The sequence below is a fragment of the Microcaecilia unicolor genome, unplaced genomic scaffold, assembly GCF_901765095.1.
Source record: "Microcaecilia unicolor unplaced genomic scaffold, aMicUni1.1, whole genome shotgun sequence".
Classification (NCBI taxonomy): domain Eukaryota; kingdom Metazoa; phylum Chordata; class Amphibia; order Gymnophiona; family Siphonopidae; genus Microcaecilia; species Microcaecilia unicolor.
In genome coordinates, this window is record NW_021963571.1 from 792,875 (window position 1) to 864,088 (window position 71,214).

Consider the following 71,214-nt stretch of genomic DNA (forward strand, 5'->3'; position numbering starts at 1 on the left):
ACGTCCTCTTCCGTTTTCCACGCCCCCTCCCCTCCCTATTGGCTGCATTACGTCCTCCTCCGATTTCCACGCCCCCTCCTTCCCTCCCTTTTGGCTGCATTATGTCCTCCTTCGTTTTCCACGCCCCCTCCCCTCCCTATTGGCTGTATTACGTCCTCCTCCGATTTCCACGCCCCCTCCTTCCCTCCCAATTGGCTGCATTACGTCCTTCTACGATTTCCACGCCCCCCTCCTTCCCTCCCTACTGGCTGCATTATGTCCTCCTCCGATTTCCATGCCCCTCCCCTCCCTATTGGCTGCATTTGTCCTCCTCAGATTTCCACGCCCCCCCTCCCCATTGGCTGCATTACGTCGGTACAGGAGCTGCTGGTGGAGGCGGGGTTTGGAGTGTTGCTCCTTGAACGTTCGGTGTCTACTGCGCATTTGCGGTGAGTACGGTCACTCACAATTTATATGTTTGATTTCCGACCTAGTTCTGTGTTTAATCTATATCTCGATGTGGCACGCTATCATCACTTCCGGCATAGTGCTTTTGCTTTTGTTTTTAGAGGGCGTGTTCGCCATCTTGTTTTCTTTCGCGATTCCGGGACAGTGCTATGTTTTAGACGGTGAGCCTGCCTCTTCTTAACTCATATTTTGTTGCGACTACACTTTTTGGGCAATTTGTTGTGCTTGTATAGCTTCCGTGCATGTCGTTTATGGAGATTATGCACCAATACTCATACAGTATGTAGATGTAGTTTCAGTTTTTTAAGGGCAAATAGCTGCCGGTTTATTACCGGTCTAATATCATACGGGCAGTTTTTCTGATCTATCTTTTTTGATCTGTTTTTTCGATCTATATATATATATTTTTTTTTGATCTGATCTTTTTTTGATCTATCTTGTTGATCTGATTTTCTGTTTTTTTCAAGGCTATGATATTAGCTGGTTTAATTATTTATTTTTACATCGGTGGCATTTAGCAAGAGTAAGTTTGTATACCATTTGCATATACAGTGGGGGAAATAAGTATTTGATCCCTTGCTGATATTGTAAGTTTGCCCACTGACAAAGACATGAGCAGCCCATAATTGAAGGGTAGGTTATTGGTAACAGTGAGAGATAGCACATCACAAATTAAATCCGGAAAATCACATTGTGGAAAGTATATGAATTTATTTGCATTCTGCAGAGGGAAATAAGTATTTGATCCCCCACCAACCAGTAAGAGATCTGGCCCCTACAGACCAGGTAGATGCTCCAAATCAACTCGTTACCTGCATGACAGACAGCTGTTGGCAATGGTCACCTGTATGAAAGACACCTGTCCACAGACTCAGTGAATCAGTCAGACTCTAACCTCTACAAAATGGCCAAGAGCAAGGAGCTGTCTAAGGATGTCAGGGACAAGATCATACACCTGCACAAGGCTGGAATGGGCTACAAAACCATCAGTAAGACGCTGGGCGAGAAGGAGACAACTGTTGGTGCCATAGTAAGAAAATGGAAGAAGTACAAAATGACTGTCAATCGACAAAGATCTGGGGCTCCACGCAAAATCTCACCTCGTGGGGTATCCTTGATCATGAGGAAGGTTAGAAATCAGCCTACAACTACAAGGGGGGAACTTGTCAATGATCTCAAGGCAGCTGGGACCACTGTCACCACGAAAACCATTGGTAACACATTACGACATAACGGATTGCAATCCTGCAGTGCCCGCAAGGTCCCCCTGCTCCGGAAGGCACATGTGACGGCCCGTCTGAAGTTTGCCAGTGAACACCTGGATGATGCCGAGAGTGATTGGGAGAAGGTGCTGTGGTCAGATGAGACAAAAATTGAGCTCTTTGGCATGAACTCAACTCGCCGTGTTTGGAGGAAGAGAAATGCTGCCTATGACCCAAAGAACACCGTCCCCACTGTCAAGCATGGAGGTGGAAATGTTATGTTTTGGGGGTGTTTCTCTGCTAAGGGCACAGGACTACTTCACCGCATCAATGGGAGAATGGATGGGGCCATGTACCGTACAATTCTGAGTGACAACCTCCTTCCCTCCGCCAGGGCCTTAAAAATGGGTCGTGGCTGGGTCTTCCAGCACGACAATGACCCAAAACATACAGCCAAGGCAACAAAGGAGTGGCTCAGGAAGAAGCACATTAGGGTCATGGAGTGGCCTAGCCAGTCACCAGACCTTAATCCCATTGAAAACTTATGGAGGGAGCTGAAGCTGCGAGTTGCCAAGCGACAGCCCAGAACTCTTAATGATTTAGAGATGATCTGCAAAGAGGAGTGGACCAAAATTCCTCCTGACATGTGTGCAAACCTCATCATCAACTACAGAAGACGTCTGACCGCTGTGCTTGCCAACAAGGGTTTTGCCACCAAGTATTAGGTCTTGTTTGCCAGAGGGATTAAATACTTATTTCCCTCTGCAGAATGCAAATAAATTCATATACTTTCCACAATGTGATTTTCCGGATTTAATTTGTGATGTGCTATCTCTCACTGTTACCAATAACCTACCCTTCAATTATGGGCTGCTCATGTCTTTGTCAGTGGGCAAACTTACAAAATCAGCAAGGGATCAAATACTTATTTCCCCCACTGTATATGTTTTATATTTTTATATTTTGATGTATATTAACTTGGAGATCCATGTTCATATTTGTGTCTTAGTCTTTCATTTTATTTAGTTTTTTGATACATACAAATGTATGGGCAGCATGTATTTATTCATCTCTTAATTTACACATTGATTTTAAATACCTTTTTTAGCAGTTTCAGTGTTGGTTTTTCATCTAATCCACAAGGCTATTTGACTTCAGACAACACTTGGTATGTTCCTCATTTTGGAATTATATATTTTAGTGTACCCTATTATATGTCTTGTCCTCATTCATCTCTATGTAATAATTTTCGAAATTGATCTATATTCATATTATTTATGTCCATAATAATTTTAGTTATCATCATTTGAGATATATGTATTTATATATAATTTTTCATCATTTGAGATATATACATATTTGTATTTTTATTTTCTTTTAATTAAGTTGTCCTAATGGTTTAAATACGTTCAAAATGCCATTTTGAGTTTTTATGGTTTGATATGTTCAAAATGTCATTTGGAGTTTTTATGGTGTGATTATGTTTTTAATTATATTTGTGTTTTCATGTACATTATTTTATAGACCCCTGACGCAGGCCTCATGGCCGAAACACGTCACGTGTCGGGTCAGTTGTGCCATTGTGAATAAAGACCTTGTTCAGGAAGACACTCATTGTGAGAGGACTTTTTGTTGGATCCACTGTTTGTTTTACCCTATTGGTTTTCCTGTGGAGAGCTCACCTTCTGTGGGTGTTTGCTCCATTTCCCTTAGGTCACAGCTGCACCTGAAAAGTGTCTCTTAGTTACTGGCTATGCTCTGTATGAAAGTTATCTGTGACTGCTGCTGAAACTTTCTCTCCTCCTTTGTAGTGTACCACATGAAGGAAGACGGTTGGATCAAGGTCAGTAAGGACGATGTCAGCGAATTATTGCACAAGTACAAGGAGGAAAAACTATAGAGAGAAGCTGAGGCTTGGGAGGGTAAGGATGCAGCACTGTATCCTCAAATCCATGTGCCCACAGTGGAAGCAATAAAACAGAACTCCTGACATGGTTAAATATGACTGTATTCAGGTGCAGCAAGCTGTATCCATGCTTGAAGGAATAAACTGAATGGTCGAACCATTACATTTTGTTTTCATGTCTTATTGCTGTTAACATGGCAGTCAGCGGTGAGAGCACAGAGCTGGTAGATTCTGGTTGAAGTCCCACTGACACCACAAATTCAGTGTGACAGTCTAATGCAGAAAGCTGTGACAACCATAGACCCTGGCTTAAAGTCCAAAGTTACTGATAACTTTCAGTTTGATATCTACAGATCTGGGTTCTAATTTCACCACTGGGACACCTACAGATCCAGGTTCTAATCCCACTGCTGTGACACTTGCACCTCCAGGTACCAATCCCACTGCTGTCCCACCTGCACACTCGAGCTGCAATCCCGCTTCTCCCATTGGGTCTCAGTGTTTGTCAGCCTGTGATTCCTGCAGACCCAGATTCTAATTCCACTTCTACCCTGCACAACAGCATAATGGGAAAAGCTGTGTTCTGAATCTAGAAATAGACAAAAATTAATTGTATTAAAAAAAAACAACTTAAAAAGTTAGCACTACTGTGTTGCATGGTCTCACTTAGTGTGAAGTTTGGTTCTGTGTTGCCTAGAAAATGATAATAAGAGCTAAAGAGGAACATATGATACCCCACAAAATGGGGTTCTATTTCCATGATTCTCTTACAGTATGACTGACAAATGGGATTTATGCAGACCCCTCTGGGACCCCCACTTAGAACACACACCAGCCAGGGTCTACCAACCAATGTTGTGAATAGTAAAAGTAAACCCCAGAGAAAAGGTGGAACTAGCCCCTCCCCCTTGTTAAATGAGTCAAGAAAACAGAAAAGGTACAATATGAAGGGGTGGGAGAGGGGTCATTCCTCTGCAGTGGTTCCAGAGAGCTAACCAATGCAGGTAACCTCAACTAATCCCTGTTGTCCTCCCATGCCCTTCTGAACGTGAGAATTACCAAAGCTGCCCACAAGGGCGGCGATGTGGATGATGCAGCTAAACGGTCCCTGGGAATGTACAAGAGCGCACTATGTTATAACAGCAGGCTCAGCTACATTTTAGAAATCAAATTGACGTACACATTGAAACAGATGACCTTCAGTCCGGCAGAAAGATACAGAAATATTTCCCATCGTTTTGGGTGCCACAGGCTTCATCAAAAAGAACTTCCAAGCACATCTGCAAAAAGTGGCCTAAACATATTACATCTTATGAACTCCAGAGGGAAGTTCTCTTGTACGATGCAAGTACTATGGTGGGTGTTAGCGGTAAATTTGAGAGACTGACATTATGCTCCACATGCCCTGGTTTAAGAGTGAGCCTTGTACATCCCATGACAGGAATGAACCTATTTGGAGATACTGCCCCCATGAAATGGAAATACACATCATTAGGAAAAGAACACAGAAGAGATGAGAACTCACAGGACAGCTTAAATTGTCCTACAATATTTATTAACAAAATTTATAGTTCACCAATTGAACCTTCTAGGCAGATTAAAATAACACATTTGTAAACATCAAGAACACAGTAAGACCAGATAAATACTTTCTATACAAAACCAAAAGGATGTCCTGGAGAATCAAATTCAAATCAAATGATACTTCTCTAGCATCTCCTAAACTCCAATAATCCTAGTCACAGCTCAAGAGGCGGAGAATTCAATCCTCCTACAGGCAAAATACAGCCCACATTGAAACTGGAGAAACATATTCAAAGGGGGGGCAACTTTACCCTGCTGGGAAGAGTCACTGGTTTATGTGGGACCAGGGATGTATGGAGCCACACAGATGCATGCAGCCTTAAAGACTTACTTAAGTTTAAATAAAAGACATTGACATATTGTGTAAATGACTGCTTTAAGAATATTTTTCTTTTGGAGAGAAGCACAGCTGCCCCAGTGATCACTAAGGATAATACTACTACTACTACTACTACTACTACTACTATTTGACATTTATAGAGCGCTACTAGGGTTACGCAGTGCTGTACAATAAACAAAGAATGACGGTCCCTGCTCAAAGGAGCTTACAATCTAGAGGACAAGGAGAGCAGTCAAGCAATAATTGGAGCAGTCTAGGCTACTAGGTACAATGTTAGGTTCCGAATGCAACATTGAAGAGGTGGGTTTTGAGTAGAGATTTGAAGATGGACAGTGAGGGTGCTTGGCGTATGGGCACAGGGAGTCTATTCCAGGCATAGGGTGAGGCAAGGCAGAAAGGGCGGAGCCTGGAATTGGCGGTGGTGGAGAAGGGTACCGAGAGGAGGGATTTGCCTTGTGATCGGAGGTTACGGGTAGGGGCGTATGGGGAGATGAGGGTGGAGAGGTAATGAGGGGCTGCAGATTGAGAGCATTTGTAGGTTAGTAGGAGGAGCTTGTATTGTATGCGGTGTCTGATCGGAAGCCAGTGAAGAGACTTGAGGAGGGGGGTGATGATAATACATTGCAAGATACAAAAGCCATAAGAGAATTAAGTCTGTCGACCACCTTAGATCCTGAGGACTCTTAATCTGTGTGGATTCACTCCTGTGACACTTTTTTTTCAACAATTTTTTTATTGATGAGGTCACATGGTATACAATTCCATCTCAGTCAATATAAATCGTATAACATCGAAGTCTAGTACACATTAGTAAACCTGAAATGCCCATCAATGTTTTCCAAACTTTTTTACCCCTATCCCTTCCTTCTTGTCTTCTCCTATATTTATAATATGTACATGTATAATTACTGTGCAGTTGCATAACTATTAACAGTAACAGTATTAAGAGGGGTTCCTTACCACCAGATCCTACCAAGTAATAACAGACGCCGAAAGATCACCCCCATGGATACCAGAATGCGGAGTTCCTCAAGGATTCCCCCTCTCACCAACCATCTTCAACCTAATGATATTACCTTTAGCCAAACTTTTAGCCGACCAAAACCTTAACCCTTACATATATGCAGACGATGTCACGATCTACATCCCGTTCAAACACAATCTAAACGAAATCACCGAGATCAACAAAAGCTTCAGAACCATGCATAGTTGGGCAGATTCATTCCAACTAAAACTCAACGCAGAAAAAACTCAATGCCTAGTACTCACTTCTTAATACAACACACACAATTACTCCACTATAACCACACCATACTGCACCCTTCCTATATCAGAAAACCTGAAGATTCTTGGAGTTACCATCAACCGAAACCTCACTCTCGATACCCACGTGAAGAACATGACAAAAAAGACGTTCTACTCGATGTGGAAACTCAAAAGAGTTAAGCCTTTCTTCCCGAGAAACATTTTCCGTACCTTGATACAATCTATGGTAATTAGTCACCTGGATTACTGTAACACTCTGTACGCTGGCTGCAAAGAACAGACTATTAAGAAACTCCAAACAACCCAAAATACCGCAGCCAGACTCATATTTGGAAAGTCCAAATACGAAAGTGCGAAACCCTTAAGAGAGAAACTTCACTGGCTTCCATTCAAGGAACGTATCGAATTCAAGATCTGCACGATCGTACACAAGATCATTCACGCAGATGCCCCACTGTACATGTTTAATCTCGTGGACCTACCGCCCAGAAATGCCAAGAGATCAGCCCGCAAATTCCTCAATCTGAACTTCCCCAGCTGCAAAGGACTTAAATATAAGCAGGCATACGCCACTACCTTCTCCTACAGAAGTACACAGTTATGGAATGGGTTACCCCCAGCCCTAAAAACTATAGACAACCTAAGCAACTTTCGCAAATCTCTGAAGACGCATCTCTTCAATACAGCCTACAAAAAGAACCCATAAAGACACAAATCACCTCCTAAACTATCCAATCCAACACCATCTTCTCTAACTCCTCATCCATCTTCTGCTTACTTTTGATTGTATCCAATATCCTGTCATGACTTTGTCATAACAATACTCTGTAAGCCACATTGAGCCTGCAAATAGGTGGGAAAATGTGGGGTACAAATGCAATAAATAATAATAATAATAACTTTTATATGAAACTCCAATATTTATGACTCGTGTTTTACTCAGTGTATTATCCCAACAGTATTTATTGGCGGGTCCTCTTGATGTGCTCCTTCAAAGGATTATTTTCCTATCTAATAATACAAATGTCCCTCTATTATGCATTGAACATCACCCTTCCCACTCCTAAACCCCCCTCCCCCCCAACCTCCCTTCCCCTCTACTCACATAAAATGTTCTCTACACATCATGGTTAGTTACCAATACCTCTGCACATGCTATTCCTACCAGAGTGTAAAATATTGGTCTTGCTTCTTTTGGCACTGTGCTCCTCTTATAATAGGGGCAGATTATTGAGCATTGCGCTTCTCGCTTTATGTGAGACTAGCCGTTAAGCCCGTTAAAACGGGCAAGTTTTTTTAATTTCACCTCCATGTGTAGCAAGTCTGCTCTGTCCCCTGTCCTCCCCCCATGTCCAGCAACCCTCCTCTGTCCTCTTCCCTCACCCCATGTCAAGCCACCGTCCTCTGTTCCCTGCCCTCCCAAAGAGACAGTGAGTGTGAGCAGCTAGTGTGTGTGTGCTTGGGTGTCTCTGTGTGTGTGAGTGAGTGAATGAGAGAGAGTGTGTGAGCGAGTGAGAGAGAGTGCTTGTGAACTGTTAGTACTCCCTGTCTCAGTGGAGGTTCAGTGTCTCCTTGTAGGCAGTTGTTGGAGCTGTGTGACAGTGGAGGTTCAGTGTCTCCTTGCAGTCAGTTGTTGGAGCTGTGTGTCAGTGGAGGTTCAGTGTCTCCTTGTAGTCAGTTGTTGGAGCTGTGTGTCAGTGGAGGTTCAGTGTCTCCTTGTAGTCAGTTGTTGGAGTTGTGTGGCGGTGGAGGTTCAGTGTCTCCTTGTAGTCAGTTGTTGGAGCTGTGTGTCAGTGGAGGTTCAGTGTCTCCTTGTAGCTGTGTGTCAGTGGAGGTTCAGTGTCCCCTTGTAGTCAGTTGTTGTAGCTGTGTGGCAGTGGAGGTTCAGTGTCTCCTTGTAGTCAGTTGTTGGAGCTGTGTGTCAGTGGAGGTTCAGTGTCTCCTTGTAGTCAGTTGTTGGCGCTGTGTGTCAGTGGAGGTTCAGTGTCTCCTTGTAGTCAGTTGTTGGAGCTGTGTGGAGGTTCAGTGTCTCCTTGTAGTCAAGTTGTTGGAGCTGTGTGTCAGTGGAGGTTCAGTGTCTCCTTGTAGTCAGTTGTTGGAGCTGTGTGGCGGTGGAGGTTCAGTGTCTCCTTGTAGTCAGTTGTTGGAGCTGTGTGGTGGTAGAGGTTCAGTGTCTCCTTGTAGTCAGTTGTTGGAGTTGTGTGGCAGTGGAGGTTCAGTGTCTCCTTGTAGTCAGTTGTTGGAGCTGTGTGTCAGTGGAGGTTCAGTGTCTCCTTGTAGTCAGTTGTTGGAGCTGTGTGGAGGTTCAGTGTCTCCTTGTAGTCAGTTGTTGGAGCTGTGTGTCAGTGGAGGTTCAGTGTCTCCTTGTAGCTGTGTGGCAATGGAGGTTCAGTGTCTCCTAGTAGTCAGTTGTTGGAGCTGTGTGGCGGTGGAGGTTCAGTGTCTCCTTGTAGTCAGTTGTTGGAGCTGTGTGGCGGTGGAGGTTCAGTGTCTCCTAGTAGTCAGTTGTTGGAGCTGTGTGGCGGTGGAGGTTCAGTGTCTCCTTGTAGTCAGTTGTTGGAGCTGTGTGGCGGTGGAGGTTCAGTGTCTCCTTGTAGTCAGTTGTTGGAGCTGTGTGGTGGTAGAGGTTCAGTGTCTCCTTGTAGTCAGTTGTTGGAGTTGTGTGGCAGTGGAGGTTCAGTGTCTCCTTGTAGTCAGTTGTTCGAGCTGTGTGTCAGTGGAGGTTCAGTGTCTCCTTGTAGTCAGTTGTTGGAGCTGTGTGGCGGTGGAGGTTCAGTGTCTCCTTGTAGTCAGTTGTTGGAGCTGTGTGGCGGTGGAGGTTCAGTGTCTCCTTGTAGTCAGTTGTTGGAGCTGTGTGGTGGTAGAGGTTCAGTGTCTCCTTGTAGTCAGTTGTTGGAGTTGTGTGGCGGTGGAGGTTCAGTGTCTCCTTGTAGTCAGTTGTTGGAGCTGTGTGGCGGTGGAGGTTCAGTGTCTCCTTGTAGTCAGTTGTTGGAGCTGTGTGGTGGTGGAGGTTCAGTGTCTCCTTGTAGTCAGTTGTTGGAGCTGTGTGGCGGTGGAGGTTCAGTGTCTCCTTGTAGTCAGTTGTTGGAGCTGTGTGGCGGTGGAGGTTCAGTGTCTCCTAGTAGTCAGTTGTTGGAGCTGTGTGGCGGTGGAGGTTCAGTGTCTCCTTGTAGTCAGTTGTTGGAGCTGTGTGGCGGTGGAGGTTCAGTGTCTCCTTGTAGTCAGTTGTTGGAGCTGTGTGGTGGTAGAGGTTCAGTGTCTCCTTGTAGTCAGTTGTTGGAGTTGTGTGGCAGTGGAGGTTCAGTGTCTCCTTGTAGTCAGTTGTTGGAGTTGTGTGGCAGTGGAGGTTCAGTGTCTCCTTGTAGTCAGTTGTTCGAGCTGTGTGTCAGTGGAGGTTCAGTGTCTCCTTGTAGTCAGTTGTTGGAGCTGTGTGGCGGTGGAGGTTCAGTGTCTCCTTGTAGTCAGTTGTTGGCGCTGTGTGTCAGTGGAGGTTCAGTGTCTCCTTGTAGTCAGTTGTTGGAGCTGTGTGTCAGTGGAGGTTCAGTGTCTCCTTGTAGTCAGTTGTTGGAGCTGTGTGGCGGTGGAGGTTCAGTGTCTCCTTGTAGTCAGTTGTTTGAGCTGTGTGTCAGTGGAGGTTCAGTGTCTCCTTGTAGTCAGTTGTTGGAGCTGTGTGTCAGTGGAGGTTCAGTGTCTCCTTGTAGTTAGTTGTTGGACCTGTGTGGCGGTGGAGGTTCAGTGTCTCCTTGTAGTCAGTTGTTGGAGCTGTGTGGCAATGGAGGTTCAGTGTCTCCTAGTAGTCAGTTGTTGGAGCTGTGTGGCGGTGGAGGTTCAGTGTCTCCTTGTAGTCAGTTGTTGGAGCTGTGTGGCGGTGGAGGTTCAGTGTCTCCTAGTAGTCAGTTGTTGGAGCTGTGTGGCGGTGGAGGTTCAGTGTCTCCTTGTAGTCAGTTGTTGGAGCTGTGTGGCGGTGGAGGTTCAGTGTCTCCTTGTAGTCAGTTGTTGGAGCTGTGTGGCGGTAGAGGTTCAGTGTCTCCTTGTAGTCAGTTGTTGGAGTTGTGTGGCAGTGGAGGTTCAGTGTCTCCTTGTAGTCAGTTGTTCGAGCTGTGTGTCAGTGGAGGTTCAGTGTCTCCTTGTAGTCAGTTGTTGGAGCTGTGTGGCGGTGGAGGTTCAGTGTCTCCTAGTAGTCAGTTGTTGGAGCTGTGTGGCGGTGGAGGTTCAGTGTCTCCTTGTAGTCAGTTGTTGGAGCTGTGTGGCGGTGGAGGTTCAGTGTCTCCTTGTAGTCAGTTGTTGGAGTTGTGTGGCAGTGGAGGTTCAGTGTCTCCTAGTAGTCAGTTGTTGGAGCTGTGTGGCGGTGGAGGTTCAGTGTCTCCTTGTAGTCAGTTGTTGGAGCTGTGTGGTGGTAGAGGTTCAGTGTCTCCTTGTAGTCAGTTGTTGGAGTTGTGTGGCAGTGGAGGTTCAGTGTCTCCTTGTAGTCAGTTGTTCGAGCTGTGTGTCAGTGGAGGTTCAGTGTCACCTTGTAGTCAGTTGTTGGAGTTGTGTGGCAGTGGAGGTTCAGTGTCTCCTTGTAGTCAGTTGTTTGAGCTGTGTGTCAGTGGAGGTTCAGTGTCTCCTTGTAGTCAGTTGTTGGAGCTGTGTGTCAGTGGAGGTTCAGTGTCTCCTTGTAGTCAGTTGTTGGAGCTGTGTGGCGGTGGAGGTTCAGTGTCTCCTTGTAGTCAGTTGTTGGCGCTGTGTGTCAGTGGAGGTTCAGTGTCTCCTTGTAGTCAGTTGTTGGAGCTGTGTGTCAGTGGAGGTTCAGTGTCTCCTTGTAGTCAGTTGTTGGAGCTGTGTGGCGGTGGAGGTTCAGTGTCTCCTTGTAGTCAGTTGTTGGAGCTGTGTGGCAATGGAGGTTCAGTGTCTCCTAGTAGTCAGTTGTTGGAGCTGTGTGGCGGTGGAGGTTCAGTGTCTCCTTGTAGTCAGTTGTTGGAGCTGTGTGGCAGTGGAGGTTCAGTGTCTCCTTGTAGTCAGTTGTTGGAGCTGTGTGGCGGTAGAGGTTCAGTGTCTCCTTGTAGTCAGTTGTTGGAGTTGTGTGGCAGTGGAGGTTCAGTGTCTCCTTGTAGTCAGTTGTTCGAGCTGTGTGTCAGTGGAGGTTCAGTGTCTCCTTGTAGTCAGTTGTTGGAGCTGTGTGGCGGTGGAGGTTCAGTGTCTCCTTGTAGTCAGTTGTTGGAGCTGTGTGTCGGTGGAGGTTCAGTGTATCCTTGTAGTCAGTTGTTGGAGCTGTGTGTCAGTGGAGGTTCAGTGTCTCCTTGTAGTCAGTTGTTGGAGCTGTGTGGCGGTGGAGGTTCAGTGTCTCCTTGTAGTCAGTTGTTGGCGCTGTGTGTCAGTGGAGGTTCAGTGTCTCCTTGTAGTCAGTTGTTGGAGCTGTGTGGCAGTGGAGGTTCAGTGTCTCCTTTCAGGCAGTTGTTAGAGCAGTTTGAAAGGCAGGCTCGTTTTTAAGTGTGTGCCGGTCTCCCTCCCCGCATACATGTTGTTGTTGTTGTTGTTGTTCCGCCCCTTCTGCTGACTCGTGCTGTTCAGTGAGCCAAAGGGGCGGGACAGCTATGTCTTTGCTTCATGCTGCAAAGCAGGACTTGTGTGTGTGTGTGTGTGTGTGTGTGTGTGTGTGCTGCGAGTGAATGTACCTGTTTACCTTTTTTTGTTGGCCCCAGAACGTTTTTTGATCCCTGCTTGGTTTCTGCTGTGGGTTTTTTTGTTGCCCACATTGTCCTTCCTGCTGTGCCCTTGTACATGGTGGTTTTCTTCTCCAACCTCCCTCCCTCCCTCCCCCACCGATGTCCACGCCCCCTCCTTCCCTCCCTATTGGCTGCATTATGTCCTCCTCCGATTTCCACACCCCCTCCCTATTGGCTGCATTACATCTTCCTCCGTTTTCCACGCCCCCTCCCCTCCCTATTGGCTGCATTACGTCCTCCTCCAATTTCCACGCCCCCTCCTTCCCTCCCTATTGGCTGCATTACGTCCTCTTCCGTTTTCCACGCCCCCTCCCCTCCCTATTGGCTGCATTACGTCCTCCTCCGATTTCCACGCCCCCTCCTTCCCTCCCTTTTGGCTGCATTATGTCCTCCTTCGTTTTCCACGCCCCCTCCCCTCCCTATTGGCTGTATTACGTCCTCCTCCGATTTCCACGCCCCCTCCTTCCCTCCCAATTGGCTGCATTACGTCCTTCTACGATTTCCACGCCCCCTCCTTCCCTCCCTACTGGCTGCATTATGTCCTCCTCCGATTTCCATGCCCCTCCCCTCCCTATTGGCTGCATTTGTCCTCCTCAGATTTCCACGCCCCCCCTCCCCATTGGCTGCATTACGTCGGTACAGGAGCTGCTGGTGGAGGCGGGGTTTGGAGTGTTGCTCCTTGAACGTTCGGTGTCTACTGCGCATTTGCGGTGAGTACGGTCACTCACAATTTATATGTTTGATACTGTGTAAATATCTGTTCCAAATTGAAATAAAGGCTTTTCTTTTCTTTGGGGTGCCGCGTGCCGCTCTAGCTTCCCATAACATCAACTCATGAAATTTAATCCTCCAAAACCAGATGGTGGGTGGTTCCTCTTGCATCCAATGCCTCAGTATACACTTTTTCCCCACTGCATATGCCTTACCCAGTAATAGATCCATGTTCTTGTCTGATAGCTCATAGGCCCCCCTTTTGTTTAATAACACCCCTCTCCACAAGGGAATTAGTCTGTGGCCTATGAGAGTCTCAAGGTAATTATGGATCCTTTTCCAGAATATTTTCACTTTGATACAATTCCAAAATGCATGCAGAAGTGTATTTCTCCCTCGTCTACACTTTACACACTGAGCATCCGGTGCACAGCCAGCTCTTGCTGCCTGTGTTTGTGCCATGTATTCCCTATGTAATATCCTATACTGGCTCTCCTGTAGCTCTGCCCCGCTAACTTGCCTGGGGATATCTTTTATCAATTTTGCAAAATTTACTCCCTTCAATTCATATCCCAGGTCTTTGCTCCAAGCCTCTATGAGTGCTCCATAGTTTCGGGGCGGACAGAGCAACAGCAGGGCCCAGTGCAAACTAGATACGGAAGCGTGACCATGTGCATCCCCTTTTAAGAATTCCTGAGTTTTTGTCCTAATTTTGTGTCCAATGCCTCTTGATCTAAGCTGTACCAATAGTACATAAGTACATAAGTAATGCCATACTGGGAAAAGACCAAGGGTCCATCGAGCCCAGCATCCTGTCCACGACAGCGGCCAATCCAGGCCAAGGGCACCTGGCAAGCTTCTTAAACGTACAAACATTCTATACATGTTATTCCTGGAATTGTGGATTTTTCCAAGTCTGTTTAGTAGCGGTTTATGGACTTGTCCTTTAGGAAACCGTCCAACCACTTTTTAAACTCTGCTAAGCTAACCGCCTTCACCACTTTCTCCTGCAACGAATTCCAGAGTTTAATCACACGTTGGGTGAAGAAAGATTTTCTCCGATTTGTTTTAAATTTACTACACTGTAGTTTCATCGCATGCCCCCTAGTCCTAGTATTTTTGGAAAGCGTGAACAGACGCTTCACATCCACCTGTTCCACTCCACTCATTATTTTATATACCTCTATCATGTCTCCCCTCAGCCATCTCTTCTCCAAGCTGAAAAGCCCTAGCCTCCTTAGTCTTTCTTCATAGGGAAGTCATCCCATCCCCGCTATCATTTTAGTCGCCCTTCGCTGCACCTTTTCCAATTCTACTATATCTTTCTTGAGATGCGGCGACCAGAATTGAACACAATACTCAAGGTGCGGTCGCACCATGGAGCGATACAATGGCATTATAACATCCTCACACCTGTTTTCCATACCTTTCCTAATAATACCCAACATTCTATTAGCTTTCCTAGCCGCAGCAGCACACTGAGCAGAAGGTTTCAGTGTGTTATCGACGACGACACCCAGATCCCTTTCTTGGTCCGTAACTCCTAACGTGGAACCTTGCATGATGTAGCTATAATTTGGGTTCTTCTTTCCCACATGCATCACCTTGCACTTGCTCACATTAAACGTCATCTGCCATTTAGCCGCCCAGTCTCCCAGTCTCGTAAGGTCCTCTTGTGATTTAACGACTTTGAATAACTTTGTGTCATCAGCAAATTTAATTACCTCGCTAGTTACTCCCATCTCTAAATCATTTATAAATATACTAAAAAGCAGTGGTCCTAGCACAGAGCCCTGAGGAACCCCACTAGCTACCCTTCTCCATTGTGAATACTGCCCGTTTAACCTCACTCTCTGTTTCCTATCCTTCAACCAGTGATGTAGTTGTCTGTATGTAAAGTGATCTTTGTTAGTTAAAGTCTCCGACTCCTGTGACACTTTTTTAAAATTAGTTTTTCAGTGAAAACACCAAACATTCATTTCTTTTGGCTGCAATTACTATCAGCTGAAAAGTCTTAGAAAGACAGGGACTGGCAGAGTTGTCCTTTGGGGTGGAAGTAGAGGCAAATTGGGGTGGGGGCCCCAGGACTGCATGCGCATCTGATCCCACTTGGGAGCTGCGGGTGGAACCATGTGGCAGAGATTATCAGCCAAGAGGTAGTCCTCCCTCACCATATTGAATTGAACTGAGCCCCAAACCCTTCTAGGGTCTAACTCATCTAGTCTATCAACAATACTTCCCCCCCCCCCCTCTATTTTATTAAAGAAAACAAGTACAGATAAAAAGACCACAAAAAAAAAAAAGGAATAATACTTCCTCATTTCATTTCTGGGCTTCCCCTTACATTTTCACAATAAGAATCCTTACAGTAGTCTCCTGAAAGACCTAACCCAGCCCTGTGAGTCCACCTTCCCTCCACCACATCAATTGCAAACAGCCGGAGCACGAGATATACCACCTTCAGTCACCTGCTTGTTCCGGTGATATTGGGTCCTTGGTGAACATTGAAAATTAATAAGCCATAACTGCTTTCCAGTTCTGGGAGACAGAGGAGGTGAGGGAGCTGGCTCCTGCCAGTTCCTACAGCCACTGACTATGACGCATATGACAGAATGAAAAATGGAGCCAACCACTGGGCACCACAGAAGAAATCAGTCTGCTGTTGGTCCCTGCACTGCTGGAAACAGGGAAGTGAGCTGGTTCACCCAGCACTGGACAGAATGGAATTGGGACTTCCAGCTATATGGAGACCAGTGCAGGCTGGCGACTCCTGCCAGGGAGATCTTTGCACAGCTCTCCCCCTCCCCCCCAAGCCAAAACCGCATACCCGGACTGGTGGGATATTTCTGTGGTTGGTCAAAGTGATGCAAATTTATAAATCTCCCCCTCCCCCCACCTAAGAACTACAGCTTTATTCTTTCAGCTTTAAATGTAGAAAAGTTACTTTTAATGGCTTATTATTTGAAAATTACATTATTTTCTGCACTAAAAGCAGTTTGTCTAGAATGAAGAGTGCTTATTGCCAGCAGAAGCTGTCAGGAGGGTCCAGGTTCTGTTTTTCAGCACAAAATGACCTTCAAAGCTTCAAAAGGGCTGGAAGGCTTCTCTTCCATCATTTGCACAGGAAAACTTCGGAAATAATTTATCATCACACAAAAGTTCCGAGTCATAGTGCAGAGCTAATCTATACACTACATCAACACACACAATCTCCTTCCTTACTAAACCACAGTCAGAGATTGTGAGACAGTTTGAAAATACACAGCACATGAGCAGACAAGGGAAGGGCTGTTGGTGATTAAATTAGAATCCCTGCCCTGCAGCATGGTCTTGTTTCACAACAGTAACCACATTTGCTGTGGCTTCTGGTTAATACTTTTCTCAAATATGTACTTCACAATCCACCCTCTGCCTGGTAGGGACAATTGGGAAAATCTCATAAGATTTTACACCTGTAATTTCAGCAGATCCGAACTGGGGGGGAAAAAAACCCACATCCTACATGCCAGAGTTACTCTACAGTAACAGAGTTCACAAGACACATAGTTTTCAAGTTTGGGGTTGGGAGTCACACATGTTTCTCTTGTCCTTCTTCATCACTGGTGGAGTCTTTCTGAAAACCCTGCAGCTGTTTCTGTACCATGCGGCTGTAGCTTCCCCCCTTCTCCAGCAACTCCTGGTGTGTCCCCTCCTCTGTGATTTGCCCTCCCTCCAGTACAAGGATCCGATCTGCCTGCTCCGCAGTGCTGAGCCGATGAGCAATCACCAGCACCGTCCTGTGTTGGGAGCTATTATAAACCGCTGTCTGTACCTGTGTAGGAGAATCCAGAATAAGAACTATAGAACCAACAGTAATTGCATATACTCAGTCAAACACTGCTGCAGGAATACATAGATATGAATTAATTACCTTTGCTCCCAATTGGCTGAGAGCAGGCATGTGATGGGTTACAAAGCATCCCACTCTTCCTATAGGACTAATCCATTTAGAGAAAATGCTAAAAACATTTCAACCAATAGGATTGTACTTTGCAAACTGCATTATTCCACTGGCTCTTTAGAAGTCAGTAATTGTTTCATTGGGACTTCTGACATCATAATGCCATTCTCATTCCTGGTTTCTAATTGGTTCCTAAGAGGGTAATAAAGCTTGCAGAGGAAGCTGTGATGTCACCAGCCCCAGTAAGGGCACAATAATCTCTACATCTGAATCCCAAAGAAGGGGTATTTGGGGGGAGGGGAAAGAGAGGAAGCAGTTTTCCCTTATGCCTTTGGGCTTTCAGCTCAATCAAAACCAGTCACAGTTGAGCTACAGCACCATCGCCTTCACTTGCACCTACCTAGGCTTTTTCCTCTACTTTACAATCCCTCTCTTAACTTCCACTGTAACACCAATCTTCAGCTCCTTCAAGAACCAAGCTAAATGGATTCTGAGTCCAGCCTTTAAGTGTTCCCAACCCAGCAGCAATCCCAGCCTTGACCAGCAGTATAGCCCAGGAATTAAATGCAGCTCCTCTGTATAACAGTGAGGAGATTCTGAAATCCAGATTAGCTGGGTGGTCCCTCCAGGACCAGGCTGAGAACTACCTGCCCACATGCTGGAGGCAACGCCCTCACCCACCCTCTTGAGATCACACCCACCAGATGTTCAGTTTCTGTATCCAGAGCGCTAGTGGCATCATCCAGGATGAGGATCTGAGGGTCACGAAGCAGTGCCCGGGCGATGGCAACTCTTTGCTTCTGCCCCACAGACAGCTGCCCACCCTTCTCACCAGCGTCTGCAAAGAAGGGAAAATTCAACCTAAGCATTAGTGGAACATTCTTATGCAGATGGAGATCATAAGAACATAAGTACTGCCATAATGGGACAGACTGAAGGTACATCAAGCCCTGCATCCTGTTTCCAACAGTGGCCAATCCAGTTATAAGTACCTGGCAAGATCCCAAAACAGTACAATACATTTTATGCTGCTTATCCTAGAAATAAGCAGTGAATTTTCCCCGTCCACCTTAATAATGGCTTATGGACTTTCTTTTAGGACGTTAGCCAAACCTTTTTAAAACCCCGCAAAGCTAACAGCTTTACACATTCTCTGGCAACAAATTCCACAGTTTAATTACACGTTGAGTGAAGAATTATTTTCTCCGATTTGTTTTAAATTTACTACTTTGTAGCTTCATTGCATGTCCCCCTAGTCCTAGTATTTTTGGAATTAGTAAACAAGAGATTCACGTATACCCATTCCACTCCACTCCCATTTTAAACTCCACAGATCCTTGGTGCCTTGTACCCCAGCACAGAGGTTTTCAGGGGAGTCTCAACAGATCAGGAGAGCTGGATAATCTGAAATGGTGCAGCTTAGAAATAAAGGGACCAGTTTTGTGCAGGGAAAGAGAAGCTTCTAGTTCAGTTATTTCTAGAAGGGGGATTTACCAGTCTGGTAGCCATCCTTCAGCCCAGTGATGAAGCCATGAGCACTGGCATATTTTGCTGCTGTGATCACATCATCCAGGGGCAGGTCTCCCAGCCCGTATGAGATGTTTTCTCGCACTGAACGGCCAAACAGCACCGGTTCCTGGCTTACGAGGGCCACCTGCAAGCAACAAGGCATGACTAGGTTACAGGGGGGATCCAGAGAAAAAGATGCAAAAATTACAGCACAGGCCTATCCAGACACACCCCTCTTTAAACCTAATCCAATTCCAGCAGACACATAACCAAGCCCACCCTCTTTATTCAAAAAGGTGGTACAATCTAAATCAGGGGTGGGCAACCTCATTCCTCGAAGGCTGCAACCCAGTCAGGCTTTCAGGATGTTCCCAATGAATATGCATGAGAGGCAGTGCATGCAAATAGATCTCATGCATATTCATTGGGAAAATCCTGAAAACCCGACTGGGTTGCGCCACTCGAGGAATGAGGGTGCCCACCCCTGATTTAGATTGTACCACCTTTCTGTGAACAATCAACGCAGCTTACAAATTAGATACAGGCTCACAATCTAAGTTTTGTATCTGGGACGGTGGAGGGTGACTTGCCCAGGGTCACAGGAGCTGCACTGCGACTCAAACCCAGGTTCTCAGTCCACTGCACTCTTGACTTTCCCCTTTCTTCTGTTTGTATTGGTCACAGTGTACTAAAGAAATTCCTGTTAATCATGGCATACACCAAAACCTCACCTGAAATGGATTTGGTACAGCACAGATTCTGCTTGGAGGCAGGAAATGGTGCAGAAATAACCTCTTGCATTCCCTTTCAGCCACCACCCCCTTTCTCCAACTCTATAGGGCAATATAGGTAAGGCAGGATAGCCTGTATTTTAAAGACGGTACCAGAGTACTACTCCATGATCAGAGAGAAATGCGTGCTTAAATTTGCAAGCAATTATCTCTGATCATAGGTGCGGTAAAGCCCCACGCTGTTCCAGCACTATTTTTAGAGCTCTGTTTGGAACAGCTCGGGACTTTTGATCATCTGGCTGTGAGAGAGGTAATATCCAGGGCAAGCCTCAACATTCAACTATTCACAAAAACATAATTTTTAAAAACTTTAATTTATTTAGGGTCAGGGAGCAGACCCTGCGGGAAAGGAACCAGACTGCCAGAAGAATGGATTTACTTCCCCTGTCCTGTGAGATACGTCAGGGTCAGTGATCTCTTGTCAGCCTACCTTGCTATGGAAATATTTCTGCTCGTACTCCCAAATTGATTTTCCATCCAGTAAAATCTTTCCTGCCTGTGGCTGGTAAAACCGCTCCAGGAGCCAGACGCAGGTAGATTTCCCTGCAGCGGAGGGGCCCACCAGGGCTGTGACCTCACCAGGCCTCAGCTGGAAGGAGACGTCCTGCAGGAGTGAAGAAAGACAGACAGACTGAATATCAGCACCTCTGTTCTTCACAACTGATCCGAGAAGTCCCTCGGAACCTCGGCAACTGATCCTTGTTATACAGCTGGCATTACTGTAGCTCTCATTTAATGCTTTTTCCCGCCGTTTGAAAACAGCTGATGCCTGACATTTATACTGCGCATGTGTGGGCGTTCTCGAGTAGGTTTGTGAACCGGACAGAGTGGGGCTCCTCCCTGGTATTGCTGAACAGTGAGTTACATTTAGAATTTTTCACTATAATGGAATACACTCTAAGTTTTAAGTTTTGTGAGATTGTTTTGCACTTATTTTAGATATGGTAAAATGCTAGGTTTTATAAAATCTTTAACCTGCATTTCAGATCAGTTCCCCTGAAGACGCCATTAGTCTGGCGAAACATGGCCCATGTAGGGAATTGAAACTGCTGAACTGTGACCTTTATGGTCTTACATCTTGCACAGAGGGATTTTTTTGAAAAAAGCATTGCAGTGGACAAGAACTTGGCAGGAAGAAGATTTTTTTCTGCACATCTCTACTTAAGTTAAGTAACTGCTATTTATATATTTTTTGAACATCAAGTTTATTATATTCTTTTGGACTTTGCCCATCTATTGAACAATACTATTAGGATGGAGGTAGGATGTGCTATGATGTAAGGGTGGTGTTCCTGCTAAGCCTGGATTATCAGTCCACAGCAATACACCAAAAACTGAGCACAACATAAAAAAATTTTTCTATAATTTATTGGATTTTATTTTAAAAATAATTATATATGTATGAATAATGAGAGTGATAATTTTTGTTTAAAATTGTTTTGAAGGTTTCTGTTATATTTATTACTGTAGGACAGACAAAAACACTTGGAGATGCTGCCCATATTCAGAATGCCCACCGCAAACTGCCTGACACCAAAACCTTGCAGGTCTCTCTTGAATACCTTCAGCACTGGGGTGTCTGGGCGGCTGGGGTAGGCGAAAGTAACATTCTGAAAGGTCACGTGGCCTTTGAAGATCTCCGGAACCAGGTTCCCTGTGGCTGCAATTCTGGGGCTCCTGTCCATGTACTCAAAGATCTTCTCTGAAGCTCCCACTGCCTTCCTCACATCCGGGTACATCCGGAATAGCACCTGAGCGAGACACAGAGAGACATTACTGACAGAAAGAGATGGCTACACTTCCAAATGCCAAATAGGGAGAGGCAGACAGAGAGCGAGACCCTTCAACACAATCTTCCCTAATCCTGCTCTGGAGGGAGGGAGATTCTAAGCGATCTCAGACTTTACCCCCTCTCATGGTGGAAGCGGTGGGATTTGCCTCTCTCGAGTTGGAAGGCTGGGTGTCCGGTGGAGGGCAAGGCCCTTCTCATTGTGTCAGAGGTCTCACAGAGTTCTCACCTCCACTGCAGAAGTGAACTGTAGCTCATACAGAACGAACGCCACCAGGTCCCCACTACTGATATAGCCTGCAGTCACCAGTTGGCCCCCGTAATACAGGATTCCCACTTTCAGAGCCAGGCCCGACAGCTAGAGACAGAGGCAGAAGAGACTGTCAAATTATATGTACATTTCAGGTATATTCCACTTTTACAGACAGCCCCAACAGCTAGAGGCAGCGTAGGATACAAGACACTGTCACATTAGTAGTAGAGAAACATTGTAGATGATGGTAGAAAAAGACAGATCAGCCCATTGAATCTTACCATTAATTCCTGGTCATACTGGAAGGATTTATCATATTTGCCAGTCACAGTGGGTGACCGTGCATTAACAGATCTCTCCTTAGCCAAAAAAAGAGTTTTCCATCTTCCTCCCTATGTCGTGTAACATCTCAGGCAGGAAAGCACGCAGAGGAGTGACAATAATTTATGGACACAACTGCGTCCTGGGAACTTGAGGGGCTCCTGTTCTTTCCCAGTACCCCCACTCCTTATACCCCACTCGTCAGAAAGCCACTTCACCCTACATTGCAGCTTCCCCTCCAGCTCTCATCAGGGAGTTCTCATGCACATTTCTCCTCACTACTACGCATATGGATCTCATTATTGTAGCAGCATACATGGCTTCTTTCCTACCTGAGTTTTATCAGGAAGCCATCATGCACACCCTTTGCCATGCAGAGGACGTCTGCAGCATAATCTAGTGGACAACAGCAGGATGCAGCTCTCTATGGAGTCATTTCCAATGCTTGACCACTAGGTGTCACTGTAAGAGCTGGCTTGGTCCCATCCCTCTCTCTCCAAGGCAGGGGCGTAGCTACGGGTGGGCCTGGGTGGGCCTGGCCCACCCATTCTTGGCTCAGGCCCACCCAGTCCTAGTCTGCGAGCCAATCGCAGACCTGCTGTTATTTTTTTCTTACCCGCAGCGGCGAACGGACGGCCCTAAAAGCAGCAAGCAACCAGGATCGTCGACTCGTCCTTCCTTCGCTTCCTGCCCTCTCAGTGTCCTGCCCGCTCGAAAGGAAATGACATCAGAGGAAGGCGGGACGCACGCAGAGAGGGCAGGAAGCGAAGGAAAGACGGAGTCGACGAGCCTGGTTGCTTGCTGCTTTTAGGGCCGTCCGTTCGCCGCTGCGACTTGGGGCATGGAGTGGAAGTGAGCCAGCAGCCTATCTATTCCACTCCCCCGCGCAGCCGTCGCCGTTCAGGCAAGTTAAAGCAGGCAAACCTGTGAGCTGCCTCAAGCTGCATCCACGCTGTCGTTGTTTGAGATAGACAGATGGGAGATGCTGTGAAGGGGGAGAGAGGGGGAGGGAGATGCTGGATATAATGGGGAAGGGGATGGATAGAAACAGGATGGGCAGGGGAGAGAGGAGAATTGCTGGACAACAGGGATTGCTAGAGGGGACAGGGGAGAGAGGAAATTTGCTGAAGATGGATGGAGGAGAAGGCAGGGGAATGGAGAGTTGCTGGATATGGAGCAGAGGGCAGGGGAAGGAGGAGAATTGCTGGGCATGGATGGAGGGGAAAGGGGAGAGAGGAAATTTGCTGGATGGAGGACAAGGCAGGGGAATGGAGAGTTGCTGGACATGGCGGAGGGCAGGGGAAGGAGGAGAATTGCTGGGCATGGATGGAGGGGAAAGGGGAGAGAGGAAATTTGCTGGATATGGGTGGATGGAGGAGGGGCAGGAGAGAATGGAGAGTTGCTGGACATGGATGGATGGATGGAGGGGAGGGCAGGGGAAAGGAGACTTGCTGGACATGGATGGATGAATGGAGGGGGCAGGGGACAGAGGACATTTGCTGGATATGGGTGGATGGAGGAGAGGGCAGGGGAGAATGGAGAGTTGCTGGACATGGCGGAGGGCAGGGGAAGGAGGAGAATTGCTGGGCATGGATGGAGGGGAAAGGGGAGAGAGGAAATTTGCTGGATATGGGTGGATGGAGGAGGGGCAGGAGAGAATGGAGAGTTGCTGGACATGGATGGATGGATGGAGGGGAGGGCAGGGGAAAGGAGACTTGCTGAACATGGATGGATGAATGGAGGGGGCAGGGGACAGAGGACATTTGCTGGATATGGGTGGATGGAGGAGAGGGCAGGGGAGAATGGAGAGTTGCTGGACATGGCGGAGGGCAGGGGAAGGAGGAGAATTGCTGGGCATGGATGGAGGGGAAAGGGGAGAGAGGAAATTTGCTGGAGTTGGATGGAGGACAAGGCAGGGGAATGGAGAGTTGCTGGACATGGCGGAGGGCAGGGGAAGGAGGAGAATTGCTGGGCATGGATGGAGGGGAAAGGGGAGAGAGGAAATTTGCTGGATATGGGTGGATGGAGGAGGGGCAGGAGAGAATGGAGAGTTGCTGGACATGGATGGATGGATGGAGGGGAGGGCAGGGGAAAGGAGACTTGCTGAACATGGATGGATGAATGGAGGGGGCAGGGGACAGAGGACATTTGCTGGATATGGGTGGATGGAGGAGAGGGCAGGGGAGAATGGAGAGTTGCTGGACATGGCGGAGGGCAGGGGAAGGAGGAGAATTGCTGGGCATGGATGGAGGGGAAAGGGGAGAGAGGAAATTTGCTGGATATGGGTGGATGGAGGAGGGGCAGGAGAGAATGGAGAGTTGCTGGACATGGATGGATGGATGGAGGGGAGGGCAGGGGAAAGGAGACTTGCTGAACATGGATGGATGAATGGAGGGGGCAGGGGACAGAGGACATTTGCTGGATATGGGTGGATGGAGGAGAGGGCAGGGGAGAATGGAGAGTTGCTGGACATGGCGGAGGGCAGGGGAAGGAGGAGAATTGCTGGGCATGGATGGAGGGGAAAGGGGAGAGAGGAAATTTGCTGGAGTTGGATGGAGGACAAGGCAGGGGAATGGAGAGTTGCTGGACATGGCGGAGGGCAGGGGAAGGAGGAGAATTGCTGGGCATGGATGGAGGGGAAAGGGGAGAGAGGAAATTTGCTGGATATGGGTGGATGGAGGAGGGGCAGGAGAGAATGGAGAGTTGCTGGACATGGATGGATGGATGGAGGGGAGGGCAGGGGAAAGGAGACTTGCTGAACATGGATGGATGAATGGAGGGGGCAGGGGACAGAGGACATTTGCTGGATATGGGTGGATGGAGGAGAGGGCAGGGGAGAATGGAGAGTTGCTGGACATGGATGGATGGAGGGGAGGGCAGGGGACAGAGGACATTTGCTGGATGTGGGTGGATGGAGGAGAGGGCAGGGGAGAATGAAGAGTTGCTGGATGGAGGGAGGGGAGAGAAGTCAGGGAGGAGATGCGCATGGATGGAGGGGAGGGAAGAGAGGAGATGCTGGACGTGGATGGAGTGGAGGGCAGGGAAGAGAGGAAAAATGTTGTACAAGGATGGAGGGAAGGAAAGACAAAGGAAGGAGATGCTCATGGATGGAGGGGAGTGAGGAGAAATGTTGGATATGGATGGAAGGAAAACTGCTGAGTTGAGGAAGGATAGGGACAGGGCTACAGATGGTAGACAGGACACAAGAGGATGGTGGACATGGTGAGAGAAACAATATCAGATGGAAAGAAGACACTGCATGAAACAGAAGACACTGGGACCAAAGCGAATAGATCAGACAACAAAGGTAGAAAAAAGTATTTTATTCAGAATTTATTAATTGGAATATGTCAGCTTTTGGAAATGTGCATCTGTGATATTTTGCATGTAAGTTTCAATTTTTCTGGTATTGCTGCATGCTGAGTCTGACTTCTTGAGTTAACTTTCCAGTTCAGTATTTTGCCTTCATATTTTTTGATTTCTAGTTCCTTGTGTCATGTCCGTTGTGTCATGTGTTGTTCATGTGTGATCAAGGTGCAGTATTCTGATAGCGTGTAGTATTTGCAGCCCTTTTTGTTTTGCTTTTTTTCACGAGGTAGTGTATTGGTGTTTTAGAGCCTAGTGTAATTACAGTTCTGCCTTTTCAAGCATAAGGTTGTAGCTCGTCCTGTCCTTGGAATTAGTGCTGTTATGGTTTAGTAAGGATATGAGTGTGTTTTTGCACAAGTTTGTGCATAGCATTTTGCAGTGGAGCGATTGTGGGATAATGTAATTATATTTAAAAATATCAATTTTTCCATTAAGTATGTATGTGGTTATACTGATGCAGGGCAGCTTTTGGGCAGACTACTTAGAAATCCATCATCAAGTGAATTCTAAGGCATTATTTTGTAGGATCCCAAGAGACACTGCTCATACTTATATAGACAGTGCGTGCCCACCCATATTAGCTCTGGGCCCACCCAAAATCTCAGGTCTGGCTACGCCACTGCTCCAAGGTACTGAATCTTCTTTAATCATATAATAATTATTAAAATTAGTAATAAACTCACACTGTTGGTCCACATAAAGCCGGCATAGGCCACAGACTCCTTCTTGTTCAGCAGGTATGTCTCATTCAGTCTCCCCCCATAGCGTTCAGCCTCCTCCTCCTCACCTGCGAAACTTCGCACTGTCTTCATGTTGGAAAGGGTCTCTGAGGCTACCTGGTTAGCTTGAGCCAGAGACGCCTGCACCTGGAAGGCCAGCTCCTGGAATAGGGGGAATGGGAGATCTGTAAGAGCAGGACTCAGGAACCCATCAGCAACTTGGGGGGGGGGGGGGGGGGAAATGCGAGATCAGGACTTAGGAAACCCAACAGATTCAGATTAAACATGACCAGTATCTCCTTACAGAATGAAGTGGCAAAATCATCCAAAAAAGTAAACAGTAGAGAGTCTGAAGCTGAATCACCCAAGCTGCCAAGTCCCCAGAGCAAGGGAAGACCAAACTGAATACATATAAAGATGACCAGACACTCTCTCTCTATTATACATATAGGATTTAGAAAAAGGAAGTCATTGATAGGTGAGAGGAGTGACAGCTTTATTCAAAAGGTCAGTGTTGTACAGTGCTGTGTACACTAATGGCATGCTATAATTAAATAATATTCATCCTGTGGAGGAGTAGCCTAGTGGTTAGTGCAGCGAATGCTGATCCTGGGGAACTGGGTTCGATTCTCACTGCAACTCCTTGTGACTCTGGGCAAGTCAGCTAACCCTCCATTGCCCCAGGTACAAATAAGTACCTGTAAATAATATGTAAACCGCTTTGAATGTAGTTGGAAAAACCTCAGAAAGGCCCATTCCCTTTCCCTTTCATATGTTCTTGTGCATTTCAAGGAGACCCTGTGCTTTCTTTATCATGCTCTGGTAACAGACTCTACCCATTCTGGGTGTCACTGGGATTCCACCAGGCATTTTAAGGCCCCTGAGACCAGCAGTCTTAAGACTGGTGGGTGTTACCTCATAGAAGGTTCCTGAGAGTTTGGGGATGACCATGATGACAGGGAGCACAAGGAGAGTGAAGAGGGAGAGTTTCCAGGACAGTTTCATCATGAAGAGGTAGAGGAAGGTGACCCTCATCAGGTACCACATGAGGAGACTCAACTTCTCGCTCAGAGACTCACTCATCGCCTGCGTGTCTGCCGTGATGCGTGAAGTGATGTCACCTGGGGATGCAAGAGAAAAGCAGATGTGGGAGTCATAACCTGAGATATACCAAAGCCAATATACTGGAGCTATACCCAGAGATATCTGAGTCATTATCAGAGATATCGGAAATGATACTTGAACCACTAATGACACCCCAACAAGCAGTGATACCTGAGCCACTAAAGATACTCCAACCCTCACTAGCAATGATACCTGAGACACAAATGATCCCCCCCAACCCTCACTAGGCATGAAGAAAGACAGACAGACTGAATATCAGCACCTCTGTTCTTCACAACTGAGCCGAAAAGTCACTCAGAACCTCAGCAACTGATCCTTGTTATACAGCTGGCATTACTGTAGGACAAATGATCCCCCAACCCTCACTAGTAATGATACCTGAGCCACTAATAAGAGATGCCAGAGTCAGGAGATACCAGACACTTAATCAGATGTACTGGTGTAGTTAGCAAAAGATACTGCAGTAACAATAAAATTGATTTCAGAGATACCAATGTCTTTATGTTACTCTGAAATTCACCACCCTGCCCACATCAGCTTTGCTTCCTGTATGCTGTGTGTACAGCAGAGTGGAAAGTGAACACTTTAAGCTGGCAGGAGGTGGGGATGTGAAGCATTGGGGATACAAACATATTTCCTAATTATTGCTGTGATGATCCTATGCAGAGGGAGTGCCCTCGGAGAGATGTGTCACACGCGTGGGCATCACCTGTCTGTGCAGTGTCAAAGAAAGCCATCTCCTGCTGCAACACGGACCGGAAGACCCGGCTCTGGATCCCCATGTGGATGAGACTCATGGTAACATTGTAGAGAGAATCACAGAGAAACTCTGTCACTGCACTGAAGGGAGAGACACAGATATTCCCCAAACAAGATTATTTTAGAACACAATCCAGCATCCACTTCACTGTTAATCCCCCCCACCTCCCACGGCTGTATTAATCCAGTTACAAGAACATTTTTATTTTCATTTATTAAGACAAGGAAATAGACAGACCCCAAAAATCCGGATACGATCCATAGGACAGAATGAAAGGATCAGTCTAATGGAGAGAAGAGACCAAAGTACGGGAGACTGAGGCTCACACTCAATCAGTAGCATGTCTGGAAGTTATGAGCCTTTTACCTTCCAATGGTCAACAGGGACATCGTGAGGATTGCAGTACCGAACGCTGATGGGTTCTCCTCGTTCATGATCCAGTCCGTCATTTGTCCTGTGTAATAAGGGATGGCCATCTCACCTGTGGGGGGATGTGGACCTCAGTGAATGTACATCGGAGGAATGGGGGAGCTGAGGAATGAATGCAGGGTGATAGGCTATTCCCTATGAGTCCAGCAGCCTCTCTGAATAAAGTCAAACCTCAGGGATCACAACTCAGTTACAACTGCAGGCCACTGTTACAGTTTAAGAAAGACCCTTAAATTCTTTGCCTTATGTTAAGATCCCTTATCCCTCCCCTGCCTATTGCTTGAATGAAACAGCCAATTATAAATAGCCCACGCTGATTCCAAACTTACATGCCCTTAATCCCAGACAGATTTAGGGATCTCTGTGTCTATAGGGTAAAAAAAAACAAACCTTTATTTATTTATGACATTTTTATCTCACATTAGCCAAAGAAGAACTCAGGTTCAATGTGGCTTACATTACAAACGTTCGTAGAATGGTACACTTTTAGAAACGTATAAATTCTTATAATACATCAAATAATACTAGGTATACATTTAAAATGAGCTAATCCAACGTAAGTAACAATAATCCTGAAGTATTCAATTCTGTTTTAAGAATTGATAGTATAATAAACATAGCTGAGTAGACAATGTCAGTATAGAATTGGTATATACTAGACTCAACTAGAATGATAGTGAGTAAAATTATACTAAGTAATAATAGATAGGGAAATTTTTAATTATAGAGTGGTCAGGTAAGGTTTTGGTTATCTAAGAGGCAGTAAGTAATTAGGATAGATAGAATATGATAAAGGAAGATCAAACATTGTTCAGTTCAAAATTAGTTCTTTGCTTTATTGAAGGTTGAACTAAAAAAATGAGTTTTCAGTAAACTTTGAAACTTCAAGGTCGTTTATGTATCTAATTTGTTTAGGAAGAGAATTCCAAGTTTTGGTGCATTGATATGAGAAGTTGGCAGTATGAATTGTTTTGTAGGTTACATTCTTGCGACTAGGGAAATGTAACATGAGATGTTCCCTGGATGATTTAATAACCTTACGAGGTAATATCCTAAGTAAGTGATGTTCTCAAGGTCACGCAACGAGAACTGGTGTTTGCAGTGGGATTGAACTGGTGTCCACAGGTGTCTCACCACTGGGCTCTTAAACAACGACATCTTGTGGCAGTGGTGGGATTAGAATTCAAGTCTGCAGGTGGCATAGTTCTGTCCTTATCAACATTACGCTATCATACAGTAAAAGATAGAGGTAAAGGTGGGATTGGAACTCAGATCCTTTAGATCAAGACTACACTACCAGCTCATTGTCCGTCTCTCTGTTACATATTATACAAAAAATGCAGTAAATACAACTTACCCAAGGATGACATAACCACGAGAATAGCCACAACCAGAAAGCGGCCACTATAGGGAGTGAGGCAGGACAAGAGTTTGCCCAGGGAAGCTGATGGTTGCCCTTTTGCCTCACTCTCATTCTCAAAGGGGGAGAAGTTTTGCCACAACACAGCCACGACCACAGTGCTGAGATAGCTGATTACCAACACGTCGCTTCTGCCCCAGCCACAGAGGATCTCTGCTGTGGCCTGAGGGTCAATGAAAGAGGTCAAAGTGGTATAACAGGGGAGTAGCAGGGAGAGGAGGCTCACACACAGAAGCAGCACCTCTCGCCCTAACCACGCAGGAAGCCCCCAGACTGCATATATAGACTGTGAGGTGACAGCCAGGATGCCCAGGCGGACCAGCGAGGAGGTCCAGATAATGGCCTGGGGCTCCTGCAGCTGCAGCAGAGGACACAGTACCAGAAGCAGCTGCACAATTACGAAGTCCAGAGCTGGGAGTGTCCACAGGGCCAGTGAAGCCTTCATCTTCCCAAAGTACCGAAGGGTTCAACCAAGAGACCTAAAGATGAAACACAAAGAGGTGATACATAGACAGGGAGTAATTCTCCACAGGTCGACTAAAGTTTAGATGCTGGGAGGCTGCGCAGTAAACGCAAATTCTATATCGGGAATTATGTGCGTCATCACTGCTATAGAACATTTGGCATAAATCCGCAGTTACGCTTAAAGCGCAAGCTCAAAGGCTGATGTAACGGTTCGTAACGTTCATGCCGCTCCACTTGAACAAAAAACATTACAATAAACCAATCAAGATCATAGATGGCAGCTTTATTAAATCAACGAAGCACACAATTTTTGGGAGGGCACCCCAGCCATGAACCAAATAGTCTCACCACCTCCCCGTCTTTCAGTGCCAACTAGGCAGTTACAGTATGTGAAGCCAAGTAGTGACCTGTCATGTTGGAAAACCTGAGGTACTCGGCATTCCAGCTGGTGGACAAGCTGCAGAACTTATTTATTTATTTTATTAGGATTTATTTACCGCCTTTTTGAAGAAATTCACTCAAGGCGGTGTACAGTAAGACTAGATCAAATATGAGCAATAGACGATTACAGCAGTAAAGATATTCAAAAACAATACAAACTATGGCATGGACATATAAATCTATTATGGCATTCTAAGAGACCTTGCTAAGTTGACTTTGGACAGGGGAATGCGGGTAGGCTTTCAGTTGTCATCTAACTCATGCAGCCACCGCATGGAAGATGCCACTGAGCTGAAGCATGCACAATACGACCAGAAACTGCGCATCGTAAATGAGTCCTAAGCCCAGCCTTTCCCCTCTTCGTCCAGGCATCTTACCTTGTCCTGCCGTCTCCCTCTTGCTCTCACTGGGAAGGGAACAAGCCGCCGGTCTCCGTCTTTTCCGGTGAGGCCCCTCTGCAGAGTGAAAGGGGTACGGTGCCGGTGTCCGTCCCTCCCGGAGATCCCCAATAGCAGACTGAAAACAAAGACTGCCGTCACCTGCACATGCCCCAGGTGTCCGTCCCCCGTCCCTCCCTGGATTTTCCCCACTGCTAAGCAATAGGAAAGTGAAAGCGAAAGCACTGCCTGGGCGGCGCGCCCCCTGGCGGGGAATTCCCAGACTCAGTGCATAGGCTGCAGATATCGACGGTGGCAGGTACTGGTGAGGCACAGTTGAGCTGGTGACTCCTGACCCACACGGCACCGAACGGGCTCCGAGAAACCCAGTAACTGCAACGTGCGTCCCTGTAATCTCCGCTCCCCCCCCCCCCCCCCCCCAATTGATCCGGAGCAGAAGGCTGGAGTTAGACCGTCAGTGCAGCTCTCCAGAGCAGGGGGAGCCCTGGGCTTCAGCCTCACTGTCACGGGTGAGTTTGCAGGTTTGTGACAGAAGGGAACTAGAACCAACATATGAAATTAATGTTGTATAAAGTGATTCTAAGTCGCTGCTCTTATTAAATTCGGGTTGGGGGAATGATTATATCTTTAGCAGTCTCTTGGCTGACAGTATAATGAAATACAGCAGACTGGTGCCCTCTAGCGGCCGTTAGTAGACATGTACATGCATATTAATCGGATACTTTTTATCTGTACCAGGACATTTTCGTGTGAGGATGAAGGTTATCGCATTCTTCCTGGCTGTCTTCGTCCTGGATGCTGCCTTCACCTCCCTCCTGACATGGCTGTACCTATGTTTTTATCCCTTCTCGCTCCTCAATGCCACCTGGACCCTGGCACTCCTGCGATTAATGTGGCTCTCCGGAGTGTCAGGCAAGCTCCTGGAGAAGCTGGCTCCACCTCGAGGGTGGCTGCAGCCCCGGCATGTTGTCCTGCACTTGCTGGTCCTCACCCTCACATCTCCTGTATCTGACACGGCTCGGTCCCTCCTTCTCCAGGAACCCGTGGACCTGAACGCTGGGGTGGTGTGGTCCCTGCTGCCCTTGTACACAGTCTGCGTTGTTTCTGGCCTCCTCTGGGAGCTCCTGGTCCCCTGGCACCCAGTGAAGGACAGTAATGGAGCTGAGACTGAGGCAAATGGCAGGAGGAAAGCCCGAGAGGCACTGGGGCGACTTTGGGCTTACTCTAGACCTGACAAAGTGCCACTGTCTGGAGCCTTTATTTTCCTTACCCTCGCTGTTATATGTAAGTGTCTGTGTGTGTGTGTGTGAGTCTCTGAGAGGGCAGTGTCTCCAAATGGATTCATTTTGCACATTAATCCTTAACAGGAAGGAGGTAGAGTTACCTAAACAAGTGAATATTATAGAAGAACCTCACACCTTGTTCTCCAATGTGATGTGTTAGCTACTCTTAAATCTTCAGATAAAAAGTAATAAACAGAAATAAAAATAAAACAGAGAAATAAGATGATACTTTTTTTTATTGGACTCATAATACATTTTTTGATTAGCTTTCAAAAACCCTGCAGCAGGTAAAAGGATGTATAAAAAAATGTAAATGGCCATGCAGTAAGTTAAAGCCCTTGTTGTGCTGCCATATCCTGGGGGAACCCTTACTGCCTCCTATTTAGGAAGTGGTAAGGGTCCCGCACTAACCCGGTGGTAAAAAAATATATATTATTTTTTGAGGTCTGGAAATGGTGCACGGCACACACTGGACATACATCATGTGGGGAGAGCCTCGAGTATCAAGAAATGCAGTTCAAGACCAAGAAAATGTGGCAGGAGATACAGAAATTGGGCCGATTTGCCGCGTGCCATTGCCGTGGTAGCCTTACCAAGGGCCCCCTAGAGAGTAATTTTATAAGGGAGCACTTCCTTTAAGAAGGGAAGTAGACACGGCGCTATTTAATAAACAACCTTGTCACTTGCGCCAAGATTATTGAAGTACACGCGTAAATAGTGCATTTTATAATCTACGCGTGTACTTGTGAACTCTGTGCTCCACCAAACTCAGCTGCTGTTCACATTTACCAGCAAAGTGTGAACCATTATGTCAGTGTGATACTGGTTGACATTCTATTAAAGGCCGTTTATGTATGCATGCAGTTACTTATGTATGAAAATTACTTTATATAAAATATATTCCATTATTTAGATAAACCAGATTAAGATAAACCTCTCATCTTCACAGAAATGTGAAAGTCACATTTACAGACATGTCTAGTTACCAGATACTCGCCTACAGCAGACTAAAAGCCACCCAGAGAGAGCTGAACATTTCATCCCGGGAAGTTGGACCATCGCAAAAGAAGGATGTTTCATACTTACCTTTGGGAGGATTCGTTCTTCATGTTTTGTCATTCTGAGGCTAGTGGGAGCAAAGCACTTGAGATTTCTTCATTGTCTTCGATACCCTAAAATCTCTTTTTTTCCACTTTCCCACTTCTCCCTCACAGGTGAAATGTTTATCCCTTATTACACAGGGAAGGTGATTGATATTCTGGGATCCAAGTACAGAGAAGCCGAGTTTTACGTTGTCGTCTCTCTCATGGCTCTGTACTCCATGGCAAGGTCAGTTCAAATGGGGGAACCCCAAAATAAAGAGGGTTGCCCCAAAGTTAGTGTCTCCCTCCTGGCATTGCATGATCGGGAACCTGAAGGGAGTTGGGGAAGGGGATCTACAGATTATTAATCAGGAGACACTTATCTCCCACTTAAGTTACTTCAGCGAAAGATAAATTCTCTTAAAACTGAATTATCGTCTTTCAGCTTTTAGGCTCCTAATGGGTGGTGGTCTTCTCGTGCTCTCTCTGCTTCGTGCATGTATTATAAGAGGGCACACGCGTATTTGTTTATTATCACTGCTGTGTTTCTGGACTGTGCAGGTCTCAGTTTCTCTTTTTGCTTATTTATTCCCCAGCTCCCTATCTGCTGGCTGCAGAGGTGGCTTATTCCTGCTGAGTTTAGCTCGGCTTACCCGGCGACTCCGAGTTCTGCTCTTCAACACTGTGGTTCGGCAAGAAATTGGATTCTTTGAATCGACCAAAACAGGTGATGTCTCTGTGATAGGTTAATATTTAAGTTGCGTTCCGAGTTTCGCACTTTCAGAAATTGTATGACATGTCATCCAGAGGCAGCCTGCGTAACAGGAGCTGTGAAATTTTTAATCTGTAGTAAATGTTAAAACTATACATTTTAATATTCTAAACCGCTTTAGAATGAATTTGTGTTAAGCGGTATATCTAGTCAATAAATCAAAAAGACAGTGAACAAGTTAAATTTATTAGGCTGCAAGAGAGAAGATTGGAGAGGGTTATCATTTGGGGTGCAGATATTCAAGAAAAAAGTACCCCATGGAGGAATGGGAGTCTGATCCTTGGAGTGAGGCCCTTTGGTGTAAGAATTATAATGAGAGTTATTATGAATGATACAACACACACAATCACATTGGGCTCGCTGGTAATATCATAAGTCAAAGGTCACCATGTACACCAGTCAGAAATGACTATCTAGTCATTCCAGAATATTCTTACCATGACTTCCAGGGGTAGAGCCTTAAGTAATTATTTGTTTAAAAAGTGGATAAACCAATCAGAGGAGTCCTTTTATTAAGCTGTGGTAAAAATAGGCCTTAGCCGCCCCCCCCCCCCCCCCCCATCTTTTACACAGGTCTTTCCTGTGCGCTAAGGCTATTTTTACTGTGGTCGTGAAACTAAAAAGTCCAAATAACATGTAAACCCATCAAGTAACTGCAGCACAACAGTGGCAGCGATTCCTACGCGCTTTATGCCACCTCCTGCCCCCAGGATAGGCAGACAGCGTGTGTGAATTGCCCCCCCCCCCCCCGTTGAAGCAGGGGTGGCAGTAGATTGAGCAGGCAGTCAGCAAAAGAAAAGTAAAAGAACTTCCCTGCCCCCCCCCCATGACTAAGCAGTACATTACTTTTGTGCTGTTTCAATCTCCGACAGTGGCAGGCCACGAGATTAACTGCTTATGGCACGTGGCATGACGCCCTTAAGAAGTATCAACTTCCCCCTCGGCACCCATGTGAGTTCACCATGGCACACCAGGGTGCCACAGTGCACAGTGTGGGAAACACTGGAGTAATTAATGCAGGGTAGATGACATTTATTTATTTATTTGGATTTATTTACCGCCTTTTTCAAGGAATTCACTCAACCCTTGGAGCTGGATCTTCTGTTTAACAGAATAATCAGCTACTACCCCTTGTGACCCCCCCCCCCCCCATCATGAGTTTTGATGTGCTGGATTCTGTTGCAGGTGAGATCACTTCACGCCTTGCGGCGGACACGGCCCTGATGAGCCGCTCCATTGCAATCAATGTGAATGTTTTCTTGCGTAGCCTGGTGAAAGTGGTGGGGATTTATTGCTTCATGCTGAACCTCTCCTGGCAGCTCACGGTGCTGACGCTCATCGACCCGCCTGTCACTGCGTTGATCCAGGAAATCTACAACCGCTACTATGAGGTAATGAGCCTCCAAATTCATTACCTGGCTCGCAGTTGGAGGGGAGCTGCCCACCTGCTCTACATATAAAGATAAAAACAGCTTATTTTTGCCATCACACTCCTTTTGGAGTGGAAGAGCAGTGTAGAAGGAGACTAAGAACCAGGAAAGTGAGGGTTCAAATCCCGCTAATTGTCCTTGAGCTTCCATGTGACTTGCACAAGGTTGTATTTTCAAAGAGCTTAAGTTACTATGGGGGCTCATTTTCAAAGCACTTAGACTTACAAAGTTTCATTGGTTACTATGGAACTTTATGAGTACATATTGGCGTATTTTCAAGTCTGTGCTTTGAAAATGAGCATCTTTCGTTTTTATTGCTTCAGATGGAAAATCAGGCTGTAAGTCCCCTGGGGCATGAAACTATCCACTGTGTACCTGAATGTAAATTGTCTTAAGCTCTGGTTTGCAAAACAGAGAGGCAAGAATCTGTACTGGTGTATAAGCAAAGATTGGAGCAGATCCAAATTCATGGAATTCAAGCAACTAATTGTTTATAGTACCATAAATAGGAATTTATTGAGCATATAAAAATAATGGAAAGGTTAAACCACAAGACCCATTCAAATTAAAAGACCCAATGGGGACATCCCGCAAATTCAGTAAACTGCATATAACCTTTAGGAATGTCCCTGAACATCCCCTGGCCACATCCCCTTTGGGGTGCGCGTGAGATTTAGGCGCAGTTCTTTAAAGTGACTGCACATAGGCAGTTGCACCAAATCAGTGCCAATTAACGGAATTAACACTCAGTAGCTGGCTTCTAATTTATCTGAATCAAAAAGGGAAGTGGGAATGAAAACCAGGATTTCCAAAGACTGGACCACAGTAATGATGAAAACCAAAACTTTATTATGACTCATTAATTGTTTAATAAACTTTGTTTTGGTTTTCATCATTACTGTGGTCCAGTCTTTGGAAATCCTGGTTTTCATTCCCACTTCCCTTTTTGATTTGAGTTTATCCTTGGGTCTTCTTGAATTCTCCACATTTGTGGATTCTCTTTTGGTTCTAATTTATTTGCACATGCAACTCAGGATCACGTCCAAATTTGGGGATTATGCCCGAGGCTGAGAGGTTTTTTTTTCTTCTTTGTGCCTTTTCACAGGGTGTGGTCAAGGATGTGCAGGATTCCATCGCCCGATCCAGCCACCTGGCCGGGGAGACTGTTCACGCCATTAGGACCGTGCGCAGCTTCGCCACGGAACAGGAGGAAGTAGAGCAGTATAACGCCCGACTCCTGGAGACGCACTGGCTGAAGATCCGACGGGATGTGATCAGGGCACTATATTTGCTGGTCCGCAGGGTTCGTATTTGTGTTTCTTCTCGTTATGTGTACTGGGACAGGGGAGGGATGCAGGACTGGGATGTTATCCCACGCTGATGTGTTTATCAGAATCCTACCACGTCCTTGTATAGCAGTGGTTCTCAACCTTCCTTCTGCTGTGACACACCGAACACTAATATTCACAGCTGAACAAAGCATGTCTAAATATTTAATTGTTTAACTGTAAGTTTAGTATGAATTTGCCTATCCCATATCCAAAAGCTGTATTCAACATTGGTCCCAGATTTCTCACTTGCTACACAACAAAACAAATGCATAGTCAAATTCTAGTGTCAAGTCAGTATCAGCAACACAAACTCAAACATTCTGTCTACAGTAAGTTTTTTGTGACCCACCTCCCACCTCATGGTTGACAACCACTGTTGTAGAAGCCATCTCCAGAACTGAACACTCTGAAGTCCATGTCCCAAATACTGGATCTCTTTTCCTACCCAGCAGCTTCTGAGGAGCAGATGGGAGAGGTGACAGAAATATTCAAATAGCAGTTGGGTAAACCAGGGGCGTATCTGGAGTCCGGCAGTAGGGGGGGCCAGAGCCAGAGGGAGGGGGCACATTTTAGCCCCCCCCCCCCCCCCCCCGCCGCTGCCACGACTCTCTCCACCCCCCCTCCCGCCATCAACCCTCCCCCGCTGATTTCCTTTGCGTACAACGTGCTGCGACGTCAGACTCCGAACTGGATTCAATCAACAGCATTACTTACAGCATGGCCACGGAGGAGTCGGACGAAGAAGAAATATGAAGACTTCGGGTCGGCTGGCGGGGGTTGGGGTCCCCCGCCAGCGGAAGAAATATTTTTAAAGGCAGGAGGAAGCGGACCTCGGCTGGCGGGGGTTGGGGCCCCCCACCAGCAAAGGTAAGCAGCGGGGGAGGGTTGACGGCGGGAGGGGGGCCAGGGCAAAATCTGCGGGGGCTCAGGCCCCTGTGGCCCCACACAGATACGCCCCTGGCGTAAACTAAGAGGGAGTCGATCCATCGTTACGTACAGAGTTAATGACAGAGCCAGGGATTAGAACTGAGCCACAGGGAGAGAAAGTGACTCACCCTGAGCCACACAGAGGCCCTGATTAATAATAGAGCAAAAGCCTACACACATTTTTAGCACAAATGTTTTCTTGTACATTAAAAAAATAAAAACAAAACAAAAACCCCGCATTAACACATTAATCACCCCACACACTACATTAGCGTTATGTTAATTGCATCAAGTGTTTAAAAAACACATCCATGCAAACAAAACAAAAATCTTAAATTCCAGGTGAAATGTGCATTTTACATCAGGGTGTGTGCATTAAAAACAGCAGTAAAGTTAAAGTGTAGGATTGTGTTAAAAAAAACAACAACAGAAGAGGTAGTGGGCTTGGTGGTGGACACCTCAAATCCACAGTGTTCCACTGGGCTTCTTTTGAGAGGACCTCAACAGAGATCCTCTAGAGACCCACCAGGGTCCCATCAGGGGTCCCCAATTTTGAGAGTCCAGGTTTCAGGATTTTTTTCTTTTTTCTTCCTTTTACTGCTAAAGAAGTTAAACTTTGCTTCATCTCCAGGCATTAAAAATCAGCGCTAACAGGTAAACTAAAGTACTTTAACTTTACCACATAATTTCATGTGCAGATCTTTTTCCATGAATTTTCATGGAATGTGCTCTGAACTTGAAGCACATTTTTCCATGCAAAAGCCTATACTATATACAGGAGTAAAACTATCACAGAAAAATGTTAGCGAAAACAGGCCTACCATTTGTTTCAGATCTGGGGATTTGAACTGAGGCACAGGGATGTAAAGTGACTCATTGAGGTCACACACTGAGCGTCAGTGACAGAATCGGGGATTAGAGTTCAGGAATTTGCCAGTAAATCTGTCCAACGAAGAAAATGTTTCTTCACTCAATGTATAATTAAACTCTGGAATTTGTTTCCAGAGAATGTGGTAAAGGCAGTTAGCTTAGCGGGGTTTAAAAAGGGTTTGTATGGCTTCCGAAAGGAAAAGTCCATAGGCCATTATTAAAATGGACTTGGGGAAAATCCACTGCTTATTCCTGGGATAAGTAGCATAAAATGTTTTGTACTTTTTTTGTACTTTTTTGGTATCATGCCAGGTGTTTGTGACCTGGATTGGCCACTGTTGGAAACAGGATGCTGGGTTTGATGGACCTTCGGTCTGTCCCAGTATGACAATGCTTATGTACTTGGGATTCTGAATGGAATCTTGCTACTCTTTGGGGTTCTACATGGAATCTTGCTACACTTTGAAATTCTGCAGGAATCTTGTTATTCTTTAGACTTCTAGAATGTTGCTACTCTTTGGGGTTCTACATGGAATGTTGCTACCCTTTGGGGTTCTACATGGAATGTTGCTACTCTTTGGGGTTCTGGAATGTTGCTACTATTTGGGTTTCTGCCAGGTACTTGTGATCTGGATTGGCCACTGTTGGAAACAGGATGCTGGGCTTGATGGACCTTCGGTTTGTCCCAGAGTGGCAATAGTTATGTACTTATGTAACTGTTCTTTTCTTGTAGGTCACACAGGTGGCCATACAGATCATCATGTTATACTATGGGCAGCATCTGATTCGCACAGGGCAGATGAGCAGCGGGAACCTGGTGTCCTTTATCATGTACCAGACAGAGTCTGGGGATTATATACGGGTAAGCACTTTCTATCTCTGTCTCCTACAGCCACCTCTAGGATACATACAGTAACATAGTAGATGACGGCAGATAAAGACCTGTATAGTCCATCCAGTCTGCCCAAAAAGATAAACTCATAGCATAAGGTATGATGTCATACTACATACATATACTTAATCATGATTTGTCTTTGACATTTTTCAGGGCACAGACTGTAGAAGTCTGCCCGCACTGGCCTTGTTCTCCAGCTACTGAAGCTGAATCTGTCGAGCCATGTCCAGGCAGAGTCCGTAGAAGTCTGCCCGGCACTGGCTTTGCTAACCAATTACTGGTGTTGCCATCTTATCACCGCTAAGTTTGTTTGGTTCATTCAGGATTCCTTTGTGTTTATCCCACGCATTTTTGAATACCATTACCATTTTCATCTCCACCAGCTCCCCTGGGAGGGCATTCCAGGTATCTATCACCCTTCTCCATGAAAAAGTATTTACTGACATTATTCCTGAGTTAGGATGGAATGCATCAAAAATTCTGTACGCCAGTACAAAGTGCTGTAAAGAGGGAAAATATTACAACAAGCACAGAGGTTAAGTGACTTGCTCAGTCACAGAATCTCCAGGTTTCTAGAGCCATGTTGCCATGCTTGATATAACTCTTCTCTTACAGACCCTGGTGTACATGTATGGGGACATGCTTCATTCTATGGGAGCAGCAGAGAAGGTCTTCCTGTACCTGGACCGGAAGCCGGAGGTCCCCACGGAGGGGGTCCTGAAGCCTCAAAGCTTAAAGGGCCATGTGCAGTTCAAGAATGTGTCCTTCTCCTACCCAAGCCATCTAGATGTGCCTGTATTAAAGGTAAATCCAATGCTATAGATGTTTGAGTTTTCTTGACTTGCCGTAGAGTTCAAGAAATGGAAGGTAAAGGGGGAGAAAATTATAAACTTGATGACAGGCTTCTAAACTACTGTTTGCTTGTATCAGTTTAAAGTTGCATTCTGATTTTTGTATGATTTTTGGAGCTGCAGTATTGTACCTTGTCATCAATAAAAGTATTGAAACTCAGTTCTCTGGGGGCATGTTCTCATGGTTTGAGAGCAAGCTTCATTGATTTGGGGGGGGGGGGAGTGGATGTACATAGAACACTGCTCCTTAGAAGAATACCAGAAAGCCCTTAGCAGAGCAAATCTAACCATCACTGCTGACATCACAATGCAAGCAGCCAGTGACATCACAGCAGCTCTGACAATGGCCACTGACATCACAATGCAGCTAACCAACAGCAGCAGAGCAGCTTTATCAATGGCTGATGATGTCACAGTCAGCTGTACTGAACCTGTTAAGTTCTGGAAATACCATGAGCCAAACTGGTTCCAGCACTGCAGCAGAAGATGGATAGGGGAGATTTCACGGGGCTGGGCTGGACTGTGAGAGCTGTCTTTATCCAAGACCCATGGCCTTGTGGGAGAGATTGCACAGTTCCCTCATAGAATTATTCCGCTGCTCTGAGTACAGATGCTGTGCTCATACATAGCACACATGAGGTAGGAAGGGATAGCCACACCCACATTTCAGGGATGTCACAGATGGTTGACAATTTGTCTCATTCCTGTGTCTTTCAGAGTGTCTCCTTTGAGCTAAGACCAGGGAAAGTCACAGCTCTGGTTGGCCCCTCGGGAGGCGGGAAGACAACCTGTATCTCCCTGCTGGAGCGATTCTATGAGCCCCAGAAAGGAGAGATCCTGCTGGATGGAAGACCTCTGCGAGATTATGATCATAAATACTTCCATACCAAGGTATGGTGTGGAAATCTCCAGATCTCAGGGATGGTTATCCAGAGCCTTCTCGTGCTGCCAGAATCTATGCACAAATCTCGCTGGTGGAGGAGGGGATGGTATTTCTCTGTGGTTTAGTGACACTGGCTGCATTAAGTCACGCTGCCATATTCTCTCTCTGCACAGATTTCGTTGGTCGGGCAGGAGCCAGTGCTCTTTGCTCGCTCTGTGACAGAAAACATCTCTTTTGGTCTGCAAGATTGTTCAGCGGAGGATGTGTTGAGAGCAGCCCAGGAAGCCTATGCTGATCCCTTCATACAACAGATGGAGAAGAAATACATGACAGGTGAGACCCCCCCCCCCCCCAATAGACAGACACATGAGGCCTCGGGAGGGTCAGTTTCAAGTTTATGTTTCCCACTCACCACTCCAGCTCTAGTAAATTTTCAAAGGGGCCCTTTTACTGAGCTACGACAGAAACTGGCTTTAGCACATCCTTGTGCAGGGTTTCCATGTTCGCTAAGCCCATTTTTCCCAAAGCCGTACAATGGCTGATTTTCTATTTTTTGTATTAATGGCCATGCGCTAATGTTGCCTCAGTAAAGCCCCTTCCTTAGTGACCGCAGAACTCTTGAGTGCATCCTGTGCTTCGCCATTTTAAGCTACATGCTTAACACAGTTTTAGTAAAAGAGTCCCAAAGTTTTTTTTTTTTTGTACCCCGCACTTTCCCACTCATGGCAGGCTCAATGTGGCTTACATGGGGCAATGGAGGGTTAAGTGACTTGCCCAGAGTCACAGTTATCAGCTCAGACTTTTAAATTTTGGACCTATAATATTTATCTTCTGAAAACTCGATAGGGTCGGCAGCTCTCTCCAACTGGATGACCTGGTCACTCCTTGTTACGTGTTAGCTGCAGACCCCATCTCAGGCACAAGCAACTGATTCCAGTGCTAAATTTTCACAGACACCAGGGCGCTGCGGTCATAGCATTGCTTGGGTAGAGCCCCACACCAGCAACTCCCGCAGTAAAAATCTGTGAATTGTCACATATCCACGGGATCCCTGGTAACAGGACACATGCTGAAGTGTTTTTGTTTTTTTCAAATTGTAGCATTTTTTCAAATGTAATTTAGTCCCCAAAGAAAAAACACACAAAAAAAATGTTTTAAGCATGATATCTTATTGATTGTATGTTGGATGCATTGAGTATGTTGAGATGTTTACCTTTGAGTTATCAATAAAATACAAGTTTAAGAAAATGTTTTAAAAAATCAGTTTCCTATAAGGACATTATTTATTTTATTTATTTATTTATTGCATTTGTATCCCACATTTTCCCACCTATTTGCAGGCTCAGTGTGGCTTACAATACATTGTGAATGATGGAAATACAATTTGTTACAGTATGGTTATGGGTTACATTGTGAAGAGTTATGGGAAGACAAAGTCAAAATATCATTAGGGGAATAGAACCATAGCATATAGCAATGGGAGAATGATAGGTTGATAGAACAATAGCAAGAGAACATTCGGGTATAACAATTTTGTCTGTGGGTAGAGTTTTTTTTTTATTTTTTTTTAAGTAAATTTTATTGATAACTCAAAGTAAGCATATACAATAATGCCAACTTACAAACAATAAAATACTATGCGTGAACCATACAGCTTATAAACTACCCATACCCCCCCCCCATCACTCCCCTCCCCTTCCCCTCCCCTCCATCCCACCCCTGTACCACTCAAATTCCAAAAACTCCGTATAAATTCAAAGAAATACAACAGTACCGATAATCCAGAACTGTTTAGCAGGCTACAGATTATGTGGTGATCTCTGTACTCTATGGAAAGCAGCTTATTACAAAACAGAGAGGAGGTGGAACCCCTCCTCCCCACCCACCCACTCCACAACCAAGATCAACATGCATTAATAAGTAAACTCCGACCCCTTGGACTTAGAATCTGAAGATAAGGCATCCAGATCTGAAGAAATTGTTTTCTACGTTTAGGCGACATCTTGGAATCTCTAGCCTCCCAAGATGCTAAAAGGTGCACCTGATTACGCCAATGCCAGTAAGCGGGCGCTTCCGAAGAGGTCCAATATTGCATTATACACTTTCGAGCTACCAAACTCAGCTTTCTGCATAGCAGAGTTGCAGGAGTACTCAAAGAGGCAAAAGCCCGTGGATGGTCTAGCAAAAACTGTCCCTCTGTGCCCTCAATTTTATTCCCAAGTTTAATCAAAAACCCCCGGACCCGCTGCCAAAATGCTCGCACCCCTGGACACTGCCATAACGCGTGGTAGAAGGAACTATGACCCCCCCCCCCACACACTTAGAACAAGCAGCATCAACCGTCTCTAACACATGAGCCAACTGCGCTTTAGACATGTAACCCCGAAGAACTATTCTATACCCGCATTCTCTCAACCGTTCATCCGTTACTAATAGGCGAATGCCTTTTAAAGTAGACTCCACATTCCATGAAGTCAATGAGGACCCCAGATCCTGTTCCCACTTATGCTTAAGACCCTCATATGTTCTCCGAGGCCTACACTTAACCAGTGCCCCAAACAAATCAGAGACCGAATGTCTAGCAGTTTTCATCCCTTCAAAAAAACCTCGAACCCGGTCCCCCAATCGACCCCTCAAAGAAGCCTGATGCAAGGACTTCATATAGTGCGTGACCTGCGTATAAGCAAACCTATTACCCCAGGCTACTCCCACCTTGTCTTGTATAGCCTCAAATGGCAACAACTCCCCATTATTCTGCAACAAATGTTCTAAACGCGCAACTCCCTGCTGTCCCCAGGCACCAAAATTCGGATTGTCCATCCCTGCCTGAAACGCTATATTTCCTACTATCGGCAATAAGTCCGTGATATATGGATGTCCCCCCAGTCGTCGCACCCACCACTGCCATACCTCACGAAGCGGCTGTAACAAGATGCTGTTTTTAAATCTAGGGGGTACCCTACTCCGAGGCAGATGAAGAAGAGCCATCACATCATATGGAACAAAAAAGGCCTTTTTGGGTAGAGTTTTAAGTGTGGTGAATATACGGGGGAAGAGAATTCAGAAGAGAGTGTATTGATGCATTTCTATTAGTGTGTATGGACTTCATGTGTTTTGATCCTTGCGATAAATTTTCTCAAAGAGATGAGTCTTCAATAGTTTGTGGAAGTTGGTTAATTCGTAGATCGTTTTCAGGTTGCATGGTAGTGTATTCCAGAATTGCGTGCTCATATAAGAGAAAGTTGATGCATGCAGTACTTTGTATTTTATGCCTTTGCACTAGTCCACATTAAGAGGAGATAGGAGCGATTACAATAATCAAGAAAATTTCATATCCCGCCCCCCCCCCCCCCCCACCTGACTGTTTCCATCAAATTCACTTTGAAGCTTTCTCCCATGAGAAACAAAACACATATATTGAGTTCCTTCTACAACAACCCAGAAGTAGCAGGGACTCTCTAAAAAAAAAAATTTGTATCGTTACTCACTTTACAAATACGGAAATAAAATGAGAAAGTTGATGGCAAGACTAATCAGGCCACGGGGAGGAAATAGAACTATTCTCTCTCTTAGGAGGGAGGGGGGAGGCCTCCATACATCTGATAAGGCTATCTGTGATACCTTCCGGGCTTTTTACAAAGCTTTGTATGCCCCTCCAATGGATGAAGGTCTAACAAGTCAGATGTATTTAGATAATCTTAAATTGCCAAGAATCACACAGGAAGAACTTAATCAGTCAATTACTAAAGAGGAGGTCAACATGGTCATAGCTCGTAACCCGTTGCTGAAAGCCCCGGGACCCGATGGTCTTCGAGTGGAATTCTACAAATTGTTGGGGAGTGACGTAGTACCTACTATAACTAGGTTTTTGAATCATGTAATAAAATTTAAAAAGTGAGAACCTCCCATTGCAAATGCCTTAGATTTCAATTCAAGAACATTTTTCCTCTTAAATAACATAGCTCTCTTCCAGAAATATTTAGACCTGTCCACAGTACGAAACTTGTTTATTTTTTTAAGTAAAAATTTCAAAATCATCAGTTTATCTTTCTCAGCTGAGAATGTGACAAAGGTAAGTTCTGGAGGAGATATCAGAACCTTCCAAACAAATTTTTAGTCGGATTCAGGCTACCCCGTTCAGGGGAGTCTAAACCACCCCTCCGTCTCATTCTCAGCCCTTTGTTTTTGAGGAATAGATGCTAAATTTTCTTTCCAGAGTTACAGGTGCACCAGGATCAAAGGCACGAGTGAGCCCCACACCTTCAATAGGAGGATAGGCAGGGCAGTCTGTTCCTGTCCCTTTCAATTATTTCACTGTGGAACTGTCTTCCAAAAGCAATTAGAGTAGAAGAATCATATACCTGCTTCCATAAAGCCTTAAAAACATATTTTTTTCAGAGTACATTTGAAAACATCACATGATAAGGGAAAGAAAATCAAATAGATATAATGAATGGTCAGTTTTATAATGCAGCATTATAATTTTTGGCTTTAGTGTGAATGGCATATTTGTTTTTTTCTTGTTCAGATTATTTTTTGCATATATTTATTTTTTTAATTTATTTTATTTAAATATATTTATTGACAACATCAATGGTAAACAACTCAACATGCTCTATTTACCCAACATACAAGCAATAAGATAACATGCTGAAACCATATAACGTGTATATGTCCCTTCCCTTCCCCTACCATCCAACTCAATCCACCTCCCCCCCCCCACTACTTCTAAACCCAATAACTCAGTATGCCTGGGTTGCCCACATTCTACAAAACTTGGAAATGTATCCAGGGACTAGGCTAAGAGTAGAAGCCCGACCCCTCCCTCTCCCTACTCCTCATCCATAAACATGTACTTTTTCCCATCCATACCATCCTTAACATGCATTGATAAGCAAACTTCGTCCCCTTGGGCTAAGAATTTGAATATATGGCATCCATATCCCGAGGAATGTCTTCCTACGCTTAGGCGATGATTTCGAATCTCTAGCCTCCCAAGAAGCTAAAAGGTGCACCTGATTACGCCAATGCCAGTAGGCATCATATTTGTTTAGTTACTTCTTCAGTGTGGATGTTTCTGTTTTGTGCTTTCCTATCAAACACTGGATTTTTTTAGTTTGTATTTTTGTGTTTTATATATTTTTTTATATATGTAAACCGTTCTGATTTGTTGATGCAATAAGTAACGGTATAGTAAATAAATAAACGATAAAAAGGGGAGGTGGCTTTCCTTACGAATGCCCATTTTAAATACAAGTCCTGTTTGGCTAGCTCTGATGCTCTATTTCCCATGCAGATGTGGGTGAGGCTGGTGGGACACTGGCCGGGGGACAGAAACAGCGTATCGCCATTGCTCGCGCTCTCGTCCGGAGACCACAACTTCTCATCCTGGATGAGGCCTCCAGCAGTCTGGACATAGAGAGCGAACACAAGGTACTGTCTGTCTCACCTTGACACACTCTGCCTGTCTTGTAGGCTGCAAGCTGAAGGTATGATCCCCCTTTCTGTCTCTTCCCCATCACAGACCACGAAAATGAGATAATCTCTCTTTGGCCACAAACACACACACACGGTTTTCCCTTGCGATACTAACTGCATCTCTGTCCCACCAGATCCAGGAAACGCTCTGCAAAATGCAAGGGTTGACTGTGCTGGTCGTGGCTCATCGGCTGAAAACGGTGGAGAACGCTGATAAAATCATCGTGATCGAAGATGGACGGGTGGTGGAGGAAGGGGACCACAGACAGCTCATGGATAAGGAGGGCATGTACCACCGCTTGGTCCAGAGGCTCTTCACCCAAAATGGGGATTTGGAATGAGGTGGTAGGAGATTATACTGGACACTGCATCCTGGAGGACACTGTGCCCATCTCAAGCTTATAAGGGTTAGAAGGCAGCAGAAACCAGCTCTAAATTAACCCAGTCCAAAAAGAGACAATTAAATATGTCAACCCACACGAATTTTATTACAAAAAGGAGCTTGGACTTGAAACCCTAAACTCATACAGAACTGAAAAAGAAATTCTGAGCGAGATCTGGTGAGACAGAAACTGTGCATTTCTCTAAAAACCAGCATTAAATTTGCTATTTTCTAATAACTTAGTGTCTAGATTAATGGCTGTTAGTCCTAGTCTGACACATGGTAGAGTAGATGTGTCCCTTGGGCTTTCTGTGGAGGGCGAGGTGTTGCCAGCCGCGGCCAGGACTCCCATTTCTTCTCATGGTTTCGCTTCTCAGCGCCCCATGCTCTGCAAGACCAAAATTTCAGGCTCTCTCTCTGCTTCTCCCCAACTAGCAGCCCTCCAGAATGAGCTTCTGTTATCGAGGGCACCACGACGCACATGCAAAAACACGGATAAGGGTCTCCAGCATGCCACAGACTGGCAAACCTAGTGAAGAGAGAAAAGTGGATGAGGGACTTTTCTATAAGGGTTACAGTGTGGTGTGGCTTCTTTACAATGTGTTTCCAAGTTAGTCAGACTTTCCCCGTTGATTGCACTGATGCTATTTAAAGAGAACTAAGCGCTGGTCACTCAATTTCTGGTGGCCAAGGCATAACCCTCTGGGGTGAACAAACACAATTTTCTTCATTTTCTTTATTGTAATTTAGGGGTCCTTTTACTAAGGTGCGCTGAAAACTGGGCTGCGCTAGTGTAGGCATGTGCAGATCCATTTTTCAGCGCGCCTGTAAAAAAAAGGACTTTTTAAAATTTTTGCTGAAAATGGACGTGTGGCAAAATAAAAATTGGCGCTCGTCCATTTTGGGTCTGAGACCTGCAGGCTTATTTTCAAAAGAGAAGGGCACCCATCTTTCAACACCAATCGCAAGATGGGCGTCCTTCTCCCAGGGTCGCCCAAATCGGCATAATCGAAAGCCGATTTTGGGCGTCCTCAACTGCTTTCCATCGCGGGGGACAACCAAAGTTCATGGGGGCGTGTCGGAGGCATAGCGAAGGTGGGACTTGGGCGTGCCTAACACATGGGCGTCCTCGACTGATAATGGAAAAAAGAAGGACGTCCCTGATGAACACTTGGACGACTTTACCTAGTCCTTTTTTTCTTATGACCAAGCCACAAAAATGTGCCCTAAATGACCAGATGACCACCGGAGGGAAACGGGGATGACCTCCCTTTACTCCTCCAGTGGTCAGTAACCCCACCCTCAAAAAATTTTTTTAAATATTTTTTCCAGCCTCTATGCCAGCCTCAAATATCATACCCAGCTCCATGACAGCAGTATGCAGGTCCCTGGAGCAGTTTTAGTGGGTACTGCAGTGCACTTCAGGCAGGCGGACCCAGGCCCATCCCCCCCCCCCCAATACCTGTTACACTTGTGGTAAATGTGAGCCCTTCAAAACCCACCACAAACCTACTGTACCCACATGTAGGTGCCCCCCTTCACCCATAAGGGTTATGGCAGTGGTGTACAGTTGTGGGGAGTGGGTTTTAGGGTGCTCATCACCCAAGGTAAGGGAGCTATGCACCTGGGAGCAATTCTGAAGTCCACTGCAGTTCCCCCTAGGGTGCCCGGTTGGTGTCTTGGCATGTTAGGGGGACCAGTGCACTACGAATTCTGGCTCCTCCCACGACCAAAGGGCTTGGATTTGGTCGTTTCTGAGATGGGTATCCTCGGTTTCCATTATCGCCAAAAATTGGGGACGACCATCTCTAAGAATGACCATCTCTAAGGTCGACCTAAATTTCATGATTTGGGCATCCCCGACCATATTATCGAAACGAAAGATGGACGCCCATCTTGTTTCGATAATACGGGTTTCACTGCCCCTTCGCCAGACGTTCTGCGAGGACATCCTCAGGAAAACTTGGGTGCCTTTTTCGATTATACCCCTCCTTACTTCCAGCCATTGACTTAGTGGTAAAATCTCAAGCGGTAACCATGCGGTAATCATCTACGTGTGCAGAATGATGATTACTGCCCAGTTTCCGCCGCACGCAGGAAAATAAAAATTGTTTTCCGGTGCGTGTAAAAAAATGAAATTACTGCCCAGGTCTCATGGTAGCCAGGCAGTAACTCCAAATTGGCATACGCTGGGTGTGCAGAGGCGCCTACGAAGCTTAGTAAAAGGGCCCCTTAATTTCACCTAAAAATAAATGCTGAAAATATTTTGTTAATATTCTTCATATGCCTTCTACTTCTCTTGCAGTTGTTACTGAGACTTGCTCTATCCCAAATACTGTTAAAATGCAAATAGAAGACAGTGGAATTGATCCACTGAATGCTAATCTGATTACTATTTTGGAAACGTCAGTTCAGCAGTCAGCTTATGGGGTACTTTTAGTAAGTGCAAAAAAGTAGTGGGAAATGGACCACGGACTCCAGAAACGAGGGAAACAAACAGCTACATTGTCAGGTCTATGATCAATAAATCTTCTTGAAGCATCAAGCTTGTTTCCCTCGTTTCTGGAGTCCGCGGTCCATTTCCCACTACTTTTTTGCGCTTACTGCACTCCGTGGGCTTCTTAGAATTCTCCACCCTGGTGGATTTCTTCTGGATGGTACTTTAGAAAGCACCTTACTCAGGGGTCCTTTTACTTAGCTGCGGTAAAATGTGGCCTGTGGTAGTGTGAATGCGTGAGGTCACTTGTTAGCACAGCCGGAAGTTTCATTTATTTAAATGGAAGTCGTAAATGGCCGTGAAAACATTGGCACATGGCCTTTTACTGCCTGAGCCCTTACCGCCACCAATTTAGCTGGCGGTAAGGGCTCACGTGCTAACCCGGTGGTAATCAGACAGCATGCAGCACTGCTCGATTAGCGCCAGGCACGCCTACACCACAGCTCCGTGCTAGAAAATGCCGCACAGCAAACACAAAATTACTATAGGGTGCCTGGGAGCGTCCGGCAGTAGTGCTGTTATGCCACATGGTAGCCCTTCCATCCTTTTGTAAAAGGGCCCCTAAATGTCTTGGAATGAGACTTGATTCTTGCTGGCTTTTTAAAGGAGAGACAGTCGCTCTTTCATTGTAGGTTAAGAACATAAGAGTAGCCATACGGGGCCAGACCAATGGTCCATCTAGCCCATTATCCTGTTTTCCAAACAGTGGCCAAGCCAGGTCACAGAAACCCAAATCGTGGCAACATTCCATATAGAACCCCAAAGAATAGCAAGATTCTGGAATCCTAAAAAGTGACAAGATTCTATGCAGAATCTCAAAGAGTAGCAACATTCTATGTAGAACCCCAAAGAATAGCAAGATTCTGGAATCCTAAAGAGTAGCAACATTCCATGTAGAACCCCAAAGAATAGCAAGATTCTGGAATCCTAAAGAGTGACAAGATTCCATGTAGAACCCCAACGAATAATAAGATTTATGTGTTTCATGAGATCGTTCTAAAACTTGAGAGAGGTCCTGAAGATGAGGTGTACAGTTGTAGCTCTTGGGATGACTATTTTTTTCTTCAGATGTCCTAGGAAATGCAGTTAGATTTCAAGGAAAAGCTATTTTTCAGATCCCCGGGGCTCGAGAGAGTTAATTCTAGCTCGAGAACAAGGTAAACAGACAGGTGCACCCAGCAAGCGATGAACATGGCAAATATGATTCCGCTTTGAGCTGTATAATTCTTAATTGTATTTGTTTAGTTTTTCTTTCTGACCCCCCTTTTATTTATTTGATAAGAGACCAGTAGTGCTTTTTCCTTACTTATGATTTCCTGCTTGTTCCCATTGCATCTTTGTTTTGGCTATATTTGATTGTATGGATTTGTAAAAACTGAATCAATATGAATTAAAATAAAAACCCCAGAGTGGAAGCTTCACCTCTGTATGGAGGGTACCATTACTCCAGATACCACAAGCAGCCGGCTATCACCACAGAAGTAGCTGATGCCCTTGGGGAGAGTGTGGAGAAAGCCACACTTTCCCTACCATGTTGCGAAGACAGGACACCCTCACCGATATTACCCTCAAGAGTAGATCCAAACCCAGGTTTTTTAAAGAAAAAAGTCATAGACCTCAGTGGCGTTTCATAAGAGCCAGATCAACTCTTAGCTCATCTTGCCTCTTCACAGGCTTTAAATTTAAACTCACGTTTGCTATTTTATTATAATTTATTTTCATTTTTTACTTTTTTTTTTTTTTAAATTTTAAATTTAAGTTTTATTGATTGTTATAACAAAGGTAAACAACGTAACATACTCATAACATCATACATACATATCGCGGTTAAACTATACAACATGTAAAGTTCCCTCCCCCCCCACACCCCCTCCAACCCCTCCTCCCCCCTAGTACTTAGTCTCGCGAACCTACTTACTTTTTATAACTTTTAAATGGATTAGCATCCAAACATTGAATTGCTTAGCTCATATCTCGTAAAGCATGTAACTTAACGTTTGTTTCCTGTTATAAACATTGTTTCTTGTTGTAGAGCGTTACAACAATATGAAACTTAGCTTTTGTTTGCTGTTATAAACATTTAAAGTCATTATAGACCCACGAATTCAGTATAGGTCACCCAAATTTGGGTTCCAAGGGGAGACGAATGCACAAATTAATGAGGGCCTCTTTTTCTAAAGCTTAATGCACGCTAATGGAATTAAGGTGTGCTAAATACTTGGAAGCCCATAGGTTTAAAATAGGCTTCTTAACATCTAGGGGTATGTTTACTAAGGTGTGTTAGCATTTTTAATGTTAAGGCGTGTTAAACGCTAATGCATCAATACATTCCTATGGGCATATTAGCGTTTAATGTGTCAACTATTAACATTTTATTTATTTCTTTATTTATTACATTTGTATCCTACATTTCCCCACCTATTTGCAGGCTCAATGTGGCTTGCATAGTACCATGACGGCTGAGGGGAGACATGATAGAGGTATATAAAATAATGAGTGGAGTGGAACAGGTGGATGTGAAGCATCTGTTCACGCTTTCCAAAAATACTAGGACTAGGGGGCATGCGATGAAACTACAGTGTAGTAAATTTAAAACAAATCGGAGAAAATTTTTCTTCACCCAACGTGTAATTAAACTCTGGAATTCGTTGCCGGAGAAAGTGGTGAAGGCGGTTAGCTTAGCAGAGTTTAAAAAGGGGTTGGACGGTTTCCTAAAGGACAAGTCCATAAACCGCTACTAAACGGACTTGGAAAAATCCAAAATTCCAGGAATAACATGTATAGAATGTTTGTACGTTTGGGAAGCTTGCCAGGTGCCCTTGGCCTGGATTGGCCGCTGTCGTGGACAGGATGCTGGGCTCGATGGACCCTTGGTCTTTTCCCAGTATGGCATTACTTATGTACTTATGTACATGAAGGCGATCGCCAACTCCAGTGAGAAACAAATACAAAGTGATGTTATAGTTGAATAAGGTTCATACGTTACAATCGCAGAGAAGAAGAGTTGTATAGTGTTCATTACGAGCTTTGGTTATGTTGTGTTGCATGGTTCAGGCACTTAAGTTGGGTCGGTAAGGTATGCCTTTTCGAACAGGTAGGTTTTTAATGATTTCCGGTGGTCATGCGTCATTTTCACAGCTTTTGGTAATGCATTCCACAATTGTGTGCTTATGTAGGAGAAGCTGGATGCATAAGTTGAGTTGTATTTGAGTCCTTTATAGCTTGGGTAGTGGAGATTTAAGTATGTTCGTGTTGATCTGTGTTTTTGGTTGGTAGGTGTATTAGGTCGGTCATGTATCCCGGGGCTTCGCCATAGATAATTTTTTTTTTTTAAATTTATCATTTTACTTAATTACATTCACATTTATCACATAAATATAAGGAAATACAGAACTTAATATAAAAAGGAAAACATTTTCTCTCAACAATATATATTTACATAATTGTCCACAATTGGAAGATCCAAGATCAGGAAAACAATCTTAAAGAAAATAAGAAAAACTCAAAATGGTTAATCTTACACGTCACATTTTCTGAGGGAGGAAGGTTAATCGGTTATTGCAGCCGGTACAGTGGTAACTGAAGGAAGTTGCTGCAGAGGATTCTTCATCTGTTTCCACAAACTCTTATAATTTCTTAGGTTCAAACAAATAAGCAATAAGGAAATAAAACACTTACAAGGGAATCGCGCTAGGAAGGTCCCACCTAGGGCAATGATTCCTGGCTTAAAAGCCAAGACCTCACACCTCCCAGTCTGCGATTCCCTTGATGTGTCAGGAAATTCGCCATAGATAATTTTATGGACCAGGGTGCATATTTTGAAAGCAATATGTTTTTTGATTGGGAGCCAGCGCAATTTTTCAGAGGGGTTTGGCGCTTTCGAATCACGTTTTTCCGAATTAAAAATGCTAACACGCCTATAGCACACTTTATTAAACATACCCCTTGGTGTGTGCTAAGTTTATTAGCGCGCTCTAAGCTTTAGTAAAAGTCATCAACAATCAGTAAGTGGAGTTAATCGGCAGCAATTTGGATTTGCTTGCGCATCTGTCCTAGTCGCTGTTCTATAACATCCGCGCCTAAGTCACATAGCACGCAACTCAAAAGGGGCATGGCCAAGAGAAGGGGTATAGGCGGATCGAGGGCATTCCTAGAAGTTAGGTATGAAGTTATAGAATACTAACATTTGCCCGCCCAACTGCCAAAAATTAGGTGCCAGCAGGCATAAATGCTGTGGCCTCAAGTTAGGCATGAAATGCACGCTAAGCAAGTATACGGTAAAGGGCGCTCAGCACGGACCTTTTCCATCCCTAACTTTGGGTGCCATTTACTGAATCCAGCCCCGTTTGATCTTCCTGAACTGCAGATAGAAACATAGAAAGATGACGGCAGATAAAGGCCATATGACCCATCCAGTCTGCCCATCCATCCTCTATAACCCCTAATTCTTCCTGTTCCTAAGCGATCCCACATGCTTATCCCATGCCTTTTTAAATTCTGGAACAATCCTCGACTCCACCACCTCGAGGCCATTCCACGCCTCCACCACCCTTTCTGTGAAATAATACTTTCTTAGGTTACTCCTAAGCCTATTCCCTCTTAACTTTGTCATATTCCCCCTCATTCCAGAGCTCTCCTTCATTTAAAAAAGGCTCTCTTCCTGTATATAAATGCCCTTGAGATATTTAAACGTTTCTATCATGTCTCCTCTCTCCCAGCGTATACATGTTGAGGTTCATAAGCCTGTCCCTATAATTTTTGCATTCAAGACCACTTACTAATTTCGTAGCCGCCCTCTGGACCGACAACATCCTGTTTATATCTTTCCGTAGGTGCGGTCTCCAGAACTGCACGCAGTACTCCAAATGAGGCCTCACCAGAGACTTATACAACGACAATGGCACTATCACCTCCTTTTTCCTGATGGTCATGCCTCTCTTTATGCACCCAATCATCCTTCTTTTTCTACCCGTTTGAAAGCTTTAAGGTCGTCAGACACAATTACCCCTAAGTCCCACTCTTCATTTGCACACTGAAGCACTTCACCCCCTATACTGTACCGTTCCCTCGGATTTGTCCCGCGTTTCTGGAATTCCTGATTGCGGGGCTCTGTTAGTAATATGTTCACCTGCTGAGGGGTCTTCTTCTTCTTTGCAGCGTGTTCTTTTCTGTATGTAAAGTTTAATTTCTCTTCATACATTTTGGGCCCTGTTTACTAAGCAGCGTTATAGGCGTATTAATGTTTTTAACACGTGTTAACCATGTACGCTCATTAACCATGTACGTGCCTACAATATTCCTATAGGTGCTTACATGGTCAGTGCACTCGCTAAGTGTAGGCGTGCTAAAAACAATAACGCACCTTAGTAAACAGGGCCCTTTGTCTTGTTTCACTCAGGGTAACGTCTCTCAAGTGGTTTAATTTTGCACATGTCGTGACAGGAATAAGTCTCCTAAGCCAGGATATGTGGAGTCTCTGGGATCCTTTTACTAAGGTGCGCTAAAAGAATGGCCTGCTGTAGTGTAGACGTGTGTTTTGGGCGCGCACAGTATTATTTTTTAGCGCACTTACAAAAAAATGCCTTTTTATGTTGTTGCCGAAAACGGACGTGCGGCAAAATGAAAATTGTCGTGCGTCCATTTTGGTTCTGAGACCTTTCCGCAAGCCATTGACCTAGTGGTAAGGTCTCATACAGGAACCGGGCGGTAATGGTCTATGCTTGTAGCCGCCATGTGCCAGAAAATAAAAAAAATATTTTTCAGACGCACATAGCGGACACGCGCCAAAATTGAAATTACTGCAAGGGCCATGCGGTAACCAGGCGGTAACTCCAATTAGGTACGTGTTGGGCACGCATAGGTGCTTACGCAGCTTAGTAATAGGGCCCCTCTGTGCTGTATGTAGTACTTGCATTGTGTCAAAGAGAACTTCCATCTGGAGTTCATAACATTTAAACTATATAGTTTTGTGCCAGTTTCTTCTCTTTGGGATTCTGTTTGGCGTTTACTTTTTATAAGTTTTTATTTTAGACTAGGTGGTTTCTGGATGGCCAGAGCTGGGGCAGCAGGGAGTATTTCAATGTCAATGTTATGCTTATTAATCGCTATATCCCCTAACTAAGGGTTCACTGCGAATTACAAATAAAATTAATAAACAAAATATAAATGAAATTGCATAAAAACTAATAACACAAAAAAAGTTTTTCCCTAAAACTTAAATAATTCAATTCCACTCTAACACCAACTGGAAGATATAAAATACAAAAAGTTAGTAACTCATCCTAACAGTTGAAGGTCTTCCATATTTTTCCGTAGGTTTTCTAGTTCCGTAATGTATGTTATTACATGTGGTTTCTGCTCTGTGGTTCTCCTCTCCTTGCCCTGGAGTAGGTGTTCCCTGGGTGTTTTGAGTGAAGGATGTGAGTTTCTTGGAGATGATTTTTGGGTGATAGATATTTTGATGGTAATTCTATAACCAGGCACCTCCAATTTAGGCACCCTGAGGCCGAGGGTAGAAACCTGCTCTAGAACGTAACCAAGGAACCTAGATTCCATTCTGGATTACTAATGTAACCTGGTAACAACTCCTGTACTTACTTCAGCCATAGAGCTGGCAAATGTGCAAGATTCTAAGTGTGGTATGGGTGCATGTAACATACAATATACTCAGGGGCTGCCCGACCATTAGACCACCTGAAGTGGGGGCCTCGGGCGGCACTCTTCGGGGAGTGGCATCTCCCCCTTCCTTCCTCCACCCCGTTTGCAGTGTTTACCTGTTGTTTCATCATGTACTAAAAGCCAGCGGTGGCAGCGATTCCCATACACTGCCCCTGCCGCCAGCACCCGCCTCTTCCCTTTACTGCAGCCGCCTCTCTGATGTAACTTCCTGTTTCATCAGAGGCAGCTGCAATAAAGGGAAGAGGTAGGTGCTGGCGGCAGGGGAATATGGGAATCGCTGCTGCTGCTGGCTTTTGGAACATGACAAAACAAGGTAAACACTGCAAACGGGGTGGAGGAAGGAAAGGGGCAGCATCTCGGCCTCTGGGGGGCACCTTAGCCCCATCTGTGTGGCATCTTGCCTTGGGCTGCCCCTAATATACTGTAAGTCACATGCGTAAGGGGAAGCCCCGCCTATGTCCCATTCATGCTCCGCCCCTCTGTACACCCCCTTACAAATATGTGCAATGGAAGATAGTTACACATTTACAGAATAGCACTTAGGCATCATTTTGGAAGATACTTTGTCTAATTGCTCATATAGACACATATATGATATTATTCTAAACATTTACACATACAGTGGGGGTGCATGTAACTGTTACTGCCTAGCAGTGGTGTTCCTAGGTTGTTCACCACCCAAGGCTGCACCACCCCCCCCCCCCCCCCCCCAGCGCACCACCCTCCAAGGTGCGCCACACCCTTCTGAAGAGCATCACCTGATCTTTCCTCTCAGCTCTGATGGTCCCCTGGCCCGGAACAGGAAGTAATGTTAGAGGGGGCAGGGGAATGGCAAAGCCAACAGCTGTGCACCTGCTCCACGCACCCACTTGCTGCCTGCACCCATCGCCCTGCCCTTGGTGCGCCACTGCTGCCCAGTGTATAGAATTGCCCATTTTGGGGGTCAAGATTCTGCTGGAGTTCTTCCCAGTTACACCTCACTTAGTGGTTAGCCCCAAACAGGTGATTTAACTGTCCAGGAGCTTTTCTAGCTAGTTAAATCGACCCGTTTGTGTTTATCCCTGTTTTTTTAGGTTAGAACAGATATGGTGATCTCGTGTATCTTGCTTCCTGTAATGGATAAGAACATAAGAATAGGCAAAACGAGTCAGACCAATGGTCCGTCCAGCCCAGTATCCTGTTTCCAACAGTAGCCAATCCAGGTCACAAATACTTGGAAGAATCCCAAAGAGTAACAAGATTCCATTCAGAATCTCAGATAATAGCAACATTCCATGCTACAAATGCCAGGGCGAGCAGTGGCTTCCCCCATGTCTGTCTCAATAGCAATGGACTTTTCCTCCAGGAACTTGTCCAAACCTTTTTAAAACCCAGATACGCTAACTGCTGTTTCTACATCCTCTGGTAAAGAGTTGCAGAGCTTAACTATTTATTGAGTGAAAAATTATTTCCTCCTATTTGTTTTAAAGTATTTCCATGTAACTTCATTGAGTGTGCCCTAGTCTTTGTACTTTTGGAACGAGTGAAAAATAGCATGTTTTTTGCATGTGACAGAACAAACCAGGAGCTGTGATGGGCAGCTGGTTTCCAGTATCCAGATGTTTGTAGGTGTCCATTGCTGAGACTGGAGTGTCTAAACAGTTAACTCTTTCAAAGAAGTACTCCATTTCTGGGATGATTAATTCAAACTGTGCAGTTAACAGTCGCTTGTTTCTGGAAAACATCACCACCGCCTGAGTTATAGGACAGAGATGGGATTTGTTGGAATGACTGACTTTCACTCTTCATGGAGACTTTGAATCTGATTGTGTTCCTTGTGGAATGACATATGCAATGCAGTACGATGGTAATAATTATTCAGATGTGTTAAATCCCTGTCCTGAAGAGGTTACAGACTAAGTGGGTATCTGAAGCAATAGTTTAACACAAAAGCCATATCTATAGCATGAAATACATAGAGAGAGAGGGTAGACATGTCCCATTCTCAGTTTTCAGGTGGGCTTTAGGAAGACCCTATTCTGGATACAGAAGCCTCAGGTGTTGAAGAATCTCTCTCCAAGGGTCTCTGCTGAAAAACACAAAAATATAACATGAGCTCTGAAACCTAGAAAGAAAGCATGTCCTTGAAGTTATTGGTGAATTTAATGACCGGGATTGGCCTATGCTGAGAGTGAGGTCATTCATGACATCACAAACACACTGCTTTCTAATAAGTCTGTGTCGGGAGTGAGGTCACAAATGATATCACACACAAATCCACTTCCACCTCCCTCACCCATGGTTGGTCAGATGATCCCTTCAGATTATTCCTCTTTTTATTTAGTGCCTGTGCCCAAGTTTGAACCTGATCCACTTACTGGTTGTAAGTCACTAATTTCTTCAATTAGCTACCAAAAGAGTGAAAATGGATGACAAAGCTCAGGATGTGTTCTTATGTGACTTGACTTTTGCAAATGAGGACTGTTCCTGCTTCCTAGGGAATTTCTTTTTGTCAGTGCTGTTTCTGGTCCTGCGTCGAATGCTTTATTCGATAGAACAGGAATATAAGCATTATAGGGGTACAGTAATAACTTTTTTACTATCAGGGGACGAAGGGGGGGCTGCTGATAGCTGTCCCCTGCACCTCAGTCACACTCCACTGGTAGAAGATTCTCCCTCTTACCTTGCCTCCACTTCTGCCAGCTGACCAGCCCCAGTGTCAGGCCAAAGACTAGACCCACAAGAGCCAGGATCACACTGATAATTCCCCCAATGGGCAGACCCGGCTGTGCTGTGCCTGTGTCTTTCCCTGGCTCTGGCAGTAGCATCAGGCCTCTCTCTGTAACAGGAGACAAACAGTGGGAGTGGTAATGAGACATTAGGGTCTTGGACCCATCTGTACATTAACTCTATTGTTATGGGGATGATAGGCAGATCCCACATCACATCTTCCATACCCCACACCCGTAGCAGCCGAGAGGGGAGAGGGAAAAGGTGACCTGGGAGGCAGATCAGATTAATGTCTGATATTGGGGATATTTTTTCCCTGAGGTTGCCAAATGACTTCAGATGTTCAGGTCATGAGCTTGTAGTTCTGATGTTTCTCTTCATTTACCTAAGAAAAGCAATATCACAAGTCCACACAGATAGGACTCAGGGCACCAACAGAGCAGATGCTTAGGATGGTCATTGGAGACGTTGATCCTGTCCTGTCTCAGGCCTGTGGGGGAGATGGATGACAGGAGAGAAATCTCAAAGCAACAGAGTCTGTCAGGAAACTTACTGTGATTGGGGGAGAGAGTGGGAGAGGAGGTGTATAGCACAGGGGCCCAGTGGGGTGACTGGGAGAAGGGGTGTAAATCACAGGGGCTCAGTGGTGTGACTGGGAGAGGGGGTGACAAGTGTACCTGGGAGCATGTCTTTGAAGTCCACTGCAGTGCCCCCTAGGATGCCCCATTTATCTCCTGGGAAGTCTGGGAAAACAGTCTATTAAAAATGCTGGCCCCTCCCAATGGCTAGATTTTCTATGTTTTTCACTTGGATGATTTTTGGTTTGTTTGTTTTTTAAATGGACCAAAAAAAAAACAAACATCCAAAGCACAATAGAGTTTTTCTTTTTTGAAAATGAACTTCTTTCCTATTCAGATTTTGGACGTTTTTTTTGCAAAACGTCTAAAATCAGACTGAGATGTCATATCAAAAATGCCCCTCCACGTAACTTTGTAAGTCATATGCACATGTCTCAGCCTTTATCTCGGGTCTGAGTGTCGGGTCCTATATTATCTAGAGCTTTTCTCGGAATCCCTTCAATTCTCTCATCATGTCACATAGACCAGTGCCAGCCATTCCCCGGGATACTTTTGCTGGAATTCTGTGGCATGACACTTAAGCCAGTTTCTAGCCCCTTACCCCAGAGCACTATCTTATCCTTCTCCAGGCTGCTGTGCTGCACCAGGCAGGAGTAATCGTCTTGGGTCTTAGCTGTGACATTTAAGGACACGATGGCCTGGTAGGTCCCGTCTGGATTGGGCAGAATCTGCTCTGGCTCCAGCTTGGCCTGCGTCTCTGCTCCACTCTTCAGCCATTTCATCTCGACGCGGCGGGGGTGGAACCCGTAGGCATGGCAATACAGGGTCGTGGAGTCATTCGGGATCTTCCTTTCTATGACTCTCACACTGGGCTTGTCTGTATATAAGGGGAGACATGATGAGAGAGAGAGGTCTCCTCTACACTCTATCTTTAATAGTCTTTCATTGATGGGGGTGGGGTGGGAATAGGGGTTTAAGCTCATGGCTGGTACAAAAATATTAGTTACCCTAGGCAAACTTTCAGCCCCCCACCTCCCCCTGGATATTTTCACAATTAAACTCAAACAATTGTGATTATCCCAACATCACTTGTCCTAGAACATCCTGTCAGCCTAGTCCTTGGGACACAACAAGCCAGTCAGGTTTTCAGGATGTCCACAATGAATATGCATGAGATCAATTTGCATGCACTGCCTCCATTTTATTCAAATGTATTCCATGTATATTCATTGTGGGTTATCCTGAAAGCCTGACTGAGCAGGGCCGTGCCTAGGGTCTCCGGCGCCCCCCTTGCAGTTGGCCCCACCCCGCCCCCCCAAAAACGATCACTACACTACCCGCCCTCTTCTCCCCAGATCCTGTTCCTTTTTTTTTTGTTTAAATTTACCTCTGTCCAGCGGCAGCTTAGCGTTAGTGAGAAGGAGGCGGCGCTCCCCCACCCCGACGTGTCAGTCTTCCCTTTGCTCAGTGTCTCGCCTTCTTCTGATGTCATTTCTGATGTCAGAAGAAGGCGGAACTGAGCGAAGGGAAGACTGACACATCGGGGCAAGGGAGCGCCGCCTCCTGACTAACGCTATGCTGCCGCCGGACAGAGGTAAATTTAAACAAAAAAAAAAGGAAAAGGATCTGGGGAGAAGAGGGCGAGGTAAGCATGGTGCGCCGGGGCACCCCCCAGAGGATGGCGCCCTCCTGCCATGCTTACCTCGCTTACCGTGTTGGCTCGGCCCTGTGAGGATCGGGTTAAGGAGCCCTGGCATAGATGGACATCAGTCTTTTAAATATGAAACTTTGCTTTATATGTATATACAAAATTACATCAATTTCCAAGAGCCAAGTTAAGTCCTGATATTAGAATTTTTATGATTGTCGAGATCTATTGTTTTGCTTTAACTGCAGCTGCTCTTTGCCACCCCCCCCCCCCAGGAGAAAGTACATAGGAAGCTCCCTAGTTTTGAAGAGATATTGGAGGGGGGTATGTTGGGGGTTCATTATACAGGTACATAAGTATTGCCATACTGGGACAGACCAAAGGTCCATCAAGCCCAGCATCCTGTTTCCAACAGTGGCCAATCCAGGTCACAAAAACCTGGTAAGATCCCGAAAAAGTTCAATACATTTTATTCTGCTTATCTCAGAAATAAGCAGTGGATTTTCCCCAAGTCAATTTAATAATGGTGTATGGACTTTTCCTTTAGGAAGCCATCCAGATCCTTTTTAAACCCCGCTAAGCTAAACACCTTTACCACAGTCTCTGGCAACGAATTCCAGAATTTAATTACACGTTGAGTGAAGAAAAACTTTCTCGATTTGTATTAAATTTACTACTTTGTAGCTTCATCGCGTGCCCCCTAGTCCTAGTATTTTTGGAAAGAGTAAACAAACGATTCACGTCTACCCGTTCCACTCCTTGCTATCCATTCCACCTCAGGAAAGAGGTGGAGGATGGGGAGTCCAGTCAAAGGAAATGCACCTCGGTGGAAGAACTTTGGATACCCACGAATGAAGCACAAGGAAGGGAATAATGGTGGAAAGTTGACCATGATGGTGGGAAATTGACCATGGACTCTAGAGACAAGGACAACAGTCTGATACTTCTCATAACGTTTTTATTGGTTGGAGATTTGACACAGTACTGTGTTTCGACCACAGGCCTGCCTCAGGAGTCTTCTGAACCTTATGCGATATACAAGAATTCTGATGCACATTGTGCTGGAGTGATAATAGAAATGCCTGGTCTTTAAAAAGACCCGGGCGAATGTATGAGTGATACAACTGGATGATGTAGTGGTGTCTTAGAGTAGCATGACCGCATGAAGGAGATAATTATAAAGGTAACAGATATCCTTCCTCTGAAAACAGAATGGGGAATATGTGTCCTGTGGGGACCCTGAGGAGATATCCCTGGGGAAGTTATAAAGGCAGTAATTATATGCGCTTCCCCCCCCCCCCCCAATGCCCTTCACCTACTGCTTCGTTTCTCTGTTTTTACCTTTTCGTTGGAGAGTCTGATTTGCAAAGGGAAGTAAATATTGTACATCATCGCAGACTTTGGACAGGTCCCTCAGGAACTGCTGAATCCCCATCTTGTTAGCATTCCGAGCCTGTACTATCTCCTCCGCCTCTGGCATTTCAGCCACCCACTTCATGGTGTCTGTGTTGATGTACAGAAAATCTGCCCCGTCAAATGCTGTCCTGAAAAAGACGAACGTGGTGTTTTGGTCTCTGACCTCACAGCCTTCCACTGTCTGGTAAGTATGGACACCTGAAAATAAAGAGATGTGTGGTCAGATGTGGCCAGCGTGTATTTTCCTGTCACAAATATCTGAACACAATGGGGACAATTCAGCGAGAGATAACTACTACTACTACGACTTATCATTTCCATAGCGCTACTAGACGTACGCAGCGCTGTACACTTGAACATGAAGAGACAGTCCCTGCTCGACAGAGCTTACAATCTAGTTAGGACAGACAAACAGGACAAACAAGAGATAAGGGAATATTAACGTGAGGATGATAAAATAAGGGTTCTGAACAAGTGAATAAGGGTTAGGAGTTAAAAGCAGCATCAAAAAGGTGGGCTTTGAGCATAGATTTGAAGATGGCCAGAGATGGAGCTTGACGTACTGGCTCAGGAAGTTTATTCCAGGCATATGATGCAGCAAGATAAAAGGAACGGAGTCTGGAGTTAGCGGTGAGAGAGATTTACCCAGTGAACAGAGTTCCCGGGGAGGAATGTATGTAGGGAGAGATACTGAAGAGCTGCAGAGTGAATGCACTTAAAGGTCAATAAACCGGATAAAAGAGGCTCCTTATCTGGTTATATTCCACTGACCGGGTGTTCTATGGATTTCCAGTGACATAAAACCAGATAGTGCTGATGAAAATCTGGAAAGACCACCACTGCTCTATCCGGTTAATGCCAGGGTGGCCAAGGGTAATCTGTAGGTGAAGTCAGGGAGGACCCAGAGATATTCAGCAGAGGGTGGTCAGATGGCTAACTGGCCATGTTGGACCACACAAAAAGTCATGCTATGTCTGATTGATCCCATAGCGGGAAGATCGGACGTGGTTTAAAGTTACTGGTCACGCACGCCTTGAAACAGCTCCCAGCAGCGAAACTCTGGCCACAGTCGGTGTGACTGACCGACCACGCACGTTTTTGCTTACCTGCACATTGAAGTTTAAGTTAAGTAGTTCTTTTACTTCTTTTTGTGGATGCATCAATTGCCATCTCTGTGAAGTTTAGCAATTTTGAACCAAAGAATTGAGGTTTTTTTTAATGCCGATGAAAAGAGGTAACCCATATATTTTCCTCCACCTGTGTTTTTGAAAACATTGATTTTGGTTAGAGGTTGGGTTCAGAGGCTTTTTTCCTTTTCTTACTAAGGTTCTATTGCACTTCACAGGATTATAGTCTTGTTAAAGTACTTTGCTACCTTTACTAGAGAGATAATGTTGTACAGTGATTGTATATCTCTGCCATACCCAGATAACTTCAGAGCACCAAACACCTGGATATTTAAAACTGGCACCCAGATTAGCCCTGAGTATGCAAGTCAGATTCAGCCTGCAACAGCCAGCACCTTAAAAATCGCTGACCATCACCAGCTGAATATTGAGCCCAATAAATGCAACCAGATGTGTTCAGCATATAGTAATGTAGCAGATGATGGCTTAAGAAGTAGTTAAAGCATGCAGAGTGTGATCCATGGAATTCTTTCCAACCTCTGTGTGGGGTATGTATCTGTGTTTGTGAATCTGTGTTTCCTGTATGTGGCTGGGAGGGAGGAAGGGAGGGAGGGGCGGTCTGAATGGAGTGGGGACCGAATATCCTGCAGCTTCTGCAGCTGTTCCCCAAAGAAATGCATTGGGCTATTCTGAGAGGGTCTTTTCTCTCCATGGTCCAATCTGGCCCATTTTCAGACTTGATGTGTCTTTTCCCTGGTTCTTCCCCCACAAAACCTTGTCCCCCATTAAATTTTTAATAGCTGCCCCTAGACAGACAGTCTCCACCCTCTGCATATAATTTGTTTGCAACATTCTATTGGGTTAGAAAGAATCAAAAGACCAGCTGACTCCATCCAGCCTATCCATCTATCCTGGCTGTCAGTCACAGAGCATGACCAGGTCTACATGTGACTCCTTATCCGGGACAGTTTCTGCCTTCTTCCTCCTTTGTATTCCACCCTTCTGAGTAGCTGAACATGCAAGATCCCTCACTGAATTTAGACCCAGCCTCCCTCCCCCAGGCTTAACCTAATAGCTATCATGGCTGTTGCGTTGCATGGATATCTAATCATCTAGGACCTCATGACATTTCTGGGTGGTACCTCATCATCGTTAAAAGTATGTATATCAGTTTCCGAGCAAATAGAATGTTAGGTATTATTAGGAAAGGAATGGACAACAAAAATGATGATGTTATAATGCCTTTTGTATCACTCCATGTTGCGACAGCACCTCGAATATTGTGTTCAATTCTGGTCGCCGCATCTAAAAAAAAATATAGTGGAATTAGAAAAGAGAGGGGTGACGAAAACGATGAAGGGGATGGGACGACTTCCCTATAAGGAAAGGTTACAGCGGCTAGGGCTCTTCAGCTTGGAGAAAAGGCAGCTGAGAGGAGATATGATAGAGGTTTGTAAAATAATGAGTGGAGTGGAAAGGGTAGACATGAAGCATCTGTTTACTCTTTCCAAAAATACTAGGACTAGGGGGCATTTGAAGAAGCTACAAAGTAGTAAATTTAAAACGAATCGGAGAAAAGCTTTCTTCACTCAATGTGTAATTAAACTCTGGAATTCATTGCCAGAGAATGTGGTAATGGTGGTTAGCTTAACAGGGTTTAAAAAAGGTTTGGACGGCTTCCTAAAGGATCAGTCCATAGACCATTATTAAGATGGGGAAACTCCACTGCTTGTTTCTGGGATGGGCAGCATAAAATGTTTTGTGCTTTTTGGGATCTTGCCAGGTATTTGTGACCTGGATTGGCCCCTGTTGGAAACGGTGCTGGGCTTGACGGACCTTTGGTCTTTCCCAGTATGGCAATACTTATGTACTTATGAGTACATTTACTCGCAGTAAAGGGAAAAGGCAAATGGCAAGGGGAAGCAATAAGCAGTGCTCAGATTTCCTACTGGTTGGACCACTTGGTTTACTTCTCTAAAGCTTCAGTCTCATGAAAGAAGTGATCGAGATCAGTGCACTGGTACCGAAGCTCTGATGAGTGAGAAATAGTACTCAAAGAGTGTTAGAGTGAGGAAACTTTCAAATGAGTGTGACACACTTTTAATGAGTGACACTTAGCATCTCTGCATGTTCTTTGCTTAGGCACAGAGGGATGGGTACAATTTCTGTCTTCAGACCAACTTCACAAAAGACAGAAATTAAGATTCAAGGGAGATTCTTCACAAGACTCATGCCAACCAAAAAAACCCATAGGAACGCCACACTGAACACCAGGGGGCGCCACACTATTACACCAGTGTTGTGATTTTAGAAGACTTAAATGCTTACTTACACATGTTAAAAAAAACACTTGTATATCTGCAACAAACACAGTATTGAAGGGGGTGTGACTTAGATAGACCTTAAAATAATGCGGTCGAGGTTCAGAACCAGATAACCAGTTAAGAGAGCTTCTTGCCTGGTTAACTGGTGCTGAGCCAGCCCTGAGGGAAAATTCAACAGCTATTTTGTGGGCAGTCCAGGGGCGGAGTCAGGATGGAGTCAGCACATCTGGATAAGGGGCTCATTTTCAAAACACTTAGACTTACAAAGTTCCATAGGTTACTATGAGGTCCTTTTACTAAGCTGCAGGAAAAATGGCCCTGCAGTAGCGTCGGGGACCGTTTTTACCGCAGTGGGTAAAAAGCCCCCTTAAAAAATGGCCATGCAGTAAGATAACTCTTACTGCATGGCCATGCCACCTATTGAGGTGGCAGTAAGGACTCCCATGTTAACCCGGCGGTAACTGGGCAGCATGTGGCAATGCCCGATTGTCACCCGGTTAGTGCCATGCTAGACAAAAAATTTTTTTACCAGGAGCACTGGAAATTGTACATGCTCAACCCGGAACTACTGGCAGTCCGGCGGTACTTTGGCACCGTTTTGTAAAAGGGCTTCTATGCAACTTTGTAAAGTCTAAGTGCTTTGAAAATACCAGCTAAATAGGACCATATAAACAGCAATCCTATCTTTGGCCAGTTTAACTTAACCACTTAAGGGTTGAATATCGGCACTTTTCTGGTTAAATGCCATTCATCCACACCTCTCCTGATATTTAATGCCGGTCCTCAGCCACTGGCTGAATATCACCCCTTATACATTTATTTCCTATTTGACAACTGGAAAAACGTGTATATTTCAAACATTCTCCCAGCGGCATATACACCTGCTGCAAATTGCCCCAAAATGTCAGCTAACTGCTGGTTTGCACCAGAGTTTGAAGGAATGATTTAGGTGAAAACTTTCTTTCCCTCTCTAGAATTGTTTAAAATTTTGAACTTTAAAGCGCGGTTCCATACTTGCTTCTCCCTGTGCACACAATTTTCTAAACGCTGGCACTTAAAGATGTAGGTTGCATAATCTTCTACCTACATATGTGACTCTATTTACATGCAGAAAACCCCAAACGATGCCGCTCTTTAAAAAAAAAAATACATGGTACAGTTTGGAGGTCCCAAGCCAAACATCCCTTTTCTTACTTAAATGACCAGTGCACAATCAAACTTAATGGTGATATGACATACTGGGATAGAAAAGGTCCCTTACAACTCCTTCCCTATCTGGTTCTAAGCCAAGAGCCCCTGTGCATGGCCTCTCCCTTCACTCCTTCTTCACATAGCTTTCATCAGGAAACCATCAGGCACAGCCTCTTTTCCCACGACCATTACTTCCTAGAATACCTACATAGACAAAGTGAGATGTGTTAACCAATACAGAGAACCATTTGACTAGGAACCCCCCCCCCCCCCCCGCCACCCCTAGGAGTCCAATAAGCCATTGCTGGTGTATCGTCACTAGTGGTGGCTTATTATCTCGGTTACTTCATCTGTAACACTGCAATGATGTAACTCACCTTTGGTCTGATTGGTCTGTTTCATTATATCTAACAGCACAGTTACTGACGTGTGCTGCTGGCCCCTCAGAAATTGGGCGTTCTGCTGCCAGTAAATTGGACCCACTGCCTGCTTCATCCACAGGGCTCGGGGCTCCAGCACCTCAGCATGGCTGTCATACCACCCCAACATGATGTCATCAAAATAATCAGTGGCCAAAAAGCCTAGGAACCTGGAGTCTGCAATGATGGCTGTGGTGAAATATCTCACAGAGTGATTCCCTGGCACTGAAAAAGAGAGAGAATGAGAGGCAAAACGGCTTCAGCAACATCAGATTCAATCCCCCAAATAGTAAAGGTAAATGGGGAAACTTGTGATATTTCTCCAGATCTTTTGAACATATCGCAGGCATTTTCTTCTATAATATTGTCTAGGAGGAGGGAGAACATGGAGCTTTGAAAGTCTCAGATTTGTTGATGCATTTATTTAAAACTTACTATACCACTTTAGCTAACAGGGCAGGACAACGCGGTGTACAGAATAGATTACATACACAGAGAAAAGAACAACATAATTAGACACAAAAGAATTCAGTCTTTGCCCAGACACTCAATCACCAAAAAGCATAGAACAGCTATTACCAGGGACCCGCCTTAAATTAGGTGGTGTAAGCTTGTTGGCATAGTCAGGACTTAAGACATTTTAGGGACAGTTTTCTGCGAATAGTTAAGGGTCACTTGTGCCAAAGAACAGGGGCAGTGAAGGAAAAAGTTCTCTGGCTGCTTGTTTCTAGTTGAGGAGCTCCAGGTCCAGGGTAGGAGCAATCAAAAGGTCAATTAGTGATCTAAGGGTCCGCACAGGAGTATAAGGGATGGTCAGAGTGGAATGCCTTAGAAGCAAGAAGCACAATTTTAAACTTAATTCTATCTTAAGTAGAGAGGTGTGGTAGCTGTGTTAGTCCACTCTTAAAGGTTATCAATAGAAATCAAACAAAATAAAACATGGAAAAGAAAATAAGATGATACCTTTTTTATTGGACATAACTTAATGCTTGGATGTCTCACTCATATATACTATCTGCTACCACATTTGCTTTTTTCCGATCTGACGAAGAAGGGCAACCTTCGAAAGCTAATCAAGAAATGTATTAAGTTATGTCCAATAAAAAAAGTATCATCTTATTTTCTTTTCCATGTTTTATTTTGTTTGATTTCTATTGATAAACTTAATTCTGAATTTGACAGGAAGACGACTTTTGGACCTAGACCAACCCAGAGGAATCTGGACCCTCAGTAAACTCAGAGCCTCCTTCTGTAGCCCAAACCCCACCTGCATCTCTCATCAGTTCACGTCTGCTAGTACAAAGCAGCCCGGTGAACTTACACAGTGACATGTTTCCTATTCACATACTTTTTGTTCACTTTCTTTAAATTAGTTGCCTTACTCTCTAACTCTTCTTACTCTCTTACCTATTAATATTCCCTTATCTCTTATTTGTCCTGTTTGTCTGTCCTAATTAGATTGTAAGCTCCTTCGAGTGTTCAGCGCTGCGTATGTCTAGTAGTGCTTTAGAAATGATAAGTAGTAGTAAGTAGTTTTCACAAGCACAGAACAAAGTGACACAGGGTACTGACTGTTTATGGTGAGACATTCCTGTCTCTGCTTCTCATCAGCAATATCTGCCCGGGCACAGAAGTTACCTAGAGGCAGCAGTGGTGGCAGTGGGTACATCTGGGAGCAGGGCTCCCCCTCCCCCTATCAGTGGCACCTGCTGCAGCAGACAGAGGGGGATCCCTCTGTGCCATTTCACATCCATTCATATCAAGGAACTTACAGCACTGATATATTTATCATGATTTTTGTCATATGCATGCCTGTGCTTTTTTCACAAGAAGAGAAAACGCTGTCACAGGGCACTGACTTTTTACAGTGAGATTTTCCTTCCCTTGGTACTCACCAGATAAAACTCCTTGAGCCCAGAGGCTGCCCAGAAGCAGCAGTGGGTACATCCTCTCTCTGATCACTGGCCCTGCGGGGTCCCCTATGCCAGCACCGGGTACTGGCTGCAGCCTGTATCTCAATCCGCAGGCAGATGTGACAGAGTGCAACAGGGCAGAAGCAGTTCTACTGTTGGGAATGGTGAAGGAAAGGGAAATAGATCCAAAGAAAATATGTATAAATAGGCAGGGAATGTCAGTAGGCAGAGTCACTCAGCCTGGCCTGGGCACAGATTCCAATCGACCACCAGACATCCTTAAACCAACAATGTCTTTGTATAATAGTCAAGAGATAGGATTAGGGTATGCGGAAATGAATTTGTTTTTCTGCTCTTTCACAAGTGGGGAAATGTAGGTACTTTGATCATTGAGCAGGTAGGAAAGTCCCATGTATGATTTCAGGTGTAGTGGAATGGCTTATGCCAGTATGTGGTTCAGTGGGCAGGGAGAGCATCATCTTTCTGCCTCTCAGCAGTTGGCAGAAGGATTTGGGATTTAGCTCATGTATTTTTCAGTAGTGGCTCAACACAAGTTCCATTTAAATACAATAGATATTTCTCTGTTCTAGGAGGTTTGCAGTAGAGAGCTGCACGGCTTCCGTCCCCGCGGGATTCCCGCGGGGATGGAACCAGTTCTGTGGGCTTCCCGTGGAAGTGTAAGCTGCACCTGCACCAGCCTCTCATCTACCGAATACCAATTTATTTGAGTGCTGTCTTCTCCTCCTCCTCCTCCTCCTCTTCTTCCTTGCTTTAACAACATAAATGTGGAAAGTCTTCCATTAAGGAGGTGGTAGAGTCACAAATGATGACGGAATTCAAAAAGGCGTGGGATGAACACAGAGGATCTCTAATTAGAAAATGGAAGTTATATAAAACCTAACCTTAAATGGCTGCATGTGTGTGGATGTGTCAAGTGACGCTTAGATGGCGACTCTGGCTGTGATGAACTAGGACTGATACCTGGCAGACTTGTATGGTCTGTGTCTCATACATGGCAATCTGGTGTAGGATGGGCTGGAAAGGGCTTAGATAGCAACTTCAGTGGCTGGAACATGAGGACAGTGCTGGACAGACTTTTACGGTCTGTGTCCCACAAATGAGAACATGAATAGGCTGGAGTGGGCTTCGATGGCAACTCCAGCAGTTGGCACATAAGGATGGGGCCAGATAGACTTCTGTGGTCTTTGTTCCAGAAACACGAAAGAAAGACCATTATCAAGTATATAATATCACACTCGATTTAATGATGAATTGATCATGAGTGTGACTATTGGGCAGAGTGGATGGACCGTTCAGGTCTATTTGCTGTCACTTACTATGTTACTATTAATCCTCTTTGCTCCCAGGCTGGTGCACAGACCTCAGCTCTGACACAGGCATGAGAATCAGATGTCACCTGATCTACTGGCGCGTGGATGTGGCGGCCTCTCAGCACATACTGTCAGTGAATCAGAGACAAATCTTACAGGTGCGCACCAGAGTGTTCCAAGTTCCAACTTCCGTTCCTTCCTTGCCTACAGTGCTGTGGCTCAAATCCAGAAAGAGACTGAGGGAGCTGACTGGAACTTTCTTTTATGTACTATTAAATTCTTACCGGGATGGGTGGGAATGGATTAAAT

At 45.2% G+C, this 71,214-nt stretch overlaps 3 protein-coding genes across 3 annotated transcripts in view; 2 read left to right on the forward strand and 1 right to left on the reverse strand.

Annotated features, from left to right (window-relative positions):
* LOC115459446 (proteasome subunit beta type-8-like) overlaps positions 1-3,428 on the forward strand; it is a 12,293-nt gene extending 8,865 nt beyond the window's left edge. Inside the window, exon 5 of the mRNA XM_030189267.1 lies at positions 3,363-3,428. Within this exon, the coding sequence (XP_030045127.1) occupies positions 3,363-3,428 (66 nt within the window). The remainder of the gene's footprint in view (positions 1-3,362) is intronic.
* A 12,929-nt stretch (positions 3,429-16,357) lies between these two features.
* Positions 16,358-30,954, reverse strand: LOC115459444 (antigen peptide transporter 1-like). The gene is made up of 12 exons (XM_030189264.1): positions 30,870-30,954; positions 29,524-30,065; positions 28,104-28,218; positions 27,687-27,817; positions 26,768-26,973; positions 25,817-26,014; positions 21,420-21,548; positions 20,964-21,152; positions 19,832-20,005; positions 18,596-18,755; positions 17,803-17,939; positions 16,358-16,972 (listed from the first exon to the last, which is right to left on the reverse strand). The coding sequence occupies exons 2-12, from the start codon at positions 30,029-30,031 to the stop codon at positions 16,730-16,732; spliced, it is 2,190 nt and encodes a 729-aa protein (XP_030045124.1). The 5' UTR covers positions 30,032-30,065; positions 30,870-30,954; the 3' UTR covers positions 16,358-16,729.
* Positions 30,955-31,637: 683 nt separating this feature from the next.
* On the forward strand, positions 31,638-47,033 carry LOC115459432 (antigen peptide transporter 2-like). Its single transcript, XM_030189256.1, has 11 exons — positions 31,638-32,174; positions 33,388-33,502; positions 33,852-33,982; positions 35,213-35,418; positions 36,563-36,760; positions 39,319-39,447; positions 40,096-40,284; positions 41,049-41,222; positions 41,388-41,547; positions 46,511-46,647; positions 46,827-47,033. The coding sequence occupies exons 1-11, from the start codon at positions 31,646-31,648 to the stop codon at positions 47,031-47,033; spliced, it is 2,175 nt and encodes a 724-aa protein (XP_030045116.1). The 5' UTR covers positions 31,638-31,645.
* Positions 47,034-71,214: the final 24,181 nt, after the last annotated feature.

Bases quoted from the DNA above. Each gene is read 5' to 3' on its own strand.
- LOC115459444 (XM_030189264.1), bottom strand. From the start codon at position 30,031: ATGAAGGCTTCACTGGCCCTGTGGACACTCCCAGCTCTGGACTTCGTA. The intron at 18,756-19,831 runs GTAGGCTGACAA...TGTTGCTTGCAG, and splicing joins AGAAATATTTCCATAGCAAG to GTGGCCCTCGTAAGCCAGGA. The intron at 17,940-18,595 runs GTAAATCCCCCT...CCTTCTTTGCAG, and splicing joins GAAGGATGGCTACCAGACTG to ACGCTGGTGAGAAGGGTGGG.
- LOC115459432 (XM_030189256.1), top strand. From the start codon at position 31,646: ATGAAGGTTATCGCATTCTTCCTGGCTGTCTTCGTCCTGGATGCTGCC. The intron at 33,983-35,212 runs GTGATGTCTCTG...ATTCTGTTGCAG, and splicing joins CTTTGAATCGACCAAAACAG to GTGAGATCACTTCACGCCTT. The intron at 35,419-36,562 runs GTAATGAGCCTC...GCCTTTTCACAG, and splicing joins TCTACAACCGCTACTATGAG to GGTGTGGTCAAGGATGTGCA.